The sequence below is a fragment of the Pleurodeles waltl genome, chromosome 4_1 (assembly GCF_031143425.1).
Source record: "Pleurodeles waltl isolate 20211129_DDA chromosome 4_1, aPleWal1.hap1.20221129, whole genome shotgun sequence".
In the NCBI taxonomy this organism is placed as follows: Eukaryota; Metazoa; Chordata; class Amphibia; order Caudata; family Salamandridae; genus Pleurodeles; species Pleurodeles waltl.
In genome coordinates, this window is record NC_090442.1 from 783,490,979 (window position 1) to 783,551,584 (window position 60,606).

Genomic DNA, 60,606 nt, shown 5'->3' on the forward strand with positions numbered 1-60,606 from the left:
GACCTCTGGATCTCAGCGCACAGCAAATGTGACAAGATGAAAATAACATCGACGGACATCGTTAACGCTCATTCACCTCAAGCACTCCAGCATGGCTGTTTTGGGGGCCCTACAGAACCCCCGCACCACTACTTCCAGAGCCATCGCGTTCGATTTGAAGCTTTTCCGACGGCCCTGCGCTGGGCCATGCCTGCAGTCAGAGCTCTGGCGGCGGTGGGGTGTACTGCACCCTCCTGCTGGCTCGGCCGTCTTTTCCTGGTCCGCCTGCTGCAGCTCGGGAGGCTATAGGTTCAGATTTCAACCAACAGCAGCCGTCATCAAATAGTCAAAAATAGAATTCCTCCCTCCCCGCCAGTCCGAGCCAGCCCCCACATCAAAGGGAGGGCACCATGGCTGCTGCACAGCACCTGAGGGGACCCAGCTCCCAAAGCCCGCGACACCCCGACTGCTGCAGCACGGGAAGGGCCTCGAGCTTTTACGACATGGGCTGGGCTTCCGTCACCTGCAGCTCAGGGGAGTGTAGCCCGGCAGTACAGGCCTAGAGGGTTTCTTGCAGCAAAGACCAACCGTTACTGCAGCACTGACCACGTCTAGCCCTTGCAGGACAGACGGCGCTCATGCAGCACTCAAACCCGAGCTCTTGCAGTGCAGAAAGGACGTTCCTGCGGCACCGATAGAGTTGTGGAGGACACCCCGGGCTCTCCTGCACAGGCGAGGTGTATTACTTGAACGACGGGCATGGTGCTCCTTACAGTGGCACAGCGAATAGGCCCACGTCCTCTTCCTGTACAGTAACATACAGTCATATTTTGGGTACGTTGACCCCCTAACAATCCCAGGCCCGATGCCACTGTACCTGCTGCACTACTGATAGTTACTCCTCTGCTCATGCAGCACAGACAGAATGTCCCAGCAACATACAAGAGCGTAGCTCTTAGCACTCACTGGGTCCCCGTGCCCGCAGGTGCTGTTGTTACTAGGTACGAGGGCGAGTGGCTCGCGCCGCACTTTACACCACAGAGAACGAGGGGAGGTTATGTCTGTCCAAGAGCTGAGAGCTCTGCGGGGTGTGCCAGAGGCGGGCACTTGAGACAGTGAAGTTAGAACGGGCACAGAGCATTCATTCTGTGGATCCCTCTGCACACTGCCCAGTGGTGAAGGATTCTGGGGGGCTGGACGGATGTGCCTATTGATAAGATTTCCGTGGCAGGTCACCTGGTTTACGAAGAGTGGGTAACTTGGGAGGTGTGAGACGATGGCCACGGTGAGGTGCTGAAAGGGGTGTGAGGGTGGTATTTGGGGGCGGGAAATCATTTGGAAGGCGGCTGTTGATGTAATCAGACAGAGTTAGTTGAAAGAAGTGATCCGAGGATTTAGTCAAACAGAATTCATCTGACCCCGCACGCGCCACCTGCCTTACAAAAGCCCAGCAGCTGGAGCAACCCACCTTCTGAGTCTGCCACCATGCAGCCGGGTGCGATGCCACGATACCCATCGGGATGCCTGAAGGCACAAGGCCCTGCAGGTGAACATTGGCTGCTGCGTCCCCTGGTTCTCGCCTGGACCATCTTGATCCAACCTCTTGCCCAGTTCGCCTGGTGTTCCCTGCTGCAAGTGGCCGCCATCCTCGAGAAGATGTTCGTGCTTCCCTTCCTGGTTCCTGCTCAGAGGAGCGGGGCAGATGAGAGCTGGCGGGGGAGCGCCGAGCATCGAACTTACAGCCGGAGTGAGGGGCCTAGCACCATGGTATCTGTACAGACAAGCTGCTGCGCTTTCCAGGTATGTTTACACACACATGTTGGCATGTACAGACGCTCTGGGATAACTAGGAGTCGGTTGCTTTGTCTCCAGGAGGCGTCAACCCCTTGTAAAGCCTGGGTCTGGAGTTCCTAGTGCTCGGGTGCTTCAGTGGTGACACTGGAGTCTTTTATCTCTGGTGTCCCAGGGCCACCTTACAGTTGACCTTAAACTGAGCCCCAAGTACACAACTTTAGCCCTTAACCCTCAGGTGAAAAAGGTAGAGCAGTCCTAGACATATTGTATCCTGGGACACGTCACGACGAACCTTTAGACGAGTTCTTGGGTGGTGGGGGGGGCGTTCTGAGAATGTGTGCTAGCAACACTCTCCCTTTGGTCCAGAGTCCCCCACCTGTCCTGGAGTAACCTCCTCTTCACTAAGTTTCACATCTACGATGTGGTCTGTAATGTACCACTTATCTTTAGAGTGCAGGACCTTCCATCCCTCAGCACAATACAGTTTCTTTAGACCTTCTACGTGCAGTACAGTTTCTTCACCTACAGGCCATTCCTGAAACAACTGAGCTTCATAAGTGGCCTGAGAGCTCAGTGGAGCTGGAATCCAGTGTTTCCTCACCACCTGCTGTCAATGTGAGCTCTAGTTCAGGGGTCTTAGAGCAAGCAAACAGGAGTTAACTGCCTCCAACTTTAAATAGTGTCCTAGGGCCACCTTATACTTGATCTCACCGAGCACATGTTTAACATACGACCACAGCAGAAAGGCACGGCAGTCCAAGACTTACCAAGGGAGGTCAGTGGTGTGCGCTAGAAACTCTGAGCACAGCATCACACTACTACACAACGGCTCCTTGACAACCTGTACAAATGCACACAATGTTGACGAGAACTCTTGAGTCCTGACAAACTAGAGATCTGCTATAAATGACCTTAACACTATTAAACAAATGTATCATTATTTCCCAAGACTTTCTATGGTGCTTAACAGTGGTTTCCTGTGCCCTTAATGTAGCCCTATGGTTCTCACCAGCACCAAGCAGGTCGTGGTTCTCAACCTCTAGCCCTCCACTAATGCTCTTCAGTGCACTGACGAGTCAGTCACAGGGAAGAGCCACAGTAGGCTAGGACACTGGGAGGTTTGCTTGCGTTGTTCCTATATGTTGGGGAGTAGTACACAACGCCAAGCACTCCTCGACCGGCTCGGCTCATCCTCATGGATGATTCCTCCAGCTGCTGCCCAACTTGTAGGAGTGGCCCTACACAAAACAAGCCTGCTATATACGTGGGGTGTAAGAACCCATTCTTATAGCTGCGATCTTCTGGCACAGGGATGCGATTTGGTTCCTAGTGCTAGGGCCCACAAAGAGTGAAAAGCTTAACGCACGATAACTTGGAAGCTATTGAATTGTTCAACTTTGCAGCACTGGGGACGAGGCTGACCAGTGGCAAAACCCCAACTTATGGTCAGTTTTTTCTTGTGTCAGATTCAGATATGGTGGTCCTTTCCTGTGCTGGCTGGTGCCCAACACCTTATAAATCCCCTGTAGCATCACAAGAAAGTCTGTGTTACATTTTGTGTAAGGAAAGGTCTGGTCATAGCTTTGAGCTCAGTGATAGGACTGGGAATAGACATGGCCTTGTTCGTGGAGACCTGTTGGGACAGTAAAGCAGGGGGTGCGTAGTTCAATAAGCAACTGGCACCTCCTGGGAATGGAGTTAGGGCTTAATCACCAGCTGAGATCAAAGGCAGTCAAATGACACGAGATAAACTACCAGCTGCTGGAACTCCACAGATGGTGAACATAGCTCAGGAATAAATTATCTGCTTGTGGAACCCGAAAAATAGGTACACGATTCCAGGGGGTAAATGACCAATGCCGGGAAGCCTGCAGGCATTACAAAAGACTCATGGATAAATGGCTAGCTAGTGGAACTCCTGCAATAGTCACTCAACAGTCATTAGTTGTCCTGCAGCTTGTAGATCGCCTGGAGCAAAAACCAGAAGCACGGGGATAAATTAGCACCTGGTGGATCCTCCGGCCATTAACTGGGGCAGGCACCACTAACCCTAGTAGTTACTGAATAATGTAAATACCTTCTCCAATAATGAGCTGTGCCATCGGTACACATGTCCTGCCAGGTGCACCCAAGGTGTTAAGGTAGGGGGGCATTTGGAGGTGCAACCTCTATATGCAAACATTATTGGTCATGTATGCCTGTGGGGCTGATGTTATTGGCTGGTTCAAACCACTCAAAGAGCCTACACCTGGATTTGGGCTGTCAATGAACTTCTTGAGTCTCCTCTTATAAAATATCTTGCATTCCGTGTAAAGGTGCATTAAAAGAAGACAGTGCCATTAAATAATATTTGACCAAATTCACATTCCAGCATGTATAAGAATTTCCCCCTTATGTTGTAAATGAAACCCTGTTGATTGCACTTTCACCTCTTGCAGGTGGAGTTGGAACTTTTGACAGAGCACAGCGAGTACTTCAGGGCTCTCTCAGCCTCATCTATGCGGGAAACATCAGAGCATCTGGTCCATTTGGAGCACATCCCATCAGAAATCTTCCATTCTGTGTTGGAGTTTGTCTTCCATGGAGAGTTCCACCTACACAGCGAAGAAGAGTTGCTGGCGGCCATTGAGGCAGGCAGTTACCTACTGTGCAGAGACTATCTGCAACAGTGTTGCAGCTCCCTGCGAGGGCTCATGGGCCCACACTCCTGCCTGAGGTACCTGCAGTTTTCCCGCTTGATAGCTTGTGACGAAATGCAGCTCGTGGTCTATCAGTATCTAAGTGACGGCCTTCTTGAACTAGCCTCCATCAACCAGACACTGGGGAGTGAAGACAGGGAGATATTGGTGAGAATGCGAGAGCGAGGCATGCCAGAGCTGTGCATGCTGAGGAAAGAAAATCTGGGTAGGGAGCCGCCTTCTTCTGACTTTCTCTGCCGCCTGCCATTGAGTGGGGATTCCTGGAATCGAGGTACGCGGTTACCTTTCAAGGCCGACAAGTGGAATATCAGTGTGGCTGTCCTCTGGAACTATCTGTTCGTGATCGGGGGGTATCGACAGAAACTGAAGAGAGGTTCAGAGTTCCGGACAGCCTCATTCCGATACAACCCCATCTTGGATCGCTGGGATATTATGGCCCCTATGATCAAGGTATGGCTTGTGAAATCCACTCCTCATGTAGTGGTAGAAAGTGGAGATCAGACATATATCAGCTGACCCTACCTACATCATTCTCCTCTAGGCCTGCGTAGTGCATGTGGTGGACAGACTGTCCTAATTCAGGGAGACCCATAGATTAACTCTACATTTCAGGGCCTCAGAAAGGTTTGGTAAATGGGTTGCGACAGGAGACAATTATGGAAACACGTATTGGGTCTGTTGGCATAGGCAGGAGTGGATCTGTTGTCAGATGACACTGTGTGAAGACCTGACAGGACATATAGCACTTATAGGCCCCTTTATTACATCCCTGCCACCAAAAGCTTTTTATGTCCTCACTTTTAAAGTACTTTCATTACCCCCTCACCGGAAAAGCCACATATTAATATCTCATCACTTGAAAGAGCCTCTATTTGACACACACCAGGCTTTTATTACCCTCTTATCTGCAAAGATCCAGATTACCCTTTGCCACCTGATAGCACCAATATCCTAGGTGATTACGCGGCAGAAACGTCGCTTTCGCACACATTGTGCAAGTGAGATCACCATGGCTTGTCCCCTGCATATATTTCTTTTACATACCTTTTTTGTTCTTTTTTGTTGTTGTCCTTCACCCTCTCACCTCCAGCATCATGAAGAGTGGCAGACTCTCAAAAGTAGGACAGGCCCACAGTCCTAGAGGCAGGCAAAGATCCAGAATCGATATCAGGACTGGGTTAGGGGTCCATTTGAATCTCTTTCTCCTTCCCACTTGTGGACCAGTGGCTCCACTTAATCTGGTATTTTTGTCATTTATTTATATTAATTTATTTATTTTATAAAGGATGCTCCATCACGACCTCTGCATGGTACCCACCGATTCAAATCACTCATTTATCTCAGGTGTTGCCCCATGTTCTTCTTCACTCCAGGATTTTTTAAAGGGATATCCTTGTATCCGTGCATCTCCCATTTAGCCTATTTTATTTTATTATATATCCATGCCTACTGCAGAGTATGGTCGGTCTTTGCGGTGTCATTGGTGGTGAAAGTGCGGTGCTGTGTAGGTCAAGATCTATAGGGTGATTGCAGCAACGTATTGACTGCATACCTTTCCTGATCACATGAAAAGCCCATAATTGCTCTTGTCCCTGGAGGCACGTACATTATCATCGCATATTGATTGTTCTTATATTGCCCTTTTGCTAGAGCATCACCTTTTAGCCCTTTATCTTGAAGCACCTTCTATTAAATTCTCCAGTAATAAGCTGTGCCATCTGTACACTCATGTCCCACCCAGGTGCACTCAAAGAGTCCTAGGGAAAGAAGCCACTAGGGGTCAAACATTATTGATCATCTGTGCCTGTACGGCGGATGTTAGCGGAGGGCCAAACTATGCATAGTGGCCCTACCTGGATTTGAGCTGTCCAGGAACTGCTTGACCCTCCTCTTATAGATGATCTTACATTCTGTGTGCTTTTTCCTGTATTGGGAGGGTAGAGGTAGGGTTGTACTCCCAGCATGAGAATTAGGAAATCATTTTTGGGAGATGAGGTTCATTCACACCCCCAGAAACAAATCTGTCATACACATACACACAGTGACATGGGGAATCACACAACCAGGTCTTCGTTGCCTCATTGTGTGTAAGGTTATTGGTAGTGGGGCTTGCTCCCAACCACTTGTGTCATTTGTTTTTCTCAGGCCAAACAAGCAGGTCATCCTGCCTCTGGTCCTAGGGTCTTCTCGTGCATCTCCTACTGTGCCAGTGAGGATGAGATGAGAGCTAGACCGTTCAGGACATGTGGGTTAACAACCTGGATAGCCTTCCTTCCCTCTACTCTCTAGGTTTCCTTTTGTTTAGCTGCTGGTTTGGGACCAGCACACACACGAACCCAAAAGGAGCTTCCTTGTGCTGAAACACAACAATTTGGTGGCTCTGTTGTGTTAATATTCACATGCCGGAACACTCCATTCATCAGAGATAGTCCCACAGTAAATCCTGAATGTTTCCAGTCCAGTCCTTGGTAGACCTGTGCAGGCCAGAAAAACACCTAGATGATGCCAATGCACAAGTTTAACTAAGGACAAGTCTCTCAGAGACACTCTCGAACCCATTCCCTGACAGTGAGATCTGGTTCCTAGAGTCCCAGGGACGTCAGATCCCACTGGTCTCTGGTTGTTATTATTGGAAATGATATCCTTCTGCCACACAATATTAGACCCCAAGATATATAATCAAGTACTCCTTTTCATCATTTGACTCTATTAAGTTGGTAGGGCAGAGCAATTCAAGGTTGACTCAAACAGATAATATAAGTTCAACTATCAGAGTTCAGTGACGTGCTTAAAACTTAAAATACCTCATAACAACTATCCTGGCTACCTCAAAGGCTGACAGGGCAATCTCTTTATCAGAGCCCATTAGGGGGCCAAAGGCAAATAGAGGTTACTGGGCTACAACAGTGGTTGTTGAGCCTTTTACCACCCCTGTACTGATACCTGACCTCCTACGGTACTACACAATGGAAGATGTTCATGGCTCTGTAACAGGTACTATAGGGGAAATAGGCAAACATTATGTCAGGCTTAAAAAATCTCACAGGTGCAGGCTCACTGTGAATAGTGTAAGTGGACTTCTGTGCTGGTGGCCACAATCCAATCCCTCAATACCACATTCAAAGGCAATCCACACTGTAGCTTTCCTTGAAGCCAAAAGAGTCCTAATTTCTGGCGAACACATGTTTAAATTGAGGATTTACGTGAGTGTAGCAGCCATGACGTCTCCAGTGGAAGGCCCTTATTCAATATTGCCTGTGCAACATATACAATACACTTTGCCGGTCTGGGATAAAGTGTCTTTCAGCCTCCGTCTTGTGCCTTGAATTATCACTGGTCAATAAATGAGCTGCACCTTGCAGTGGATTTTCATTCTATACCGGGTATACATTGGCTGAAATATAAAGAGTGAACAATATGTATCAAGAAAACCTTTGTATTTCCAAAATGGGCACAAGATAAGGTGTTGAGAAGCAGTGGTTATTTGCACATCTCTGAATTCCGGGGTGCCCATACTAGGACGTGAATTACAGGGCATTTCTCAAATAGACACCTTTTTTACACACTGTCTTACATTTGGAAGGAAAAAATGTAGAGATAGACAAGGGGCAATAACACGCGTTTTGCTATTCTGTGTTCCCCCAAGTCTTCCAATAAAAAATGGTACCTCACTTGCTTGGGTAGGCCTTATGCTCGCGACAGGAAACACAACATGGACACATCACATTTTTACATTGAAATCTGCTGGTTTTTTTTGCAAAGTGCCTAGCTTTAGATTTTGGCCTCTAGCTCAGCCGACATCTAGGGAAACCTACCAAACCTGCGCATTTTTGAAAACTAGACATCTAAGGGAATCCAAGATGGGGTGACTTGTGGGGCTCTCACCAGGTTCTGTTACCCAGAATCCTTTGCAAACCTCAAAATGTGGCCAAAAAACACCTTTTCCTCTCATTTTGGTGACAGAAAGCTCTGAAATCTGAGAGGAGCCACAAATTTCCTTCCATCCAGCATTCCCCCAAGTCTCCCGATAAAAATGATACCTCACTTGTGTGGGGGCCCAGGTGCCTTCAACAGAAAAATGCCAAAAACCTGTACAGATTGAGGGGATAGCACAGCGAGTTGATAAGCACATATTTTTCTTTTATACATCTTTAGGCTGACTCTGCTTTAGGGACCCACACAAGTGAGGTATCATTTTACTTGGGAGACTGAAGGGAACACTGGGGAGTAGGAATTTTAAAAAGACAGTCAGAATCAGGGTGATCTTGTGGCAAGGCTAAAGCATTTTCTACAAAATGCAGCATACGATGAAGAAGCAAATAGCGATTACGAGTCATAGTTGCAGGAAATATAGCTGTTGCCATCAAGGGACTAATAGACCAATAAGAAGCCAGTGACTGCTTCTTTGTCAACCCCATCAAAAAAGTCAAATGACCCCCGGGGAGCGACCCTTGCCCAAGGGGTCGCTCCACAAAATAAACACACTCAAAATCCCTGGTGCCCAGTGGTGGATTCCTATCGTGGAGGAGGAATCCATTGAAAACAGGCACAGGGGGAAAGAAAAAACTCTTTCCTTTCCCCCTGTGTCTGTTTTCCCTCCCAAAACCCCCCAAAAGAGAAGGACCTACCTGTAGAGGTCCTCTCTTCTCGATGTGCTGGAAGCAAATGGCTTCCAGCGCGGCCTCAGCAGCCTTTGATGACGTCATCAGATTGCCGTCGGGGATGGAAGGGGAAGCGATTCCCCTTCCATCCCCGACAGGGGGATGGGGGGTTGGGGGGGAGGTAGTCGCATGGGTGGAGTGCTAGCGCACCTCCCTTGGGCAGGGTGCAGGACGAGGTGGTCTCGTCAGGACGAACTGGTCTCGTCCCAGGCACATGGCAACAGTGTGCCTGGACGAGACCAGCTTGTCCCTGGCATGCGAGGGGTTAAACAGTTACTAAAATGTATGTTTAGAATTAATTTAAATTAATTTAATTATTTAAAAACCTTGTTACCTTTCTTTGTACATTACGATTAAATTACTTTGATATTCTTAAAGGCTTTATTTTTATGATTATGTTTAAAATTCATTTAAAAAACCAAAGGTTACAGGGACGTTATAGTAAGGCTCACATTTTAAACGTACAAAACCATAGAAATTCATCAGTTATAGTTAGAGGTATTTCAAGTAACTATAACTCGTGCCCTAAGCTAACTATAATTTGCGCCCCCGCCATGCACTATTTTTTCCTCAAAAGGTTTACTGCAAATATTACATTGATATTATCAGTGATGTTATCAAAAATGCTGTTAGAAATGGGTTCGCGCATCAGCAGGCGTTGGCGGGTGTCGGTTCCAGAGGTCGGTGCAGGGGTCGTCGGGCCCTGGAAGTCCCACGTATTGCAGATCGAACTATGGGCAGATGATGAAGTCAGGAGCACTGGCGTTCATGGCGTCAGGGCTGCGATGCTAAGCGGGTCGATGTGACGTGCAGTGCCCACAGGTCACAGTGCAGGCAGTGGCTCAGTGACAGCGTCCTGCAGCGTTGGTAAGATCAGCTGCAGTATGAAGTGGGGCAGTGCGACGTGCGGTGTCTCCAGGTTGCGGTGAAGGCAGTGGCGTCATTGTTGCTGGAGTTCATGGTGCTGGCGTCGGTGTAGGGGTGCTGCGGTGCGGGACAGGACTGTGCTTCGTGTACCTCACAAGTGGTGTCGGTGTCAGCATCGAGCCTTGTCGTCGGGGACACTATGGCTGCGGTGCGAGCGGTACGAAGTGCAGGGCCCACAGGTCACGGTGCAAGCAGTGGCTCGATAATCGCGTCAGGTGGCGGCGTCAGCGAGACCAGGGTTGCGGAGTGAAGTGGGGCGCAGCTCCGTGCAGCGTCATCAGGTCACGGTGCTGGCAGCGGCGTTGTGGTGGTTTTTCTTCTGTTGCAGCACAAAACATACAGTTCCCAGTGCTGTAGGTAGATGAATCTGAAGTCTTTTATATCCCTGAGACTTCCATCAGGAGGCAAGCTTTACTTCAAGCCATTGGAGAATCTTCACAAGCAGGATACACAGCAAAGTCTAGTCTTTGTCCTCTTTAAGGCAGAAGCAGCAACTGCAGGCCAAATCAGCAAAGCACACAGCAAAGAGGCAGTACACCTCCTCCAGCTTTTCTCGTTGGCTGAGATTCCTCTCGATCCAGACGTGTTCTACAAGTCTGGGGTTTTGGGACCACCACTCATTTCCGCCTTTGAAGTAGGCAAACTTCGAAGGAAAGTCTCTGTTGTTCACAAGATCCTGCCTTGCCCAGGCATGGCCCCAGACACACTGCAAGGGGTTGGAGACAGCATTGTGTGAAGACAGACACAGCCTTTTCAGGTGCAGGTGTCAGTTCCTCCCTGCCCACTCTAGCCCAGAAAGACTCCTTAGGATATGTAGGACGCACCTCAGCTCCCTTTGTGTCACTGTCTAGAGGGAATTCACAAACAGCCCAACTGTCAGTCTGACCCAGACGTGGATTCCACAGGCAGGCAGAGGCACAGAATGTCCACTCTCTAAAAGTGGCATTTTCAAACAGACAATCCATAAACCAACTGTACCAAAAGATGTTTTTAAAACTGTGAGTTCAGAGACTCCAATCTCTATCTGCCCCCAATGGAAAACTGCACTTAAAAGATATTTAAAGGAAGTCCCCATGTTAACTCATGGGAGAGATAGGCCTTGCAATAGTGAAAACCAAATTTGGTAGTATGTCATTATCAGGACATGTAAAACACAGCAGTATATGTCCTACATTTTAAATACACTGCATCCTGCCCATTGGGCTGCCTTGGGCCTACCTTAGGGGTGACTTACATGTAGTAAAAGGGAAGGTTTGGGCATGGCAAGTGGATACACTTGCCAGGTCGAATTGGCAGGTCAAAACTACACACACAGACATTGCAGTGGCAGGTCTGAGACATGTTTACAGGACTACTCCTGTGGGTGGCACAATCAGTGCTGCAGGCCCACTACTAGCATTTGATTTACAGGCCCTGGGAACCTCTAGTGCACTTTACTAGGGACTCAATAGTAAATCATATATGCAAATCGGGGATAAACCAATCACCAATACAATTTATACAGGGAACACGTGAACTTCAGTACTGATCAGCAGTGGTAAATTGCGGAGAGACAATAAACCAGCGAAAACCATGTCCAGCACACCATAAAAACAGGAGGTCAGAAAAGAAGGCAAAAAGACAGGGAAAACTTGCCAAAAGATGCCAGTTCTAACAGATATCATGACTGCCGTAATCTGTGGGGTAATTAGCAGTGCATGGCGAGGGCACAAGTTTTAGTTACCTTAAGGCACAAGTTATAGTTACTGGAGGTAACTCTAATTATAACAGATGAATTTCTATGGTTTTGTACGTTTAAAATGTGAGGCTAAATATAACGTCTCTGTAATCTTTTTGTTTTTTAAGTGTATTTCTATGGCTTTTTTTCATTCTATTTCCTAACTATAACTTCCCAGTAGCCTTTGTTTTTTTCAGTGAATTTCTATGGTTTTCCTAACGTAAAGTAATTTTCATTACTATACGTTAATCCAACCCGCACAACAGCGGTTGGCTGCCTGGCCTGCGGCCAGACTGTGCAGCCAACTCCCCTAACCATCTAATCCCACCCTCCGCGTGGCCCTTTGGCCGTGCGCTGTGGGAGTTCGCTACAGCCTGTCTCTCTGGGTGTGAGAATAGGTGTGAGAGGGTGTATCTGGGGGTGACAGTAGCTGTGAGAGTGTCTGTCTGGTTGTGAGTGTGTGCATCAGTGACTTAGTGGGTGCGTCCATATCTATGTAGGTCTGTGAGTGAGTGCTTGAGGGTTTCAGTGGGTCTCTGAGTGGTGTGTGAGAGTATCAGTGGGTCTGTGAGCAGGTGCTTGAATGTCTGTCTGGGTGTAAATTGGTGTATGTGGGTGCGTTAGTGTCTGGGTGGGTCTGTGAGTGAGTGTCTGAGGGTTTCAGTGGGTCTGTGAGTGGGTGCGTAAGGGTCTGAGTGGGTGTGTGAGTGGGAGAAGGAGATTCAAAAAGAGAAATTGAGAGAGCGAAACAGCCTGAGTGGGAGAGAGATTGTTTTTTAGCCTTTGGTGAATGATATACTTGGAATGAGATATTTCTGGACATATTGAAAATAAAATGGTATTTGTCAATCAAAGACTGAGATCACCTTTTATTATGAACCTTAAACATTTAAATTTGAAAATAAATGAAAGTACTGAAATTACTACAGACACACCTGAACTAGAACCCTCAACTTTCAGTGAAAGCGTCTTACACCTTAACCATTATGCCTCGGATGACTTCTTTCTGTGCTGTCTTTCTGGGAAGTCATTATATGGAGAGACCATTGCAATGACAATCTCTCTCTTCCATCCCATAATGGGGTGGAAGAGAGAGAGAGTGAGAAAGAGTGACAGGACAGCGGGGGGGACCCTTTTGGTCCTAGCCGGCTCCCCACGTCTTGTGGAAGCTGGCATTGCTACGGCAAGCAGGGAGCTGCTTATAATAACCGGTGCCTGCTTGTAGGAGCAATGTTTTCATCTGTTTTCCCTGCAGGCATATTTGCGTGTAAGGGAAGACAGATAAAACTCCGCTTTCTGACAGTGGGAGCTATTTGACAGCTCCCGCTGTCGGAAAGCGGGCTTTGTTTGCTCTTGCTCGGTGGGAACTGACAGCAAACAACTATGGCCCTCATTACGACCCTGGCGGTTTGTAACCGCCAGGGCCGCTGGATGCGGAGGCACCGCCGACAGGCCGGCGGTGCCCCGCGGGGCATTCTGACCGCGGCGGCTTAGCCGCGGTCAGAGAAGGGAAACCGGCGGTCTCCCGCCGGTTTCCCGCTGCCCCCAAGGAATCCTCCAAGGCGGCGCAGCTTGCTGCGCCGGCTTGGGGATTCCGACTCCCCCTCCCGCCATCCAGTTCCTGGCGGTTCTCCCGCCGGGAACCGGATGGCGGGAGGGGGAGTCGCGGGGCCCCTGGGGGCCCCAAAATGTATTTCACTGTCTGCCTTGTAGACAGTGAAATATGCGACGGGTGCAACAGCACCCGTCGCACCTTCCCGCTCCGCCGGCTCTATTACGAGCCGGCATCCTCGTGGGAAGGGAGTTTTTCCCTGGGCTGGCGGGCGGTCTTTTGGAGACCGCCCGCCAGCCCAGGGAAAAACTCATAATACCCTCCGCGGTCTTCTGACCGCGGAGCGGTATTACGGAGGGCGGAATTCTGGCGGGCGGCCTCCGCCGCCCGCCGGAGTCATAATGAGGGCCTATGTCCCAAGGTAGGCATCCCGGGACATAGCAGGAGTTGACCCTGCGGGGTGGCGGTACACAGGGCCATCAGTGGCTTGTCAAGGGGGGGGTCTCATGGCCCCCCCCCAACGAGTATAGCCCCGGGGGTGGCCCCCGTATTGAATTTAATAGTAGCCCTGGGGAAGTGGTATTCCATGGGGCTGTAGGTGGGTGTGCCCCTACACACATTAAAATTCACAATGCCTCCGGGACTTGTCCCACCCGGGGGCTTAAGAATCACCAAGCGTGGGAGCCCGCTCTTTGTTTGAAAAAAAAAATGTGGCAAAACAATTTTAAAAAGGATTTTTTGCTCGGGGGGGGGTTTTTTTTTTGTTTCTTACACTTTTTGCTGGTACTCGGCTGAAGCTGAGTCCCAACATGGCGGCCAACACTTCCTTGTTTAAGTGTTGGCAGCCAGTCAAATCTCAGCACAAGATCAGGAGGGTTCACTGACCCATTGCGTCCCTATATATACAAATTTGGATTTTATTCAATTGCTCTAAAACTCCTGAACAGATTTACACCTAATCACAAAAAGGTCACTTTCTGTGCCAGGCCGCAGCTTTCTCCCAAATTGGTGTAATTCCATCCAGTGGTTTCTGTGCTGTGCTATTGCTGTTCAAAATCCCTATGGAAAAATGAGTGGGGAAAAAGCGTTTTGGGACACCCCGCCTTTTTTTTGGCCCATGCTTGACAAATCCCCCTGAAAAGAGCATTGCAATATTCCAGCCTGCTCAGAATGGCGGCTATGACCACCAGAGAATGCATATGACTAGGAAGAAGCGGGAGAATTCTCAGCAATATCATCAGCAGAGAAAAACATGTTGATGAAGTTTTGTACCTGATTAATTAGAGAAAGTGCCTGATATAAATGGAAACCTAAATTCTGGACAGAATTTGCAGGTATTGGCAAGGAATCCTTAAAATCATTAGTTCCTGTCCAGACGTCTGCTAAAAGTGTACATAAAGGGGTTCCTAGAGAGCAGCACAGTATCTCTGTCTTATCCTTGTTGCATTTTAGTGGGTTTTGACCGAGCCGCATGCTTATCACATACATACAGGACTGAAATGTCTCAAATGGAGCTGGTCTGGTTTGATCCACTGAGATGATCAACTGAGTGTCATCTGCGTACTTCATTGGATCAGCTGTGCCAAGGGCATTAAGTATACATTGAAAACAGTGGTTTTAACACAGACCCCTGAGGTAACTCTTGAGTAACTGGTCTGAAATCAGAAAGAAAAAGGGAAAGGTGAATCACTCGACGTCTGTTCTAAAAGTAAGATTGAAGTGCTGTTTCACTGACACCAACATCTGTCAGTCTGTTAATTAGGATCTTGTGTGAGACCATATCGAAGGTAGCAGACATATCCAATAAAATGAGGCCCACAAGCTAACCCTTGGCTACCCCGATACAGAGGTCATCTTGAACCGAGACCAACACACATTTGTTGCCATGGCTGGGAGGAAAACCAGATTGAACAGCATCCATTTGGTGGTTTTGTTCCAGGAAGTTGATCACACCTCTGATCACTAAATTTTCCAAGATTTTTATTGGACATGGCAGAAGTGAGATAGGTCTAAATGACTAAGGTTGGAGGGGTCAACTGTAGTTTTTTAAGGAATGGAGCCATCAGCGTTTTTAAGCTTACTGTGAATATATCCCATGACTAATGACTGATTGCAGATAGCTCTCAACGGCTCAGCCAAAGAAGGTGCCATTTCTTTCTAAGTCTTTGGCCATTAAGGATCAACAGGGGATTGAAAAGTTATAGAATGGGCTAACTTCAGAAAGCTGTCTAAGTCAATCTGTCCAAAATCAGTCTGCCCAGGTGAATCTCTGCTACTGACAGAAGGGGCCACTCAAAGATAGATCTCTTCCCTCAGGAGATGCTTCAGGTGCTGAAGTTAACACTCGAGGCAATTATATTTGAGATCGTAATCTAAAAAAGAGCCAAGGTTATCCCAAAGCAGTTGAAAGTGTTGAAATGTTTGTGAAACACCAGTGGCGTTTTCCAGCGAAGGTGTGATAGAAAAAAAAGTGTAGTAGTCTGCTTTAAAAGTGCTTTCAAGTTTGTTTTAAGATTTCAGAACTGGCCAAAGTGTGAGCTTAAGATCAGGTGAGGAATATAGACAATCAAGTTTTTCCCATCTTTCACGATCATGCTGGGTGGATCTGAGTGCTTCATTGTGCTAAGGTGCAGATGGCCAAAGCTGAGGATGCAATTTCCTTTGTGTCAGTACAATGTCTAATGCTCACTTTATCAAGTTGATATAGTGTAGGAAGTTGGCTCTGTATATACTATTTCAAAGTAAGAAATAGCATCCACAGAGTCCAAGGGTTCCCCTTAGAGGTAAGATAGTGGCAAAAAGAGATAATTCTAATGCTCTATTTTGTGGTAGTGTGATCGAGCAGTAGGCTTATCAGAGGGTAGTGTTAAGCATTTGTTGTACACACACAAGCAATAAATGAGGAATACACACTCAAAGACTTATTCCAGGCCAATAGGTTTTTATATTGAAAAATATAATTTCTTAGTTTATTTTAAGAACCACAGTTTATTTTAAGAACCACAGGTTCAAGATTTACAGTTAATACTTTAAATGTAAAATACTTCACTTAGATACTTTAGGAACTTTGAATGAAAGCAATATCACATACAGTCTTTGTAAAATTGGCAAAAAGCTATTTTCAAAGTGGACACAGTGCGAAAATCAACAGTTCCTGGGGGAGATAAGTAAAGGTTAGTTTTGGAGGTAAGTAAAACACTTACAAGTCTCAAGTTTGGGGCATAGGCAGCCCACCGTTGGGGGTTCCAGGCAACCCCAAAGTTACCCCACCAGCAGCTCAGGGCCGGTCAGGTGCAGAGGTCAAAGAGGTGCCCAAAACACACAGGCACCTATGGGGAACAGGGGTGCTCCGGTTCCAGTCTGCCAGCAGGTAAGTACCCGGGTCCTCGGGGGGCAGACCAGGGGGGTTTTGTAGAGCACCGGGGGACACACGAGAAGGCACACAAAGTACACCCTCAGCGGCACAGGGGCGGCCGGGTGCAGTGGGCAAAGCAGGCGTCGGGTTTTAGGTTGAAAACAATGGAGGGATCTGGGGGTCACTCTAGCGTTGCAGGCAGGCACAGGGGGGCTTCTCGGGACAGTCACCACCTGGGCTAGGCCGAGGGTCGCTGAATTTAGGGGTGTGTTTAGGTCTGGGAGGGCAGTCGCCAGTGGCGACTGTCCTTGAGGGTGGCTACAACCTCATTGTGCCTCCTCCCTGTGGGGAGGGGGGCACATCCCTAATTGGGAGAATCCTCAAAACTCAAGATGGAGGATTTTTCAAGGCAGGGATCACCTCAGCTCAGGACAACTTAGGGGCTGTCCTGACTGGTGGGTGACACCTCCTTGTTTTTCTCATTATCTCCTCCAGCCTTGCCGCCAAAAGTGGGGGCAGTGGACAGAGGGGCGGGCATCTCCACTAGCTGGGAGGCCCTGGGGGGCTGTAACACAAGGGGTGAGCCTTTGAGGCTCACCACCAGGTGTTACAGTTCCTGCAGGGGGAGGTGAGAAGCACCTCCACCCAGTACAGGCTTTGTTCCTGGCCACAGAGTGACAAAGGCACTCTCCCCATGTGGCCAGCAACATGTCTGGTGTGTGGCAGGCTGGCAGGAACTGGTCAGACTACACTAGAAGTCAGGTATGTTTTCAGTGGGCATCTCTAAGATGCCCTCTCGTGTATTTTACAATAAATTGCACACTGGCATCAGTGTGCATTTATTGTGCTGAGACGTTTGATACCAAACTTCCCAGTTTTCAGTGTAGCCATTATGGAACTGTGGTGTTCGTGTTTGACAAACTCCCAGACCATATACTCTTATGGCTACCCTGCACTTACAATGTCTAAGGTTTTGCTTAGACACTGTAGGTGCATAGTGCTCATGCACATATGCCCTCACCTGTGCACTACCCAGGGTGGGTAGTGTACCCACCCTGGGGTGACCTACCTATGCCACAGGCAGTGCGAGGTTGGCATGGCACTCTGAGGGGAGTGCCATGTCGACTTAGTCATTTTCTCCACACCAGCACACACAAGCTGTGAGGCAGTGTGCATGTGCTGAGTGAGGGGTCCCTAGGGTGGCATAAGACATCCTGCAGCCCTTACAGACCTTCCCTGGCATCAGGGCCCTTGGTACTAGGGGTACCAGTTACAAGGGACTTACCTGAGTGCCAGGGTTGTGCCAATTGTGGACACAAAGGTACAGTTTAGGGAAAGAACACTGGTGCTGGGGCCGGGTTAGCAGGGTCCCAGGACACTTTCAAATCATAACTTAGCATCAGCAAAGGCAAAAGGTTAGGGGGTAACCATGCCAAGGATGCATTTCCTTACACAACCCCCCCCCTCCCCCCCAAACGAAAGAGGATGAGACTAACCTTTCCCAAGAGAGTCTTTATTTTCTAAGCGGAAGAACCTGGAAAGGCCATCTGCATTGGCATGGGCAGTCCCAGGTCTGTGTTCCACTATAAAGGCAATTCCCTGTAGGGATATGGACCACCTCAACAGTTTAGGGTTTTCTCCTTTCATTTGCATGAGCCATCTGAGAGGTTTGTGGTCAGTTGGAACTATAAAGTGAGTACCAAAAAGGTATGGTCTCAACTTCTTCAGGGACCAGACCACAGCAAAGGCCTCCCTCTCAATGGCACTCCAACGCTGCTCCCTTGGGAGTAACCTCCTGCTAATAAAAGCAACAGGCTGGTCAAGGCCATCATCATTTCTTTGGGACAGGACTGCTCCTATCCCATGTTCAGAGGCATCTGTCTGCACTATGAACTGCTTAGAGTAATCTGGAGCTTTCAAAACTGGTGCTGTGCACATTGCTGGCTTCAGGGTGTCAAAGGCCTTTTGACAGTCCAAGGTCCAGTTAACTTTCTTGGGCATTTTCTTGGAGGTAAGTTCTGTGAGGGGGGTCCTATAGATCCATAATCCTTCACAAATCTCCTATAGTAACCAGTCAAGCCAAGGAATGCCCTGACTTGAGTCTGGGTTTTGGGAGCTAAACAGTCCAGAATAGTCTGGATCTTGGGTTGCAGTGGCTGAACTTGGCCTCCACCTACAAGGTGTCCCAAGTAAACCACAGTACCCTGCCCTATCTGACATTTAGATGCCTTGATAGAGAGGCCTGCTGCTTGCAGGGCCTGCAAAACCTTCTTCAGGTGGGCCAGGTGAACCTGCCAGCTGGAGCTAAAGACAGCAATATCATCAAGATAAGCTGCACTAAAGGACTCCAAGCCAGCAAGGACTTGATTCACCAACCGTTGGAAGGTGGCAGGGGCATTCTTTAAGCCAAAGGGCATCACAGTAAACTGGTAGTGCCCATCAGGTGTAGAGAATGCTGTTTTCTCTTTTCCTCCTGGTGCCATTCTTATTTGCCAGTACCCTGCTGTCAAGTCAAAGGTACTCAGGTACTTGGCAGCACCCAATTTATCAATCAGCTCATCTGCCCTTGGAATGGGGTGAGCATCTGTCTTGGTGACAGAATTAAGCCCTCTGTAGTCCACACAGAACCTCATCTCTCTCTTGCCATCTTTTGTGTGAGGTTTGAGGACCAAGACCACTGGGCTAGCCCAGGGACTATCAGAGTGCTCAATCACTCCCAACTCCATCATCTTGTGGGCTTCCACTTTGATGCTTTCCCTAACTTGGTCAGACTGTCTGAATATGTTGTTTTGACAGGCATGCTGTATCATGTGTCCAAATCATGGGTACACAGGTGTGTCTGACCAGGGGTTAGGGAAAAGAGCTCAGCAAACTGCTGGAGGACTTGCCTGCAGTCAGCTTGCTGTTGGCCAGAGAGGGTGTCTGAGTAGATCACTCCATCTACTGTGCCATCCTTAGGGTCAGTGGAGAGGAGATCAGGGAGAGGTTCACTCTCTGCTTCCTGGTCCTCATCTGTAACCATCAACATGTTTACATCTGCCCTGTCATGGAAGAGTTTTAGGCGGTTAACATGGATCACCATCTTGGGGGTCCTGCTAGTGCCTGGGTCTACCAGGTAGGTGACCTCACTCTTTTTCTCCAGCACTGGGTAAGGGCCACTCCAGTTGTCCTGAAGTGCCCTGGGACTCACAGTCTCCAGAACCCAGACTTTCTGCCCTGGCTGAAACTCTGCCATAGCAGCCTTTTGGTCATACCACATCTTCTGAAGTTGTTGGCTGGTCTCAAGGTTTTTACTTGCCTTTTCCATGTACTCTGCCATCCTGGAACGTAGGCCTAGTACATAGTCCACTATATCTTGCTTAGGCTCATGGAGAGGTCTCTCCCAGCCTTCTTTCACAAGAGCTAGTGGTCCCCTAACAGGATGGCCAAACAGAAGTTCAAGGGGGAAAACCCTACTCCCTCCTGAGGCACCTCTCTGTAGGCGAAAAGCAGGCATGGCAAGAGGACATCCCATCTCCTTTTGAGTTTTTCAGAGAGCCCCATGATCCTGCCCTTCATTGTCTTGTTAAATCTCTCAACAAGACCATTGGTTTGTGGATGGTATGGTGTGGTGAATTTGTAAGTCACCCCACACTCATTCCACATGTGTTTTAGGTAAGCTGACATGAAGTTGGTACCTCTGTCAGAAACCACCTCCTTAGGAAATCCCACTCTGGTAAAAATACCAATGAGTGCTTTGGCTACTACAGGGGCAGTAGTGGACCAAAGGGGAATTGCTTCAGGGTACCTAGCAGCATGATCCACTACTACTAGGATATACTGATTCCCTGAGGCTGGGGAGGTTCAAGGGGACCCACTATATCCACTTCCACTCTTTCAAAGGGGACCCCCGCCACTGGAAGTGGAATGAGGTGGGCCTTTGGGTGGCCACCTGTCTTACCACTGGCTTAACAGGTGGCACAGGAGGCACAAAACTCCTTCACTTTCTTGGACATATTGGGCCAATAGAAATGGTTGACTAACCTCTCCCATGTCTTGGTTTGTCCCAAATGCCCAGCAAGGAGAATGCATTGGGCTAAGGTCAGAATGAACTCCCTAAACTCCTGAGGCACTATCACTCTTCTAGTGGCACCAGGTTTGGGATCTCTTGCCTCAGTGTAAAGGAGTCCATCTTCCCAATAGACCCTGTGTATTCCACTGACATTTCCTTTCTCTTAGTCAGCAGCTTGCTGCCTTAGGGCCTTCAAAAGAGGGACAAGTTTCTTGCCCCTTGCACAGCTGTTCCCTTGAGAGTCCCCCTGGGCCCAAGGGCTAAACCTGATAAGGTTCTAACTCTATAGGCTCAGTTCCCTCAGGGGATAACACTTCTTCCTAGGAAAAGAGGTTCTGTTTCCTTTTCTGTGCTGAAGCTGGTTCCCCAGTCTTCTTTCCTTTTCTCTTGGAGGGTTGGGCCATTGTTCCAGACTCCAACACCTCTTTTTCACCCTGAGCTCTGCACTGTGCCCTAGTCTTGACACACGCCAGTTCAGGGATACCCAGCATGGCTGCATGGGCTTTGAGTTCTACCTCAGCCCATGCTGAGGACTCCAGATCATTTCCAAGCAGACATTCAACTGGTATAGCAGAAGAGACTACCACCTGTTTCAGGCCAGTGACCCCTCCCCATTCTAAAGTTACCATAGCCATGGGATGTACTTTAGTCTGATTGTCAGCATTGGTGACTGGATAAGTTTGTCCAGTCAAGTATTGTCCTGGGGAAACCAGTTTGTCTGTCACCATAGTGACACTGGCACCTGTATCCCTCAGGGCCTCTACTCTTGTCCCATTCACAAAGAGCTGCTGTCTGTATGTTTGCATGTTAGGCGGCCAGGCAGCTAGTGTGGCTAAGTCCATCCCACCCTCAGAGTCTAATGTAGCTACAGTGTGAATCCTGATTTGCTCTGGGCACACTGTTGATCCCACCTGGAGACTGGTTATTCCAGTGCTAACTGGAGTAGTAGTTGAAGTGGGACCTTTCTTGGGACAGGCCTTGTCTCCAGTTTGATGTCCATGCTGACTACAGCTGCGACACCAGGCCTTTTTGGGATCAATGTTTTTACCCTTGTACCCAAATGAGGATTGTGAAGAGGCTTTGGACCCATCCTCCTGTGCAGGTTTTTTGGGCCCTGTAGAAGACTCTTTACTTTTTCCCTTGGATGTCTCAACACGCTTCCCCTGGGGAGACTTTGTGACCCCTTTCTTTTGGTCACCCCCTGTGTAAGTCTTGGTCACCCTTGTCTTGACCCAGTGGTCTGCCTTCTTTCCCAATTCTTAGGGAGAAATTGGACCTAGGTCTACCAGAAGCTGATGCAGTTTTTCATTGAAACAATTACTTCAAAGGTGTTCCTTCAAAAACAAATTATACAGCCCTTCATAATCATTTGCACCACTGCCATTAATCCAACCATCTAGTGTTTTGACTGAGAAGTCAACAAAATCAACCCAGGTCTGGCTCGAGGATTTTTGAGCCCCCCCTGAACCTAATCCTGTACTCAGTTGAGAATCCAAAGCCCTCAATCAGGGTAGCCTTCATGAGGTCATAGGATTCTGCATCTTTTCCAGAGAGTGTGAGGAGTCTATCCCTACACTTTCCAGTGAACATTTCCCAAAGGAGAGCACCCCAGGGAGATCTGTGTACTTTTCTGGTTGCACAAGCCCTCTCAAAAGCTGTGAACCATTTGGTGATGCCATCACCATCTTCATATTTTGTTACAATCCCTTTGGGGATTTTTAGCATGTCAGTATTCTCTCTGACCCTATTTAAGTTGCTGCCACCATTGATGGGAGCTAAACCCATCTCTTGTCTTTCCCTCTCTATGGCTAGGCGCTGTCTCTCCAAAGCCAATCTTTTGGCCATCGTGGCTAACAGGAGGTCATCTTCATTGAGGCTGCCCTCAATGCTTCCAGGGTTGCTGGACTCCCCTGTGGGAGAAGCAGCATCTCTGACTATCACTTGTGGAGTCAGGGTTTGAGGGGCCCTAGTCTCCCTAACTAGGACAGGAGGGAGGGAGTTATCCTCCAGGTCACTAGTTTCCCCCTCTGTAAGGTTGTCTTCAGAGCGGTGGTCTCTAGCAAACTCTGCCAAAAGCTCCTGGAGCTGTACTTTGGTAGGGTTTGATCCAGTTTTTATATTTTTTATTTTACAGAGAGTCCTTAACTCTGACATCCTAAGATGCAGGTAAGGGGTGAGGTTGAGTTCCACCACCATCTCTTCTGTGCTAGACATTATTTCTCTAAAAGTTGGGTTACTTTTTAAGAATCTAAAACTATCTCTAGAACTTAATCCAAACTTCTACAAACTTTTAAACTCTAAACAAAATGCTATCAGGGACTTACACAAGGCCCTAGCAGGACTTTAAAAATTTTAGAAAAATAGCACAAATTTCAAAAATCAGTTTCTAATGACAATTTTTGGAATTTAGACGTGTGATCAGGTATTGAAAAGTCTTAGACCCCACCTCTGATCCACCAATGTAGGAAGCTGGCTCTGTAAATACTATTTCAAAGTAAGAAATAGTTTGCACAGAGTCCAAGGATTCCCCTTAGAGGTAAGATAGTGGCAAAAGTAGATAATTCTAATGCTCTATTTTGTGGTAGTGTGGTCGAGCAGTAGGCTTATCAGAGGGTAGTGTTAAGCATTTGTTGTACACACACAGGCAATAAATGAGGAACACACACTCAAAGACTTACTCCAGGCCAATAGGATTTATATTGAAAAATATATTTTCTTAGTTTATTTAACGAACCACAGGTTCAAGATTTACAGTTAATACTTTAAATGTAAGGTACTTCACTTAGATACTTTAAGAACTTTGAATGAAAGCAATATCACATGCAGTCTTTGTAAAAATGGCAATAAGCTATTTTCAAAGTGGACACAGTGCAAAAATCAACAGTTCCTGGGGGAGGTAAGTAAAGGATAGTTTTGGAGGTAAGTAAAACACTTACAAGTCTCAAGTTTTGGCATAGGCAGCCCACCGTTGGGGGTTCAAGGCAACCCCAAAGTTATCCCACCAGCAGCTCAGGGCCGGTCAGGTGCAGAGGTCAAAGAAGTGCCCAAAACATAGGTGCCTATGGGGAACAGGGGTGCTCCGGTTCCAGTCTGCCAGCAGGTAAATACCAGCATCCTCGGGGGCAGACCAGGGGGGTTTTGTAGAGCACCGGGGGGGACACGAGAAAGCACACAAAGTACACCCTCAGCGGCACAGGGGCGGCCGGGTGCAGTGGGCAAAGCAGGCGTCGGGTTTTAGGTTGAAAACAATGGAGGGACCCATGGGTCACTCTAGCGTTGCTGGCCGGCACAGGGGGGCTTCTCTTGACAGCCACCACCTGGGCTAGGCAGAGGATCGCCTAGGTGTCGCTCTTGCACTGAAGTTCGGTTCCTTCAGGTCCTGGGGGCTGGGGGTGCAGTGTTCGTTCCAGGCATCGGGTCCCTTGTTACAGGCAGTCGCGGTCAGGGAGAGCCTCTGGATTCTCTCTGCAGGCGTCGCTGTGGGGACTCGGGGGGGGGGTCGTCTCTGGTTACTCACGGTCTCGCAGTCACCGGGAGTCCTCCCTGAGGTGTTGGTTTTCTGCAGGTCGAGCTGGGGGCGTCGGGTGCAGAGTGTGAAGTCTCACGCTTCCGGCAGGAAACGTGAAGTCTTTGGAAGTTGCTTCTTTGTTGCAAAGAAGTTGCAGGTTTTGAACAGGGCCGCTGTTCACAGGAGTTTCTTGGTCCTTTAGTCTACGGCAGTCCTCTGAGGCTTCAGAGGTAGCTGGTCCCTGTCGGATGCGTCGCTGGTTGCAGGTTTTCGAAGTTGGAGACAGGATGGTAGGGCTGGGACGCACGCAGTTGTCGTCTTCCTCCTTCCCTGCAGGCTTGTAGGTCAGCAGTCCTTCTTGTTTCTTCAGGTTGCAGGAATCTGATTTCCTGGGATCTGGGGAGCCCCTAAATACTGAATTTAGGTGTGTGTTTAGGTCTGGGAGGGCAGTAGCCAATGGCTACTGTCCTTGAGGGTGGCTACACCCTCTTTGTGCCTCCTCCCTGTGGGGAGGGGTGCACATCCCTAATCCTATTGGGGGAATCCTCCAATCTCAAGATAGAGGATTTCTCAAGGCAGGGGTCACCTCCGCTCAGGACACCTGAGGGGCTGTCCTGACTGGTGGATGACTTCTCCTTGTTTTTCTCATTATCTCCTCCAGCCTTGCCGCCAAAATGGGGGCAGTGGCCGGAGGGGCGGGCATCTCCACTAGCTGGGATGCCCTGGGGCGCTGTAAGAAAAGGGGTGAGCCTTTGAGGCTCACCGCCAGGTGTTACAGTTCCTGCAGGGGTAGGTGAGAAGCACCTCCACCCAGTACAGGCTTTGTTCCTGGCCACAGTGTGACAAAGGCACTCTCCCCATGTGGCCAGCAACATGTCTGGTGTGTGGCAGGCTGGCAGGAACTGGTCAGCCTACACTAGAAGTCGGGTATGTTTTCAGGGGGAATCTCTAAGATGCCCTCTGGGTGTATTTTACAAACAATTGCACACTGGCATCAGTGTGCATTTGTTGTGCTGAGAAGTTTGATACCAAACTTCCCAGTTTTCAGTGTAGCCATTATGGAACTGTGGAGTTCGTGTTTGACAGACTCCCAGACCATATACTCTTATGGCTACCCTGCACTTACAATGTCTAAGGTTTTGCTTAGGCACTGTAGGGGCATAGTGCTCATGCACATATGCCCTCACCTGTGGTATAGTGCACACTGCCTTAAGGCTGTAAAGCCTGCTAGAGGGGTGACTTACCTATGCCACAGGCAGTGTGAGGTTGGCATGGCACTCTGAGGGGAGTGCCATGTCGACTTAGTCATTTTCTCCCCACCAGCACACACAAGCTGTGAGGCAGTGTGCATGTGCTGAGTGAGGGGTCCCTAGGGTGGCACAAGACATGCTGCAGCCCTTAGAGACCTTCCCTGGCATCAGGTCCCTTGGTACCAGGGTACCAGTTACAAGTGACTTACCTGAGTGCCAGGGTTGTGCCAGTTGTGGAGACAAAGTTACAGTTTAGGGAAAGAACACTGGTGCTGGGGCCTGGTTAGCAGGGTCCCAGCACACTTTCAAATCATAACTTAGCATCAGCAAAGGCAAAACGTTAGAGGGTAACCATGCCAAGGAGGCATTTCCTTACATATAGGCACTAAAATCAATCTCTATAGACCTTTATAAAAGCTGTTGTCTATTTACAAGCATATTAGGAAAGAGTCTATGACTTCCTGTGCCCAAAATCATTTTGTTCAGAACACTTTAGGCCTGATTACGACCTTGGCGGATGGGATACTCCATCACAAACGTAATCCCTTTCCCGTCCAAAGTATTACAAGTTCAATTATATCCCATGAAACTTATAAAATGATGGGCGGGATATCTGTAACATTTGTGACGGAGGACCCCATTCGCCAAGGTCGTAACCAGGCCCTATGTCTGGTTCACAAGGCCATTCACCAAACTAGACTTTGTACCTCCAACAGAAATGTCAGAGGTACACGCCAGGAAGCTTGTTGCGCTCAGGAGGCACAGCTTTTTCTGTCCAAGCTGTCTGCCTCAGGATCTCTCTTGGAATCTTCACTCCATTAATGATCTTCTTCCATTCAGAAAGGCTCTAAAAACTTGATTTTACACATGTTAAGATTGCCTGTTCTAGCTTAGTCTAATCTCATGTAGCTACCATCACCAGGACACATTTTAGGTATCAGTCGCACTTTAAAAGTTAAAAAATAAATAAAGTAACCTGCCACTCATGCCTCTCCCTCCCATATTTGCTACAAAAAACGTATACCTCTATGTGCGGCTGTTATGGGTTAATTTTAGCGCTTTGCTTGGCCACACTTATTTTAGCTTCCGCCTGCGGCCTGTGCCCTGTGCCCTTTTACCTAGTTACATGATTAATTTCGCTTATTCATTTTAATTTCTTTAGCATGGCTTGCTTTTAGCAGGGATGTTTTATTTTTCTAACCAGCTGCTATTCTGAGAAAATGTTGCTATTTTTTCCCTAGAAAGACATTTCGCTGTTTACCTTCTGCTCAAGTCTGTGCATGATAGTCTATCTAGTATTACAAGACTGTGGAGCCTGCTTTCGATACTTAGACACATTACCACCAGGCCTGTTTCTCAGAACACAACACGTTTTGTTATAAAAACATCATACATGCCAATGAAGGTTAAAGAGCAGGCACAGCTCCTCCACTAGGGCGGTGGAGCATCGCCCCCGCAACCCCGCCTGCAGCAGCTGCTGCAAACCTTTTACTAGAAAATTATAATAAACTATGTTTATTATAATTTTTTTGGTATAAGGGGCGGGGCGGGGCCATGGGCCGTGACAAGCTCTGAGGGAGAGTGCATGCGCAGTAGGCTCTCTCCAGCCCAGCTACACAGTTGGCAGGCTGGGGAGGGCAGGCACAGGCTCCCAGTCTGCCTGGGAGAGCGCTGGCTGGGCACTCCCAGTCAATCCTGACGCTGCTCCGAGCAGCGCCAGTATTGATTACAAAAGCAAACAAACACAAATGATGGACGGAATGTGGAACCAATCATTCACCCCCAGTCACAGGATCTGGGTTTAATCCATCAATTCTTTTGCTCACCATGCCACCCCAGTTTGGATCCAGCCATACGCAAATCAGTCTTGACCATGTTCCCTTCATCAGCCAGGCTTCATCTGTTGATTTTGCAGGATTGGCTGCAGGGCAGGCTAAAAGCCTTTGCCTTTGCCTGCTTGCATTAGAGGAGCGGCACGGATGGTGGCAATGATGAAGGTAAGGTTTTTGGGTATTGTTTACATTTTAATTGTACCTACCTCCCCATCCCCCCCAACCCCCCGGGTGCTCCACCACACCGCCTGTCAGCACCACGAGCCACTCCTGTAAGAGAGGTCATTACAGCCAGAGGAGCCATCCTATACTGTGTGCCATTTCATTGCCACTTTGCTGACCTCAGCCCTGTGTCTACAGCCACCTGAGCAGATGGTGGGCAGGCCTCTATTTTTCAGGTATGGGGGTGGGTGTTTCTTCCATGGACTAGTATGGGTAGAGAAGGGCTATCACTTCTATGCTCTCATATAGCTGCTAGAGGTAGAAGTAGGGATTTGTGGATCTTTATTCCAATATTCTGGGATTGTTTATTTGTTTAACACTTATGGTCACAATTCTAACTGTGATATGTTTCATCTTCCTAACATTCGCAGGAGGAATATTTTTATCATAGATTGCAGTTTTTTCAATAAATGCATTGAAAACTGTCCTGCCCCTCTTTGTCTGCATGTGCTTATGTGAGACTTGTACTAACAAGAGAAAAGGGCAGGAGCTGCCAACCGCAACTTCCCTGAGGAGTCAGAGTGTCATGTTTCAGGCTGTCACAATCACCTTTACTTTTGAGGTATGGGGGAGGTGCTGCTAGCTAGCCGAAAGGATTTGGCCGACAGCTATCAGCTGGTGTGAGATCAACTCAGTCACCTACAAGCAGTGGTGTTGCCACCTGAAACCAGCAGTCTTACCTCCGTGGTAAGAGTCCTATGACACGGTGATCTATGCATGCGGGCCGGAGATCTTTACACATAAAATATAGAAGTGGAGACGGAGGCCTCTGCATGTAGGTTTGTGAATAGCAGCTTGTAGTATGTGGTAGTACTATTGTAGGGTCCTTCAAGGGGCCTATTCACAAACTGTGTTTTGTAGTATGTGTAGTATTATGCCATTAGTACTCCGCCTCTCTTATCTTTTATGTGCAGTGATCTCCATCCCAACTGCAAACATGTAGGTATGCGTTTTTTAGTAAATGCGGGAAGGACATTGAGTACATTCAAACAATCAGATATATGAACACCGTAAGCAATGCACTAGTCAACAGTGTTTCCATTTTCTCTTACACTGATGGTGGACTGGATTCCTTGACATCATCCCTCTCACCACTGATATACTAAATCAGCAACAATTATTTCAGATGAAAATTCTCAGGTGTGAAATTCCAGACCCTATCCTTTTCAATCGATGTAGTAAAAAAAAGTACCCTCTGCATCTTGGAATCCTGAACAAAGTGATGCTACCAATAACAGAGATGCAAAACGTATTTTCTCTTGCCTAACTATCTTCATAAAAGATAGCACTTAAGAACCACTCAGGCAGTCTCTAGCTATCCGCCCAGACTAAGAGTATCTCACCATTAACAGATAAAACTACACAGTGTAGAAAGCATGGTGACACGGTTTTATAGAAATACTAGGCACTTCCGTGCTCTAAGACAAAGCATGCCTACACAGTACAGGTTCTGCCCTGCAGGAAAGTTTGGGCAGTAACAGCTGTGTATGACCGCATGTTGTCTACGCAACCTGGCAACATTGTTTAAGTAAAGGAAGAATGAAGACTTAATGCCTCTGCTTGTGAAATTATGCAGAACATAGTAAACACACATTTCTGCAGTGGATATTAAGTGCAGGTCAAAATCAACGATGTTGGCATTTGTATATTTGGTTTACATTTGCTATTTTTTGAGCTTGCTGATAATATTTCTGTGTACATATCATAGACATCTGAGGAGTGGAATTAATAAACACCCGACTTTATGTGTTATAGCTTTATTTTTGTTATTGTTGTACTGCATGGTTTTGGACTCAGTTGTAAAAGATATTACTCTGACCCAGGTGTTTTGAGCTTTTGGGGCGCTCTATAAGGGTTCCTAAGGCAACCTAAAAGCCCTCCTGATACTCCATCACATGCAGGACCCTCTATATTTCCATGTCAAGAAAGTGGGCCCCCTAATTACTCTGTAATAAATACAAAAATGTGATGGATGGAATGACTGAATTAATCTCAGCCACTGATAATCACTGGGGTTAGCATCCTAGTCCATCGTTACTTTGCACACCACGTTACCTCACTTTGGACTCAGTGTTACATGAATCAGGACCGAACTGCCAGGCCAGGTCTTTGCTGGACTAGAGCACAAGCAACCCACCACCAATGTTGCCCTAGTTAGGGCTCATCAGCCAGGTGTAGCTCAGTTCCAGTGACACAGTGTGCACAGGATCCACATCTGGGCATACCTGTTCTATTTAGGATGACATACTAAAGAATACAAAAACGGGATGGATGGAATGCTTGAATTACTCTCAGCCACTAGTAATCACTTGGGCCGTACCCCACTCCATTCTTATTTTGCACACCATGCCACCTGAATTTGGACCCAGCCATATGCAAATCAGTCTTGACCCTGCTCCAATAGAAACAGTCCAGGTCGAACTGCCAGGCTAGGTCCTCCCTCAAGCAGAACATAAGCAAACCTGGACCGATTTTGCCCTAGTTAAGGACCATTAGCTAAGCTTAGCTTGGTTCCATTGACACAGTGGCAAGGGACCCATGTCTGGACATACTCGTTCTGGCTGAGATTAATTCAAGAGTTTCATCCATCACCTTGTTTTTGCCTATATTACTCTGTGTTGCAGAAAGGCTGTGTAATACAGTCTACCAGCTGAATGGACCTATATAACCATCTGCAACTTAAAGGAACCGTGATTGCCCTCAGTCAATTCTAGGGCTTTATACTACCCTCAGTCACTTGAATGAAAACATATTACACTATAACCTATATTACATTCTTTTTTTCAAAGGGTATTGCTTTTTGTCACCAGATGGGCTCTGTGTTAACCTTCACTCCAAGGTTGCTAAACTTCCACATCAAGTTTAGAGTCTAAAAGTGCTTATTGACAAAATTAGAAATAATATCATGCGCATCAGACTCGGCTAACTATGGATCTCCATGAAATCCCTGGTGGAGACAGGTCTGGCGGTACCACTTGTACTGGGGCCATCGTCTTCCTGCCTGTTGGTAGAGGGTGACTGTGACCTCTGTACCTGTGTTCCACCGGTCGATGTCTTGGATACAGAGGTGTGTGGACGGTTGCCCTGGGCTGCTGTTCTTGCCTGGGCGGTAGGGGTGTCAGTGGTATCCTGGGTGGGGCTGCTGGATGGTGACAGTCCAGGACTGTTTGAGGGGCCATCCTGCTCATCAGTGTCCAGGGTTCCATCCCCAGTGTCCTGTGAGGTGCCTCTGTCACCCTGGGGGGCACTGGCACTCCTTGTCCTGTCCGTCAGGGTGGCATGGGTGGTGGTGCCTGTTGGGGGCAATGGACATGTCTGTTACAAATACATGATCGGATGGGGTGCACAGGGCTGGGCAGTTTTGTGCAGGTGTTACACTTTGGGGCCTTGCAGGGTGCCTTTGTGAGGTTTGCACTGCATTTTGCTTTGGATGTGGAGTTGCATTATGGGTGGTGTAGTGCCGTTGTGAATCCTTGCAGGGGTAAGTGGCTGTGCACAGGGGGAGGGAAGTGGACCTGTTAGTGGGTTTGTGGGCATGCAGCATGACTGGATGTTGTCAATGTGGGCTGGGTGGGGTAGTGGTCCTGGTGTGTGTTGGAGGGGTGGGGTGGTGCATGCATTACAGGTGTGGTGGATATGGGGTAATTGTAGATGACTTACCCGAGTCCATTCCTCCAGTGAGTCCCTCGGGGTGCAGGATGGCCAGTACTTTTTCCTCCCAGTCAGTGTATTCGGGTGGTGTTGGTAGTGGTCCTCCCCCAGTCTTCTGGACTGCAATGTGGTGCCTTGATGCCATGGCCCTGACCTTCCCCCGCAGGTCGTTCCATCTCTTGCGGATGTCGTCCCTGGTGCGTGGATGGTGTCCCACTGTATTGACCCTGTTGACAATGGTCTGCCATAGCTCCATCTTCCTGGCGTTGGGTGTGTTGTGGCTCCACCTTCAGGATCTCATCCACCATGACCCTTAGCTCCCATTCTGTGAAACGTGGGTGTTTGGGGGGTGACATGGTGAGTGTGGTGAATGGTGTCGGGTGGATTCGCGGTGAGGGTGCTCTTCTGTGGTTCGGTGTGAGTCTCATGTATAGTGGCGTTCGGTGTCTACTTCTGGTGATCTCTGTCTTCGTTGGCCTACTTTCATTGCAAAGGATTGTGGGGTGTGTCTGTGAATATTTCATGGTGTTTTGGATGTGTTTCAGGTGTGTGGGTTTCTAGCTTATCCAGTGTGTGTACTTCTTGCTGTTGGGTCCACTTGCCACTCGTGGCGGCCTGCACCACCAATGGTCTTCGGTTTCCACTGACCACCAAGGTGATTTGTGCATCATTATTTGGAGGGCGGGATGTGGGTGTGCTTGGCGGTGGCGGGGTGGGAGGTGCATCATTTCCACCGACAGGGTCCTGGTGGTGACTGATGGACTGGTGATTTATGGCGGATTCGGGATTTTGGATCATTATATCGTGCTTTCTATTCACTGCCAACGGCGGTCTTCTGTTCACCATCGCCACGGCAGTCAGTGGTGTTTACCGCCGTGTTCATAATGACCGCCATACTCTCCCAAACACAGACCTTCCAATGACTGGGGCCACAGCTAGAGGTACTGGAGTGGGCACTGCACAGGGGTATGGGGGTCTCAAAAAGAAAGGCAAAAGCAGGCAGTGCTGCGGCAGGGAGCTCAAGGGGTGCATTGGCCAGCACTAGTGGCGTGACAGGTGGCGGGGGGGCGGGGAGCAGACAGATTAGGGTGGAGAAGGGCAGGAGGTGGTGAATTACCGTTCTTTAGTCCACAAGACCATAAAACAGCCGTGCTTGCAATGTTTGTCACACAGCACTAAGCAGCCATAATTATGTGATTGCCACTTGGTACTGTGCAAAAGGGTCTCCCGTCCGTTGACACCTGGGGTACACAGATCTTTCTCCATCTTCCTTTCTCTGGTAGATCCCACCTACACTGAGGTTGCAATGCTCATGGCTTCTCCTGGACACTAACTCCTTCTGCATGGTTGGAAGGCTCCTTACCTTTCTCAGCAGACACCCCAGCTTCGTGACACTTTAGGTCAGATGAACAGCTTCTTCCAGCAAAGGACTTGGGTGATGTGTCATCACTTCTGGGAAGTTGGCTGTCAGGCAGGCACCAGCTCTGGTTGCACAGGAGTCTTCTTTGTACTCTGCAGATCAGTACCGTCCTTAGTCATAGACAACTTGGAAAAGAAAAGTGACTTTTATACAGTCTTAGCAGACAAGAGATCTGCTGCCTGCACTTGCAGACAATGCAGATTAGGGTGATTTTCCTTTCAAGTGCCCTTTCCAAGCTGCACTCTAGTCAGAACCTTTGTGTAGAGTGATGTGCCTCATAACTGGGCAGTTTCAAGCATTGACTACCTCAAACAGAGGCACAAAAAGGTGTGAGCTTTCAGCACCTAGCTCTTGTCAGCCACACGAAGAGTGACCATGGGAAAGACAAGAGGCTGAACTTTGAACAGAGACTGCAGTCTGACCCTTTACCATACCATCTACCAGATGGCAGTGGTACATGAAGACTAGGTGGCAGCCGCCCTCAGCAAATACCCAACCAATTACTAAAGAAGCCCTGTGTTCTTCCTCCCTGCACCAGTGTCCCTTAGCTCCAGCATCAGGAATATCAGCAATACACTTTCAATGTCTGAGAAAACAACATCACCTCCATCTAACTCAAGCTCACTCATACATGCAACACATATACCATGCAGGCCAAATATACAAACAGGTACAACATACATTTGTGATGTTAGTACCATGGACTTGGTTAGTGCATAGACCCCAAATCTTGCAAGAGTGGGCATCCTCACCAGTGACACAAATTAAAAGGTGAGGTAACTAAAGATTTACAAAACATGGAACTGTGCTACCTCCGCTTTTTTTAAACTAAACCCATGACATGGACCTTAGATCAGCTCCTCTTCAGATCACAGAGAGTTTTGAAGTCCATCAACAGAAATTTACCAGTACTCACTATCATGAAAAATTGTTGTCAAGGTAGGTTGCCCAACAAGTAATATTCAAATGTTCCTGAAAACAGTTTTTCAGAGCTATGTATTATCCCCAATAGGTCACTAAACACACTCTTTCTCTTTCGCCTTCTTTCTGTCTCTCTCCCCCCCCTCTCTCTCTCACACACACGAACACACAGATGCTCACCCTCCTCAACCACCACTTTTCCCCTAAAGTCAGAGCTTGTTTGCCTCGCTTACAGCTAGGTTTAGTCACTGCACACCCCAACAGACAAGGAGTAGCTATGCCATGTTTCACTGAGTCGCGTCAGTGTTATACCTTGTTTAACAACAAACGACCAGCCTTCAAAGGCTAAGTTTCCGAGTTTCAGACATAACAGGAATATTTTTGACCCATTGCCACTCAGCACTGAGCTGCATGGGTGAAGGCATTTAGGACCCTTAACATTATCGGAGTATTCATCACTAACAAGTAAGGTCGAAAATACCTGTGGCACAAGATGCTGAGATATTCATCAGAGAAATGTGTAATTTGTATATTGACTCATGCCCTGTGGGTTAGTCCACTTTACCAGTAAATCCAGTAAATTTCTCTGCGACAGTGTTTTCAAATGGCCACTGCCACCTGGATGTTTTTGCAGCTTGAGATGTGAACTGACCTACAAACGCTCCAGCCTCGGTGGATACATCTGACTTGCTACGGATGATTTAGAAATATTTTGCGGTTTTAGTTACCCGTGCTGTGACTGCACATGCTGTCTTGCCATCATTTCGAGGAATGACGGCCAGTTATAGTGGACGGGTTGTTGGTATTGGAGAAGTGTTTTTTCCTTCCCTGAAGAAAGTGGCTTCTAAAACTAAGTGGAGTTTTCTACGTACCTTGAGCAGTTCTTTACCCAAGCACTTTAATAATCAGGTATATTTTCCATTAATGTTGGCGTGTGGTTTACTTTCTTTAAGGGCTTCTAGCGCGCTATAGCCTGTCACCAAGTTTTTATTTGCATATTTTATGTATTTAATTATTAATTAATGTATGTATGTATTTATTGAATTTCATCTTTCTCACAGCGGCGGCGGCACTTCAGCATGGCTGTGGTGGGGCAGCACATCTTTGCCATTGGCGGCTGGTACCTGGACGTGCTCCTGGCCCCGGACTCCAGCACACGCCTCTACAGCACGGTAGAGCGCTACGACCCCTGGGCAGACTCGTGGTCCTTCGTGGCCTCCCTTCCGCTCACAGACTTCTCCTTCTCAGTGTCCCTCTCCCATGACCTCCCGCTCTGCACTGCGTGCCCCCCCTACATTTACGTCCTGGGGAGCGTGCAGAGGACCGGGGAGAAGCTCGTGCTGCAGTACGACACGCGGACAGGTGAGTAGGGGGGGAAGGGAGACAGGGGTAGGTACCAGACACTGTTCAAGCAGGGAGGGCGTAATAATGATGGGTTCATTCTCAAGCCCCACCGACTGCCACGTATCAAAACAAACTTATACAGCCACACACTGGATATAATGTGGAGACGGTATCCCCTTATACCGTAGACTGGGGGACCGGGTGGACCCCTTGACTAAATAATAAAGTCCCCATTAATGAAGAATACAGTAAGAGCACACACCAGTGCTTAATTTGTAAATAAAAACGTGCCGGTGCCCAAAGCTCTCCTCTGAAACACGTGGCTGCTTCAATAACGTGCGAGCACGAATACAGAGGCAGCTTAATCCTGAAGCCGTCTCGGGCTTCTTTAATCCATTTACAGCAACCCCCCCCCCCCCCACACACTTTTAGGTCACTCTCGCGGCTTTCTGCTTTCTCCATTTGTGATGCTTTTTTTGTTTTTCTCTTCCCCCGTCTTTTGCTCGCAGTAAACGCTTGAGGCAGAAAAACAATCGCCCTTGCTAAAAAAATAAGTGTCGATGCCACACCGGATGCCACCAGCTCCAATTAAGCCCTGGCCCACACACTTCAGTACCCCCCATCACAAATGTGAAACACCAAAAAAAAACAAAAAAACTGATGTGCTGGTTGACAGGTGGCTGATTCCAGGGCTTTGTTAGCCTGAGGCACCCAGTATGAAACCGGCCTGATGAGGCAGTGCACACTTTTATTATAGCTACACACATACCTGGAAGCCCTATAGCCTTTAACAACAGTGTTCAGAAAATAGTGTTATACAACGAATTGTCTGGCTACATTTTAAAAGGATTGAGGGAACTCTACTCCGGGGCAGAATGGGGTCAAGCTGTCTCGCATCATGTGCAGTGGGGCCTGGTATCTAAACATTCTCAAGAGATGCTTGTAGCACTGATCTCAGCCCTGCGGATATGAGAACGGGGTAGCCTGAGTTGTGGCTATCGCGCACTCTGTCAGCAGTATACAAAGAGCCACTGACCCTAGGACAAGGGAGAGTTTGGGTATGGTTATGGTCACCTTGTGTTCTCCGGCTCTACAACCAACGTGCTCTGTCATAGACCCTGATGGTTGCTTTGATTCTAGAACACAGTGTCTCGCCAGCCTTGTTAGTATTGATGTGTGACTCTAGAACCCCAGAGCTGTGTTCTGTTTTAATGCGTCTTGACATTTTGCTGTGAATCCAGAAACTACGGTAAATTATGCTGTTTCGTTCAGTTGTTTTACTCTAAAGCATAACCTGACGGCAGTTTTTTGCGATTTAGTTAGCAATTTAGGAATTTTCGGACTTTAAAATGTAGAGAATCCCCTTGTCTATTTAAAGTAGGACCTCTGGATCTTGAGAAAACAACGGGAGAGCTGCGGACTCACACTTTCACTAGCATAATGACTAAGACTGCAGTTCATAGAATGGCCGGAAGAGAGAGCAATAACTCCATCTGTTTTCGCCCATGCGTTTTTAAATCTCTGAAATACTTTTTTTTGGTAGGTGAAGGAAGTGAATAAAAAACATAGAAACCAGGTCTTTCATGTTTTGAGGTAACTTCCAGCTTTGCACCATTTCCCCCTTTCTTGGCTTCCGGAATGACGTGCTGAGATGATGTCCCAAAGGGTCAGTCAGTCATCAGTGATAAAGTTAGAAGCAAGTGTGACCGTCCTAGAAAGCCCCAGGATTATCGGAGTCTCTGTGAGCAGAACAGTACGTGCCATGTTCATTTGACAGTAGCCAAGAGCAGCGCAGTTCCTGGGCTTATCACGAGCCAATGTAAATAGCAGTTAATTAAGGTCTGCATGGGAACCACAGTGGTGTCTAGTGGTTAATATGCCGACTGTAGAACATGGGGGCCCTGCTTCGAATTCCGGCCTCGCCACTTGACTGACAATTCTTTACTGAAAACGTGTGATTCTGGGCAAATCGCTTCATCTTTGACGGCCTCAAAAAGGTGTTTGTGTGAAGTACAGCTATAAATATGTGTTATGTAATATATAACCGTTGTTACCTCTTAATGTATAGATCTGGTATCCCCTAACACCACCCCCTTAATGTACAGCGCTGATTTGCTCCTTGGGGATGTTACGCGCTATAAATGCCAGGTCTGGCCAGAACCAGTGTAACCAACAGCGTAAATTTCATGTCAACATGCGTGCCAGTGTGACCAGCACAACCAGTCCCCGGACTGTTTGAGAGTGCAAGCGCGCCTGGTCCTTAGTAAGTGAACTTACAAGGGGACGCGTATAGGCAGATGAACCTTTTGGATCACATGGAGTATCCTAGCCATGTAGTGACCAATGTTATCAATATTACTCATCAATAACTACTAGAGAGTCATTAACTCTTAAACAATTAGGTCGACATTTCATGAATAACCACAACTCAATATACGTTTAACAATTTTTATTTCCCTATTAGTTACAATTCTAGTGCATAAGGTTAACTCAAACTTTATTCAATCAGCTCAGAATTAGTTTATTAGCGACCACCAATAACACAATCTAATCAGAACTCGAGAAAACATATGCTCTAATGCCTCAGCATAAGCCAACAAAGAGGAATATATCAACATTAATAGCAGAGTTCAGCAATCAGTTCATCAATCATTTGTCACTGTCAACGTCACCCAAAGAAACCTACCTAACCCAGATTAGCATCAGCATGTTGGTACTTCATGCAAAAATAATTTAGAAAACATGAATTTGGAAAACTATCTAGCTAAAAGAAAAGCCTATTAAACAGCACAGTTGGTACCTAGAAGAAAAGTCACAAAAGTTAATCAATCACATTGTCATAGCTACCTATCCACAGAATGGATCAGCAACAAAGTCAGTCTTCGTCTTCAGGTCATCAATAGATCAGCAACGCATCAGGCTCTCAATAGCATGAGCCCAATGACAGGATCTCGAACCGCGTCTCTTGACATCATAATTTCTCCCCTCGCATCTCCCGCATCTGCCCCTCGCATCTGAAGTTTTAGCCCCTTGTCATGACTTTTTATTGGAGCTTTTCAGTCCATCCCCCTAATTTCTAATTGGTTAATTAAACACCATATGTGACGCTACCCAATACATTCAATTCTACAAATCTATGAATTCTAGTATTTCGCCGTTCTCAGTTCATTGATTGGTTCACTGTACGATGTCCTCATCATCCGGCTCTTCAAGTATCGAAAATGTTGCATCTTCCTCTTCAGTCAGTGTCTCTATTGTGTGAGTCCTGGGAAAGTACATCTCGTCTACTCTACAGATAATTGTAGCAATTTGATTCCGTCATCTCCTGTCCGTCAGTACATTGCAGAAAATTCTAAATAAGCAAACTTTAACATTGGGTGGTTCAGGGTCAGGTTAGGATTTCGACTTCACTCCAGCAAGTTCTAATAATTCAGCTTCTGCATGAGGCCTGGCAAGACTAGGCTACAACTTCAGCTAAATTAACTCTACGATATAATGCAAAACATAGGTTATACATCTCATTATGGCACATTACTACATTATTATTACATATTTTCATTATTTCACACATTTTTAATCATTTTAGTATAAATTCGAAAAAAGTGGTGGCCATTCTTTTTGGGCACATTTTTAAACGTGCACATTATTTTCTCTACAATTAATTCCCCTATGAACTTTTGTTAATCAAATCACATAAACATTCATTAATAATTTCTAATTAGCATATCTGCTTCAACAAGAGCTAGTGCCACCGAAACAGCCGTGACTCTTACAACCAATCCCAGGTCAACATGAGAGTCGGGGCCTCATTTACGAGGCCCTAGCTGCACACTGCGCCACCTGGGCTTCAGTTTTTTGACGCTCCCGTGGCACAGTGTGCCGGCACATATTTACAAGACCAGGCAAAGCCACCTTTGCGTGGCTTTTCATGGCCTTGTAAATATGGACCCTTTCACACACAACGCAGCGTGAAAGGGGCGTTCCATGTGTGTTGCCTGGGGTGTTTCCACATAACATCCATGGAACCTGAAGGAATCTGACGCATTCCCAGATTTACAAACCTGTGAATGCGTCCGATTCCTAAGTCACCTCAAGGGTGGCATAAGAATGACGAATTGGGGAGAAATATCTTTATTTCTCCCCGTGCTTTCCTCTTTCTATGTGTGCTGCATCGAAAGAGGAAAACACCTCTTGTAATTGTTTTTGTGCAAGAAGGTTCCTGCACAAAAACAATCATCCCCGCAACGCAGGCACCCTTGCACCATGGTGCAAGGGTGCCGGCATTGGCGCTAGGCAGTAATTTGTGCGCTAGCGCAGGGGGAGAGGACAGATATGCACCATATCTTGTAGATACAGCGCAGTTCTGCCCTTTCGCCGCCCTGCGCTACGGTCCTCGCAAATGAGGCACTCAGTGATAGCAACATAGTCAATCCCACATCTAAGTGAGGACTGCTGTGGCTGGCACCTCCAATCCTAAGTGCATGTGAGAGCCTGTGTAACAAACACAGCTAAGCCCAGTCCTCACAGCATGTTAGTGGCAGTAGGCATGCACATCTAATCTCTAATGTAAATTACAACTCTTGTGAGCAGCCTGCAAGGCCACATTGTCAGTGCCGTCACTCTTCCGTCCATCCATGAGTCCTCGTGACCAGCACATGGAGCCCCATTCACTTGAAAGCCAGAGCAACCCATAGCCAATGCCAGGTCTACCCAAAGCCTGTTAGATGTGTATAGTTAGTCCAAAAGACAGCTCTTGTGATCAGTAAACGGTACCACAGCTTACATACAAGATATGAATATTAGTACACTCAGGCCCAGTCCTACAAAAGGGCAAGTGTTACCACTAAAGCCAATTTGAGGTCTACCCAAGGCCTGGTGTCACCAGCACAGCATATCATAAGGGTACCTGAAATTAAATAAGACATTCTTACCTGAGAATTTTCCAGGCCTACAATTCAACATGACCAAGGTACTCTATTTTAGGTGTACAAGTGACTCAACACATGTTACGTAATAACACATCCTTTCAGTGGTGTGGCTTCCATTAGTGCAGCAGATGCAGTGACACTGGCATCCAGAGCCCGGCAGGGCCTACTGAACCCTGATAATTATTGTGTTAAACAATTCAAACAGAAGCCTGGGGCTCATTTCCTTCTTTGCACTAGGGCTCGTGCCACACTGGCCATGTCTGATCAACGCATTCAATCACGTGTCTAAGAGCGCCAATGTGAACTGTACAGATTATCGCATATCTACCTGACAGCTACTGTGATGAGAAATTTGAGTGTACAGACAAACCCACATCAGTGTAACCAGCACATCCAATCATAGGTTTACTTGAGAGGCAGTGAGATCAGCTCAGCCATCCAGAGGTACACAGAGAGCCAGAGTTTTGACCCAAGTCTGGAAGAAACCTAGTGTGAACACCACATCCAATCTCACAGCCTCCTGAGGGCCTATGTGACCCGCAAGACAGTATTGTGTGAGAGGTGGTGAGACCAGTAGGGCAACCACAGGTTAATCTGTGAACCCGTGGGATTATGACACCCAATCCCAAAACAATCTAAGATTTCTTAAGGATTGTTGTCATTGGACATGAGAGGTAGTGTGACCAACACAGCCAGCCCTGACTCAAAGCCCCATGTTATCCGTACAGCAGACAGTGTCTGCATGAGAGCCAGTAGGTCTAGTTCAGTCAGTCCAGTGTCTGAATCAGCATCTGTGCCTAATACAGCGACTCCTAGGTGTACGTTCAATCTAGCATAACAAAGCGATCCCCAGGGCAACCTTAGAGCCTTTCTCATCAGCCCAGCCAATTCCTAGATTATCTGAAGGCAAGTGTAGTTTACACAGCCAATTATGTTGGGCCTAACAATATCTCCTATGACTTATACTGATAATTCACTGTACACCGAGGAACAACTGGCTAGGTTTGGGAGGGGTCTTAATGCAGAAAAAGGAAAATGGACATGAGGAAATCATAGCATCTGCATAGGGCACAATACTCTGATTGAAAAGGAGGCGAGGGTGATGTGGAGATGGCTATTCATTACTTCAGAACTTATGTAGAGGGAACGGAGCTCACATTGAAAACGAACCACATTTTTTTGCATCAAAAGTGGAGGAAGGGTGACTCCACACTTTGCCAGGTGGCAATACAGACTTCAAGAATTTCAATATCGTCTGGAATATGTTCCTTGAGCAAAGAACTTTGCACCCAATTTTCTGTCATATGTGCCACAGTATTGTGAAATTGATGTGGATGATGAGTGCGATGAGGTAGTATGCATGGTAAGACATTATCAATTAGTCTCACACTGACAGTGTAGAGTATCATATGCCATCCCCTTTCTTCTTCCACAGCCAGCATTAATGGAGACCTTATCACTCTCTGTCTAGATATCTGGCAGGAGCTGCTACCGACCCTGACGCGCACTGATGTCAACATCCCCTGCCTCTACTTCCTCGGGGGTGCCAACCCCCTCTTCCTGGTGGGTGGAAACAATGAAGAGAATGTTGTAGTCACCTTCAGTCCTGCATCCCAGCAGTGGGGGCAGCCGCGCAGGATGGCAAAGTGCACCTTGGCCGGGCAAGGAACCAGCATGGGCGGCAGCTTCTTTATGCCAGCACCAGAGCTCAATGCTGTCTTGGAAGTGGACCTGGCCACACTCAGTGCCCAGTCTCTGCCACCGCCACCTAGGCCATTATCTTATGAAGCTCTGGTCATTTTGTGGTACCCTCTGGAGGGGTCGGAGCAAGGATGGAGAGAATGTCCAAAGATGCCAATGACAGCTTCAGGATCTCTAACCCAGAGAAACCCAGAGGAAGAGTGATGTGCTGAACAACTTCAAGAGTTGATTGGCAGAGAGTCTGTTGAAGGAGTAAGATGTTTATACAGCTCTGTGAGCCCCCCATGCACCACTCCACTTGGGTTGAAAAAGGGTTGGACACTGACTGCAGATCCTTCTCTTAAGGGAGTGGACCATTCTCGTTAGTTTTAGAACGGGATATTCTTCTCTTGCTTTCTGTGTTGGATTTTTCTGTGGGTGCACTTAAAAGAACCAAAGAAGACTTCATTTTGCCAAAAGAAGGGGCACAGAGCAAGGCATAAAAAGCCACCAGGGTGATGCAGAGGGAGAAGCTTACGTTGCATGTAAAACATTATTAGCAACGGTCAAGGCAGGATCTTACATGGAATGGATCGTAGAGAGGCTGCAGGGCAAGGAGTGGGTCTGGGCATGCAAAAGGCTGCAGTGGAAGCACTGAGCCTGCCTAGGCCCGAGACGAGGTGGATGCAGAGAAAGGCCTGGGTGTGCCATTAGAAGGGATTCGAGGACTTTCCCTGTTGTAGAATAGATGTAGGGAAGGGCTGGGTTTACCATAAAAACGAGAGCAAGGATTATTCTGGGCATGATATGGAAAAACATTCAAATTAACACCCGGCCCAGAATGTAGATGAATATCTGGAATGATCATAGAATGGGAAGAGGTAAACTGCAAGAGTGTACATATGGCAAGTCTAGGGATGTTGTGCATTGAATTCAGAGAGAGGTCTGGGGCTTCTGAGAGATATTATAAAATAGAAGGGTTGTACCTGTTATTGAACAGTATCCTTGAGAAGGAATGCCATAGAACAGATGCAGTAGTGAGCCTTTGCCTGTTGTTGGATGGGTGCAGGAGAAGACCTGGGCATGTTCTTGAATGATGCAGAAGAAGGGCTCTGCCTGTTCTTGAATGATGCAGAAGAAGGGCTCTGCCTGTTCTTGAATGGAAGCAGTAGAACACCTAAGGCGGTTCTAGAATGCTTATAGAATAGATGCAGGAGAAGGCTGGAACTTGTCATTGGGCAGATGCCACAAAATAAGAAAAAAAGAGATGGGAAAAGGTGGGACATGCCATGGGATAGGATGGCCTGCCATGTTGAGGAATGGAGAAGAAGGGCTGGTCCTGCCATGGCAGCAGTGCATGAGAAAACCTTAGATTGCTATTCAAAGGGACGGGGAAGCAATGAGAAAGCAGCTGGGTTTCTTTCTCTTACAGTGTCCTTATGTGCATGATGTGCTGCATTTGCATATTTTCATGTTAATATTTATTTTTGTGATTTGTAATATGCAGACTGCAAACTGAATTGCTTCAAGACACTTCTTGCTGCCCCCACATGGCGCCGCAGGTTACACAAGGGCAGTGGTGGTGAAGGACTCAACCATGAATACAGGTGTTGTGATGAACATAATAATATAATGGTTTGTTCGTCTGCCAGGGATGGGAAAGTCAATACATGTTTGCTAGAGGCATCTGGTTTAGAGGGGTTACTGCTTAGTGCACTTGGGGAAAAGGTATGATGTAATGGTTTTCATAGCTGAAGGCTCACAGATACAAACAGAGAGACAGTTATGAAGGCGCATAAGACATTTCTGTCCCCTTCTTAGGGTCGAGCATGTAGCATGCGCTAGTGCATGCATCTCACTTGCAAGACACTATTGTTTACAAAAAAGGCTTGGAGCTCGCCCACTGCTTACCATTCACTGGCTTTAGCACCACTTCTTTGCTGCCTCCCAATCGGACAGTGCAGACCAGACATCACTTCCTCTTTCTTCTCTGGAAGGTGGACTAAGCACAGATTGATTCTTCTTAATTAGCGTCTCACCACTGGCTCGAGCTTGATTCAGGTACTAGTTTCCTTATTGTTTTTTTCCCCTCCCTCCCTGTCCCTTGTCTGCATTTGCTCGTTCCCCTCCTGGTCCCCTAGCTCCGTGGTGCTTACTCCCATCCCAGCTCCTCTCACTCTGTGTTACTCCCCTGCCCACGCACTCCAGGACAAGATACATTTCAACTATAGGGACACTGCGTATACATTTTCCTCAAGTCTGGAGATTCATGTGAGGCTTCACGACTGTGGCACATTATCTGGGTACTACTTTCCTTATTTCTTTCTTTCCTTCCCACCCCCACCTTTGTGTTTGCTTCTTTCTCTCCCCCCTTAGAGTTCCTTGGTGTTTCTTCACATCCCAGTGCCCCTTTCCAACCCCACATGCTCTGTGTTACTCCCCGTGTAACCTGGGGAGGCATTTTCCTTGGTCGGGGGAGAGGGGGCACAGGAGTTTGAAGGTAGAACAAGGAGGGGATAAACGTGGTGAGTTTTTAATATTGAGGGCTTAACCTATGAAGATGATTTTGTGGAAGTGTTATATAGTGGGCCCATGAAGATTTGGTGTAGTGTGGATTTAGCCAGGTCTTTATTGTCCTTCAACACTTGACAACTCTCTTCTACTTACATTGTGTGCACAGAAGGCTGGTCGATGGGGGAAAGGCTAAGGCCCTCTGTCTTCTCTCAGGGCCTTCAAAGAAATGGTGAACATGAGCTCTATAGAGGAGGCAAGAGGAGAACCTACAGCGAAGAAACTGCCGCCTCTGTTTCAATGAGAGTCTGTCCCTGTTCTTGTGGGCAGTATTGACATATTGAGTATGAGTATGTAAACTTTTGTAATCAGCCATCGTTTCTTTCTAGTCTTGTGAAGCTCTGCATCTTGGCATAGTGCTGAGGTCTTCTAGATGCTAGTGTTTTGCCCCATTTTTCCCTGCGCTTTGGTGGCCTTACCTTACAGGGCGAAGCAAGTCATTTCTCAAACCGTTAAAGGTAGCACGATTTTACCCCCTAGCTCATGCTTGTGTAAAAACCATGAAAACATATTGTGCATGTGGTTCCCTCTAACAGATGGGATGCCTGATAAAACAGCGTGCAAACAAAAAATCTTGTCCTGATAAGCATGTAAGAAGAATCAGGAAGAACAAAATGGTTGTTGGTCTTCCGTCCAAAACTAAAGTTCAGCTTTATCTAGATTAGAGCAGTATAGGTTCTTTGTAGATTTATATATCTAGAACACGGGGAAATGACCCATAATCCAGGGACCCGGGTATACACAGTATCAGACACAAATGGTCCACGGGGGTAAGTGTTGCCCTTGACTTCCACGGCTACTCTGTTTTATATATAGTATAGTAGAAGGATTTGTTTTTGCAAAATATACAATTTTATTAAATATAAGGACAGCATTTTTTGTTGTAATACCATGAAATCTAAGGTGCTCCTATGTAGTGACAGCACAGTGCGAAGGGACAAAGTGAAAAAAGTGCACTAGTGCTATGTACATATATACATGTGACTGGAACAAATTGTTGTGTTATGGTAGGATATATATCCTTTAGATATCCACATCAACAAGTTTAAAAGCCAGTCCACAACTATGTGTTCGGTCGACGTTTCGACCCTATTTTCAGATTAAACAGTGCAGGGTCAACATCAGGATGGTCATAATACACGGAGACACCATGGAACAAGAAAGAAATCCCAAATATAAGAATAGAGATTGAAAAATTACCTTCAAAATTAACACTAAAAAAAGAAAAAAAAAATGTTTTACCAGGGATTACGTTGTTATTCTCCTTTCATGGTCCATACGAGGTCCAGATAGGAAGTGCTTTTCCTAGTGATCGAAAATACAACAAAAATTCCATGTAGCAATGGTGGCGTATGTATCATCATCAAAAGAAACAGGAAGACCGAAGTGCTAGGAAATATTACATTAATATTAACATGTTGGAGGGTACCTGGAACACCACACCCAACATGCACACGTGGCTACCACCAAAAAGCACAAAAGTATATACATGTCCTTTATGTGTACCCAGTAAGTTAATCATGAGGATACACACATAAGTGCCAACAATATACATGTGAGTGCATGTAAATTGCTGCATATCGTAATCAAAAACAGTTAGCGCATCCCGAATTAAACAGGCTCACAAAGTCATGTGGGAGTGTTTAATGCCGAGAATCCAAGTCAAGGGGGGAGTTCCATCAGTCTCCTTCCCAACACCGGCTGCGGGAAAACGTGTACCGAAGGCAGTTGTGGTTGATGTTCCACTGATGCCTTGAGCCACTCTTGATAGTTTGGAGAAGCTAAGAATTTCCAACAATTTGTGATACAAATTCAGCTTCATTTTCTGTGTAGGCCCCTTTCAATTCCCAATGACCAAACTCTGGTGGCTTTTTTTATTCCCTACTTATCAGGGATGTAGCCTCTTAGGCTGTACCATTTGTCAAAGGGAATGGCCCAATTCTTTATAACTATGCCCACTTTTTGGGAGAATATAGCCAGATTTTTGATCGTCGACTGGTCTTTCAGTCTGTAGATAACAAGCTTATGAACTTTAAACAAGGGTCTTGAGATATTTTAAAGTAGTTAATCCATTTCAAATCATCTAGTAGAAGAGTCTGGGTAGCCAGAGCAGAAGCAAGCTTCTTTATTTTAGTAGGATTTAAGGGATGATTTGAAAGACACCCTTTCTCATGTTGAATATTTTCCTCAAACTTGCCCAGAATTAATTAACCTTGTCTTTCATTTGGATCAGGGACTTTCTGTACAGAAGGATGTAAGTCAAAGAGGTGATCTTTGCGTTTCTCTTGTATCTGGCAAAGGACGCGTCGTGGCCGCAAACATTTCCAATCTGGGGTCAAATGTTTTCCCTGCTGTCCCGCCCATCCGCAAAAGCCATCTTGGGCAGGGCCTGTCTATAGAGGAAGGCACCGCCTGCTTCCAGCTGCCAAAGGGAGGCCTTGCCCATTTCCAAAATTAGGCAACAGCCATTTCGGGCACGGTCTGTCTATAAAGGGAAGCCCACTTGTTCCCAACTGACAGCTGTTGAGGTTTCCAGCCAGGGCAAGGATCTATGCTTTAATGCTCTAGCATTTTCCGGATTTTCACTCCAGTTGCCCTCACCCCACCACAAGCCCCAGAGAATTGTACTTTCCCCTGGGCAACTAGCCACTCCCAGCCAGGTCACACTCCCCAGGTGTCAGGGTTAAGGTGGGAGACATGAAAAACTAGGCCAGCAGCCAAACGAAGCAGAGACGTTCAGGCTCCAAATAGGAGGTTCACCTAGAGGTCTCTAAAACACAGTGGGAGCGTCCCTGGGAGCAACCGACAGACTCGGAGGCGTCCAACCCCACCAGACGATCTGCTATTGGAAAATAGTAACCAAGTTCAGCGCCTCCGGAATGGAGAGGCGCTGTTAGGGAGTGCTGTCTCGAATTGACAGTTCAGATTGTACACAAGTTAGCAGGTTTGTACCTCCGGACTGGAGCCACCCTGTCTGTTACCTAGGAACCTTCACAGGCCCCCCCAGACAGGTTTGATCCAATGTAGAAAATGCTCAGTGATGTGTCACCACACAACGGGGGACACTACTCAGGGATCCGTTGACCTGACTTGCTTCCCTGGGGCACAAGGTGGTTCCAAACAACTCCTCGTGTCCCGTACCACTCTGGATTGAGGTACTCTGTCCGGTATGCTATGAACTTGGCTGTACTGGATGCTCACTCTGGACAAATACACTAGACGCAAGTTCTGTCTTGCTGCCTTAAACCACATGCAACACTCCTCATGGTGTACCCACACCTCTGAGGGTCCCAACCTATGAACAGGCACAGCACACAGTGAGCATGCATTTGAGGTTTCACCCGAGACAAATGCTTCCCACTCGACCTCGGCAAAGCCCCAGCAGTGTTCCACAATAGTAATCCGTTCACTTCACCAGCCATCTCGAGGTGCAGTGGTCCTCACTTTGAAGGGCCACACACCAGTCATGCGCATAGTACTTTGCTACCCTGCACCTGATACGCCCAGTCTCCAGACTTTCCTGCCAGATGCAATTCGGCACTGTGTACGCAAAACAGAGGGCACCGCTCTCCAGACATTACTGATTATGATAGAGTCCCCCTCCAGAGGTCTTTGATGTCCCTGAGACCTCCACTCAAAAAAGGGGGCAAGCCAACCTGTCCTTGAAGAGCCACTCTGCCAGTTGCAGTGTGGCATCCTGAATCAGCCACAGGCCAGTCTCTTTCTCTGGAAGGGTACGTGGATCTCTTCCTTGGACAGTTATCCTCCTGGGCAACCAGATTCTTCTGCTAGCGCCCGACACGTTCCAGTCGCACTTGTCCTGCGTATCCGTAGGTAGTACTCTGAGTTGCAGACGTTGAGTACCCCTTTTTATACTAAGTAAATGCCTCGAAGTTGGGGGTGGTTCAAATGGTATTCCTTTGAACCACAGATATCACCCCTAAATTTCCTTCCCATCTGCCCTGGGGTCCTGGAATGCAGATCTGTAACTTTATGGGTGCCAGGTGCTGGCTCTGGGAGGCCACATGTCACAACCTCTCCCCCCATCTATCTGACCAGGCCACAAGTGTCAGGAATCTGTTGTTCTCGATGCCTGAGTTTTATAACGGTCATCTGGGGAATGCACAGATGTGCTCCTCACCTCAGGCCGATGGAATGAACCCTAATTTATGGAGAACCAGTCCTGACCTAGAAATGCCTAGTTCCCCGAAGTGGCACTTCTTGGGCAGTGAGTACAGAACTACTGATATCAACAGCTCGGGTTTGTCATCTCGAGTTCAACAATACCAAACAGTATGAGGTTGAGGTTGCTCTCCTGCAATCCAAAGTGCACTGGACATAATAAGCCTCAGCTTCCCATATTACTATATGGATAGAGTAACTTTCATGGGTAGTTCGAACACCTGTGGGTGCTCAGCACTTCCCAGGCATGCTTGCACTGGCACACGCACCTTCCTGCTAATGAAGGTGACACTTTGATTGCGGCCATCTACATTGTGCTTGTGCACCTTGGTCAGCGTGAGCCCACATGCTCTTTTCCTATTAGGAAATAATTGGGTGTGAACAGGCACTCCGTGGTCACGATGGCCATACCTGCCCTCCTAATGGAACCACTCTGTCTGGCCGTGACCATGCATGTCGGGTCGGAAAGGCTAACCCCCATCCATACCTGGCTTTGCCCAGGTACGCTTACCTCATACCCTGGTCATCAGGGCCAGTATCAATACATATGGATGGTGTGTGTGCTTTCACTCCACATTGCAAGAGGAAAAGGCTCTGAGCTCTAGGCTCATGGTCGTATGGGGCCCGATGTAGTCTTATGCATTGGCTGAGCCTCTGCCTTGCCCCCCCCTAGTGAATGCCATACCTCTCTTCCGGGGTTATCTGGGCTGTGGTGCCTGACACGTCCTTCCCCCCTGCCACTTCCTACTACAGGTAGGGTGGGGACTCACTTTCCCCTGCCAGACAGCAGGTAAGTGTCCAGAATCCTAAAGCTCAACAGGGGGATACAGCACACGCAAGGGGTGAAAAGCGAAAAATGTCAGGATTTTTTTCTCAAAGGAGAGCCATGTCCAACATACAATAAATGCAACCAAGCAAGATTATAGATAGGGAAGAAGGAACAAGTAACAGTGAATTTAGCGAAAGTGATGTGTTGAAGAGTGGGGGATGTAGCATGCAGGAACCCAGTACCAATAAGTCAACAATTTTTGGCAGGAACAATGACTAATAATTCAAGAGAGAAGTCATCAAAACTGGCAAAAGGATCATGGCAAAGGAAAGGGAAGAGGCAGAGGGAGAAAAAGAGGATTAGGAGCTGGTAAAAAACAAGACAAAACAAACGAGGAAAAAACAACCATCCCCATGGAAATCTTAACAAGAAGAAAGAAGTTGTGACCACTGACAGGACAAGTTAGGAGTGTTGTCAATCTTTCTGACCGTGTACTGTCTATTGATAAATTGAAGGTACTCAAACCAGGCCTTTCCTTTTGTCCCACCAATTCCTTTGATTATGCACAAGGCCGTATAGACCTCTACAAATTTATCAGAAAGCTTTGAGTTACACATGTGGTATTCCTTAAAGAAACAGTCCACTCCCACATTTAATGTCAAGGGCAGACCCAGCAAACTCACAATCAGTGATATTGATTTATTACATACTTTGGCTGAACTTGACCCAACTGTAGAATGTGTGGGAGACAAGTTCTTGGATTTGGGGAACTTGGACATTGCTTTGAACCCACTGGGGCAGCTGAGATCCAAATCAAAGTCCACCTTCATGCTCTCCTTGCCCTTCGATGCCATTGATGCCTTTGAGACTGTGACAGTTCAACAACTCAAGAAACTTACCAAAGGCAACAAAGAGAGAAAGAGCAGGTGGAGAGGTGACGGCCTCAAGGAAAGAGAGGCCATTAGAAGCCTATGGTCTGATAAAAAACATAGGCCCTCATTACGACCTTGGCGGTCGGTGTTCATGCGGCATTCATACCGCCAACAGGCCAGCGGTAAAAAAAATGGGATTTTGACCCTGGCGGTAACCGCCATCTCAGACAGCCACTTTAACACACCGACCGCCAGGGTGGTAACGGCCGCTGGGCTGGAGACTTCGGTCTCCAGCCTGTCTGCTGTCACAATCCCGCCCTTGGGATTACGACCCGGCCTACCGCCACAGTTTTCATGCCAATCTTACTGCCACGAAAACCGTGGCGGTAGGCACTATCAGTACCAGGGAATCCCTTCCCTGGCACTGCTAGGGGTCTTCCTCGCCCCCCTCCAAAGACTCCTTCCCCACCCTACCGGCCCCCTGCACATGTACACACCCACCCACACGCGCACCCATATACACATATGCACACACGCATACCCACCACCACCCACGCATGCACACATACATACCCACACACTGCAACACACACCAACATACTTTGTCACACACACACATTCATAACACACAACATACACTCACATTCAGTCATTCACACACTCATTCAACGTGACTCACACCCATATGCACGCATACCAAAACACACACACACCTTTCCCCCCACATACACACAACACCCCCAACCCCCCTTTCCTGTCAGAGAACCTGACTTACCTGCTTGCAGGGGGTCCTCTGGCTGGAGACGGGCAGCGTCGCTCCGCCAGCAAAACACCGCCAGGCCTTATCATTGCTCATGATTCGGTCGGCGGTGTTTTGCTGGCGTGGCGATGCTGCTGTCAGCAGCGCTGCCTTACCACCGTCTGCCGCCATGACCGTCGGCGGTATTCCGCCAGCCTTCTGGCGGAATACCGTAGACTGTCATAATACGCGTAGATGGCTGGTAGCCACGGTGGCGGCATGTTGGCGCCGTGGCGGTAGGCGGCAGTTACTGCCAAAGTTATAATGAGGGCCATAGTGTTTGATCTGGCATCCTTAGGGTGCTCTTACCCCAGACTTTTTGCCTTTTCCCTCCTGTTTTGCTGTTGTATCTTTTTGTTTGCCTTAGGACTCTGAGCACTTTACCACTGCTAACCAGTGCTAAAATGCATGTACTTCTCCCCTAAACATGGCAACATTGGTGTATCCACAACTGGAATATATAATTTACCTGTAAGTCCCTTATAAAATGGTATACCCCATGCTCAGGGCCTGTAAATTAAATGCAACTAGTGGGCCTGCAGCACTGGTTTTGCCACCCACTTAAATAACCCTGTAAATATGTCTCGGGCCTGCCACTGCAGAGCCTGAATGTGCATTCTCACTGCCACCTTGACTTGGCATTTCATTTAAAACCTCTTGCCTAGCCTTAAACACCCCTTTTCTTACGTGCAAGTCACCCCTGAAGTAGGCCCTAGGTGGCCCATAGTTCAGGGTGCCATGTAAGTGAAAGACAGGACATGTACTTTCAAGTTTTATATGTCCTGGTAATTAAAATCTCCTGAAGTCATTTTTCATTACTGTGAGGCCTGCCCCTCTCATAGGCTGTCATTATCCTAATGAGACTACTGGATTTCGGTGGCAAAAATCACATGGATTGTGGGTACTGAGTATGATTCCACACCATATGATACCTGTCGGCCTCATCCGGGTTCTCCGGCTAACTAGCAGTGCCTCATCTCTTGCCGAGATGATTGTGGCAACCGGGCGCATGACAAGAAAGACTCCTCTGGGGAATCGTGGTCTATCAGATCTCATCCCTTTCTCTCAGTTACCAAAGTCTCACATAGGCATACACAAAAGAGGCAGAATATAGTTCAATAAGGATTTATTGAAGTAACTGCATCTTAGATAAAAAAAGGATGTATTGCAATAGCTAGGATGATAAAACACAATAAAAGCAAGCATGTGGCTAAAAGTGTAAAACTCAAAAACAGTCATACCACACTGTCAAATACGATTGATCTGTAATCCTCCTGCCTCCACTATGTGTGATCTCAGCATAATAAAACTAATCTGCACTTCAGGTTTCCCCTTGGGAGAACATCATCCCTCATACCTGGAGAAAGAAGCCTGTAATCTAGAGAGATGCGTCCCCATGTGGATTAGGTGTTCGGCCGGCTACGCAAGTAGCTGTAGCGAAGCAATCTGCAATCAGCATACAGTCGTGGTCATCTGGCTGGAATCTCCTTCTAATGTGTTTGGGACAAAGGGCTGTTTTTATAATAAAACAGCTGACATTCTAAGAAATGGTCCCCATATACAAGTGTGTGTTTTTCTGTAAACACTGAAGACACAGCATACCGCGTTTGTCACCAACCCTATCTGACTGTAGCCTTGGAGAAAGCACAGAGTGAAATAAATGTCCTACTAAGAACGTAATGCTTTCCTAAGCGAAAGGACAATGAGATAGAAAAAAATAAAACAGCACCGCAAATGTGGCTATTGCTAGAAAAATAAAGCGATGCTGAATAAAACCTATCTAGGTAAAAGTGCACAGCTGCGAGCCTAGTTAGCTCAAATAACGAGTATAAAATATGGCTAAAATAGCTGTACAACAAGGCCAGCATTTGGAATTCCTTAAAATACTCTTAGGCTGTAATTCCTGACCAGAGAGGAGTAGTTGCATTATGTTTAGTATCAATGGTATGATAATAATTAGTCCTCTTTAATGGTAAGGTTGGATTTATTATTACTTTTTTAGAAATGCAACGTTTTAAAAAGTGGGCATTCCTCTGTTCTTCACTGCCCATCTCCAAAACATGTCTGGCCTGGGCTAGGTGACAGCTACACTTGTGCATTACCTTCAGACACCCACAACACAGCATCTGCATTCATCTGCATACTGATGGGAATGAGGTTGGGAAGGGCTCACACTTAGACTTCAAAGGGCAGTGGCTTGAGACCACACAAAGGAGCTGATTACCTCCCACTTATAGTCTTGAGCCAGTGCTGGACTGAAATGGGGACCTGTGCACTTCAAAGAAGCCTTTTGAAGTCATTCCCCCACATCAAAGGCAGTTTATGGTATAAGTACTGGGTCTCTGCCCCCCTAAAATCAGCACACGTCTGGACTGAAATGGACCTCTGCTGGAGTAAATGCTGCTGTGCTGTCAGGGTAGCCACTCTGCCAGGATTGACTGTTCCCAAGAACTGCTCCCCTGCCTTGTTGTGCTGCCCTGCAGTTCTTTGCCCTGCCAAGGACTAAACCCAGAGTGACTCCAAGGGCTTGTTGGCTTGCCCCCTGTTTTGTGGGGAATCTCAGGGACATCAAAGTTATCCTCCCTGTATGGTTGTGGCTGGACTCCAACAAGCAGTGAGTCCTACAACTACATTCTACGTGTCAGCGTCTTGTTCCCCAGTGCAGAGGGACATGCCCTCTCTGATCAACACACAGAGAAGATGAGTGAAGCGCTAGCCTGCCCCATGACCCAAGGAGCAGCGCTACCCTCTCCACTAGTTGCAGCTGTCTCCAACATCTAAGTGCCTTACTGAATGCACCACAGCGCAACTTGTCTCCATTCACTTCAGGCTCAATGTGAGAGACTGGCCACACCTGGACAGCAAGAGGGCTTCACCAGGTAGCCGTATCGCAGTGCGACTTTCTCCCTGCAACATGGGCCCAAGGGGCAAGGCCTGCTGACAGCCACCACAGCGGCCACGATCTACCTAAGTACTGGAGAGAAGGGGCGTGTTGAGCCCTGAACCTAATTCCTAACGTTGCACCAATTAACTTAATTAAGGTAAAGGCTCTAAAAGGAACACACACAAATTTAGCATTGTTTTTACATTTATTTTGCAATGATTGTATCTCATGGACTACTGATTGGATTTTTGTTGTTTTGCTATTGTTTTACCCAGATAAATAACTTCTATTTTCCTAAACCTGAGTGGAGTCTTTTTGTAGTGTTTCCATTGTGGTTGCTGTGTGTGTTGCACAAATACTTTACACATTGCCTTCTAAGTTAGCCCTGTCTGCTCTGCACCAAGCTACCAGAAGTTGAGCACAGGTTGATTTATGTTCTGTATCTGACTTACCCTGACTAGGACTGTGGTCCCTACTTGACCGGGGTGCATACCTTTGCGAACTAGAAACCCACTTTCTAACATTTAGCTATTAGACAATCGGACAAAGGGGGAAATGTTGTCATTCAGTCCAAGGCCACATACTTGCAATTGAATGATGTAGAGTGCTATAAGTGTGTACATAGGAGTACTATTTTAAAGTCATTCAATGTATTTTGACAAATTACTGGAATGGAAACGAGGGATTGTTGAATTGGGAGGAATATCAGTTTCTTTTGTGTAAACTTCCCAAAATCCTGATCTTGTACTTACTCCCTAAAATCCACAAAAGTTAAACCAACACCCCGACAGGCCTCTAGTGTCTTCAATGCGTTCTCTCCTGGATAACACATCTATGTATGTAGATTTCTTCCTAAAACCATTCGTGTTAGCATTACCCTCATACATACAGGTTACTAAGGATTTTCTGACCCTTATAGATGGCATGCATTGGGAACCTGATTTTTTTTGCTGATCGCCCTGGACGTGGACGTGGGTACATGAGCATTGATCATGAGATGGGGGTAGCAGCATGTATACTCTTTTTGAAAGCCAAAACCATGTCCTACTTATTTCACACTGAAATGATTTTAGAAATGATAGAGATCTGTCTAATGAACACCTTTTTTGTCTTTTGTTAGACCTGACAGCCATAGGGTGGTCACCTTCAACTTTTTGCCTACCTCCCTCCACTTTTTGACACAGTTTTTGCTGGTTTTAGGACTCTGCACACTTTACCCCTGATAACCAGTGTTAAGTACATATGCTCTCTCCCTTAAAACATGATGACATTGGCTCATACCCAATTGGCTTATTTAATTTACTTATAAGTCCCTAGTAAAGTGCAGTACATGTGCCCAGGGCCTGTAGATTAAATGCTACTTGTGGGCCTGTAGCACTGATTGTGCCACATAAGTAACCCCTTAACCATGTCTCAGGCCTGCCATTGCAGGGCCTGTGTGTGCAGTTTTGCTGCCAATTCGACTTCGCAGTTAAAAGTACTTGCCAAGCCTTAAACTCCCATTTTTCTACCTATAGGTCACCTCTAAGGTAGGCCCTAGGTAACCCATAGGGCAGGGTGCTATGTAGATAAAAGGCAGGACATAAGCCCGTGTAGTTTACATGTCCTGTTACTGTAAAACTCCTAAATTTGTTTTTCACTGCTGTGAGGCTCACTCCTTTCATAGGCCATCGTTAGGGCTACCCTCATATACTGTTTGAGCAGTAGATTCTGATCTGAAAGGAGTAACAGGTCCTATTTAGTATGGCCAGAATGAAAATACAAAATCCTGCTGACTGGCGAAGTTGGATTTAATATTACTATTTTAGAAATGCCACTTTTAGAAAGTGAGGATTTCTCTGCACTTAAACCCTTCTTTGCCTTACAATCCACGTCTGGCTAGGTTAGTTGACAGCTCCCTTGTGCATTTCACTCAGACAACCCCAAACACAGGATACTCAGTCACACCTGCACACATCTGTATACTGAATGGGTCCTCCTATTCAGGGAGGGTGGAGGGCTTGACACTTACATTTGAAAGGGCAGTGGCCTGCCATCACAAAATGGACTGCCAACCCCCCTACTGGGACCCTGGCAGACAGGATGGAACTGAAAGGGGACCTTGTGCACTTCTAAGCCACTCTTTGAAGTCTCCCCCACTTCAAAGGCACATTTGGGTATTTAAACCGGGTCTCCGACCCTACCAACTCAGACACTTCTTGACAAGATACCTACTGGGAAAGGAACACTGAACCAGAATCTGCAACCTGCTAAGAGAAGCTGCCTGGCTGCCCAAAGGACTCACCTGACTGCTTTGCTGAAAAGGACTGCTGCCTTGCTGTTGCCCTGTTGCCTTACTGCCCTCTGGCTCTGCTGAGAAGTGCTCTCGAAGGGCTTGGATTGAGCTTGCCTCCTGTTTTCTGAAGTCTCAGGGCCAAAAAGACTTCATCTCTGCAAAGAACTCCTTGTGCTGTGAAAATCGACGCACAGCCTGCCTCACGGTGAGAAAATCACAATGCCGAACCGGAACGACGCATCCCGGCTCCCCCAGTGGAGATCGCAGTGCCAGCGCTGCGATCGGAACTTCCCCGCATCGCCCACCGGATCGATGCAGCTCCTGTGACTTCGTCCTGCATGTCCAGGATTCCGCAGCATCGTCTCCGGGGCATCCGAATACACCGCAACCCGAAGAGGATCCAAGTCTGTGCACCGGAAATCGACGCAAAGCCCTTTTTGCGTGGAAAAGCATTGACGCATCGTCTGTGTGCACCCGGAGAAACCGACGCACACCTCCCTGTTTTTCACGCATCTCCTCCTCTGCGGTCCCGTGTGGATAATTTCAACGCAAACCAGGTACTTTGTGCTTGCAAGAGACTTATTACTTTTTAAGAACTAAAAGACTCTATCATTACCAGAGTGATATTTCAACTTGTACTTATCAAATCTTGATCGTTTTGACCTTATTTTAACCAGATAAATATTCTATATGTTTCTAAACCTGTGTGGTGTATTTTTGTGGTGTCTATACTGTGTTACTCCTTGATTTATTGCATAGATACTTTACACATTGCCTTCTAAGTTAAGCCTGACTGCTGAGTGCAAAGCTACCAGAGAAGGGCACAGGATAGTTTGGATTCTGTTTGACTTACCCTGACTAGCGTGAGGGTCCTTGCTTGGACAGGGGATAACCTGATTGTCAACCAAAGACCCCATTTCTAACATCTTTGATAACAAATATTACATACAGAAGGAGGGGGGCCGCCTTGGGGACTTGTTTTGCCCTGGGTTCACCAACCTACTCCCAGAATGGTGGTAGGAACAAGTAGTGGGCTCCCTTGAGGTGTTTAACTCACATGTGACCCTATGGGTTTGTTTCATTGATGAACTCTTTAACATTTGGAAAGGGGGGATTGCAGAGGCTAAATACTTTGTGAAATAATTGAATTTTAAATTCACCAGTGAGATGAGCCATACCGCTATCGATTTTCTAGATGTCAATGTGAGAGTTGAGGGGGCAGAGTAACTACTTGTCCTTACTGAAAAGATACAGCAGGGAATACACTGTTGCATGCACAAAGTGAACACTCCACATCCCTTATTCAAAGGCCTGCCTATGGAGAGCTCTTGCTTGCCCAACACAATTACAGTACTGAGGAGGGTTTCCTTAAAGAAAGTGAGACCATGATTAAAATATTTCGGGAAAGGGATACTCAGAACGTACACTACAGACAGCTGAGGAAAAAGCTGAGAAAACATTTATACAGGATCTGCTTATCCCTAAAAGAACAACGGATACAGCACAGGATTGCGGGAACATCAAGTTCAAAACCACATTCAACAATAGATCTGGTGATGTCAGAAAGATCCTGGGAAAACACTGGCAGATTTTGAGCAGTGAGCAAAGCCTTAATAACAGTCTCACTAATCGTCCCATGATTACATACAGATGGGGTAGGAGTTTGAAGGATAGACTGAGCACAAATGATATACATGGTGAACGCTAGTGGTTATACAATAGGAAATGTGTTTTTTTCACATGTAGGAAATGTAAAGCCTGTAGAAACAGCTGAGACACCAACAAATTCTACTCACTTCTTACAGGGGAGGAGAGGAATATTGAAAAAGTTCTTAACCTGTAATTCCAACTTCAAGTGTATGTCCTCATTTGTCCACGTGGAAAGTGGTATACAGGGAGTACAATCCACCCAGTGAAAAAGATTTTTTTAGAACATCTCAGGACAATCATATACAAAGACAGACACTATCCTGTAGCGAGGCACTATGTCCAGGTCCATAACAGTGATACTGGCCTACTGAGTTTCTTTGCCATTGATAGGGTTGACCCCACAGTCAGAGGACGTGACAGGGAAATGTCTCTGAGGAAGTTGTATTGATGATATATCATGGAGGTGGGCACCAATTACCAATGGGCCTCAACACTGATGAACAGACAAATGTTAATTTGGCTAAATATGGTTGTTGTTGCATAGATCTAGCTATGTAACATGGGTACCGTCATGATCCTCTGAACAATGTGAAAAGTTTGGTGCTGCTTGCTTCATCATTTTAATTGATTTTAACATGCCCATTTGAATTATTTTCTTCTCTTCTCTATCTTCTCTGTTTCCCTCTTCTTTTCTTTTGAACTTTTTCTACATTCTCTGCTGCAACTGTACATCTACAGGGCAGACTGCATACAATACACTGCATGGAAGGAGCACCTCAAATGATGGACCAAGTCATTGAGGATCTAGGAGTCTCTGGCTGAGTAGAAGTCAGAACAATTATCCTGTGGTGTGAACTAACACTAGAAATCTCTGTATTGGACTATGATCAGTATGACTGATACTTGGAACTGAGCCATCTGCCCATTGGGGCTCGATTATGGATTCATACTTATTGAGGAAAGAGGTGATAGCAAGTTGGACTCTAAATGACCTTTCTCCCATATAGAGATGAGCATTTGCTCTCTATGAATTATTGTCAGGTATGTTGTCCTTAGTTGTAATACAACGGTATATGTGTATTTGTGTTCCTGATTAAGCATCCACGTGGATCTATGTAGAATTGTAGCCGGGCAACATTTACGGTGGATTACATAGCCTTACAAATGTCCCATCACAGTCAGTATATGGGGTGCACCTAGGCCTAGTACTTTATTCAGGTTTATTTTTATTTTCCATCTTGTATACATGTGTAACTATGCAGTAGAATTATAGCAGGCCAACATTTACAGGGGGTTATACTGCCATCACATACACTTCCTGACTTGCCTGTCCAGCAGTTTGTCTACTATGGGTGGTGTGTTACATTATTTTTCTGAGCCTACCATGGAGAGTTAAATTCATATGTCCTTGCCCACTGGGGCGTTATTTATTTGCTGCATGGGCATATATTTGAGACAAGACTACTGGGGCTATAGGAGCACAACTGGACTCCACAGTATGTTGTGGATGTTTTCAGTTGATGGGTATACAGCATTTCAACTGTCAAGTACATTTTCAGCAGATGTCATGGTGATACTTGACTACGCTTTGTGGGGGCCACAACTTATGATTGAGGATAACACAGTGTATTGCTACCCGTGAAATTGTTTTCCTGTGTTTGTGTAACACTTTTTGTATGTATTTAGAATACTGTTCTAAGATGGCGACCACAGTAAGGAAGGAATTCCAGGACCATCTGTGGGGGCGCTGGAGAGGGGAGGAACCCTACAAGCCTCATCCACTTCAAAGTATAACATTAGGACCCTCAGACACTCTTTAGTTCACTTCTGGACCTGCAGAGGACTCTTAGAGGACTGCCATGCCTCCTGAGGCCTGCTGTGTATTTCAGAGGACTACCTTGATACTCAAAGAGGACTGCTCTGCTACCTGAAGCCTGCTCTGTGCCATTAGAAGACTGCACTGCTGCACGAGAACTGCTTTCCTCCTTGGACCCAGAACTATCAGAGTGACTTCAAAGGGCTAGTTTGCTGGCCCACTGTTTAGATCTACAGGGAGACAAAAACTTCCAACAATTTTTAAAATGCACCCTGAACTGAGTTGTAACCCCCCAAGTGGTGCCCCACCCAGTCCTGGACCTTGGAAGTGGTGCTATAGGTTCCCAACCAACCAAAATCACAAACTTGTCTGCTAAAAAGTGCTCTGAGAGGATATCAGGACCTACCTGCTCGCCGATCCGCTCAAGGTGTATTTCCGGTCTGCCTGACTTCACTGTAGCTCCTGCTACGTCCCTCTCCGCATTAGCAAATCCTGCTCAACAGCTTCTGCCTGGAAGGATGTTTGGCTTTCTGGAGTATTTGTTGGATACAACCTACAGCTTTGACCCACTTGAGATCTTCGACTTCAAAAAAGAGACTATGTCCAAAGGAAGAACTCTTCACTGTGACTCCGACCAGCCAATTCCCTAGCCTCCTCCTAGGATACCACCTGCTGCCTTGCCCCTCTGAAATATACCTTCTCAGTAAATTTTTCTCGAAAATGTCTTGTAAGTTCAAAGGTAAGCCTGGCCTAATCCACTCCTTGTATCTGACCTACACTCTATCATGGTTGGCCATAAGTTTCGACTTTGCCCGGGTTTTGCACAACTAAATGTTCACGGTTGGCGCTTTGATCTTTCAGGCCCTGGATTGCTCTAAAATCTTTAAAAATTCATAACTCAGGTTCTACTGATAGGATGTTTGTTATATTGGTGTCAAATAATATATTCAATTTAGCTATATTTTCCCAAATTAATGTGGGATTTTTCTTGTGTTTTCACTGTATTACAGTTTAGTACTGCATAAACACTTTTTTTACATTGTCTCTAATTTAAGCCTGACTGCTTTTTGCACCTAGCTCCCAAAGGGTTAAGCACAGGTTAATTTAGTGACTTTTGAGGTTCACCCTGAAGAGGACTATGGCTGTTGCTTGAGAGGAGTTCACACCTGCCTGAACCAACAACTCAATTTGTCAAAAGTGCAAATACTCATTTATTTTGAGACAAAGCCTTATCTGTTCACACAGCCAGACCAGGCATTAGACCAAAACTAACACCTTCTTGAAGATGGAGTTAACA

The 60,606-nt window shown here is 47.0% G+C and overlaps 1 protein-coding gene across 2 annotated transcripts; it reads left to right on the plus strand.

Moving 5' to 3' along the window:
• The first annotated feature begins 353 nt into the window (after nt 1-353).
• LOC138288166 (kelch repeat and BTB domain-containing protein 13-like) lies at nt 354-60,355 on the plus strand. 2 transcript variants are annotated; one of them, XR_011202354.1, is made up of 5 exons: nt 354-1,779; nt 4,212-4,922; nt 34,601-34,901; nt 58,232-58,534; nt 59,180-60,355. XR_011202354.1 is itself a non-coding variant. In XM_069229477.1 (4 exons), exons 1-4 carry the CDS (start codon nt 1,465-1,467, stop codon nt 41,714-41,716), a joined length of 1,761 nt encoding a protein of 586 aa, XP_069085578.1. In that variant the 5' UTR covers nt 354-1,464; the 3' UTR covers nt 41,717-45,272. The 2 variants fall into 2 exon arrangements, 1 of the variants encoding a protein (XP_069085578.1); XM_069229477.1 differs by lacking the exons at nt 58,232-58,534; nt 59,180-60,355 and adding an exon at nt 41,283-45,272.
• Nucleotides 60,356-60,606: the final 251 nt, after the last annotated feature.

Bases quoted from the DNA above. Each gene is read 5' to 3' on its own strand.
- LOC138288166 (XM_069229477.1), top strand. From the start codon at position 1,465: ATGCAGCCGGGTGCGATGCCACGATACCCATCGGGATGCCTGAAGGCA. The intron at 4,923-34,600 runs GTATGGCTTGTG...TCTTTCTCACAG, and splicing joins TTATGGCCCCTATGATCAAG to CGGCGGCGGCACTTCAGCAT. The intron at 34,902-41,282 runs GTGAGTAGGGGG...CTCTCTGTCTAG, and splicing joins GCAGTACGACACGCGGACAG to ATATCTGGCAGGAGCTGCTA.